Raw genomic sequence first — 59,219 nt, 5'->3', positions numbered from 1 at the left:
GAACCCAACTTAACGGCTCCCCGAGTTTAAATATAGCCCCCCCTCCTCGGCCCTCCCCCAGAAGCCCACCACCCCAAACTGACACCCTACTTCCCTACTGATATCCTTTGTCTCTGCGGCGCGACCCCACCCACCGAAGGCGGGGGACGGGGAGCTGGTGTGAAAAGGTCTCCTTGACACCCGACCCTTGTTCCTGAGGAATGAGTCTCAGCGGTCTCCGCCCGGCTCTAAACCCAACAACCTCCCTACCCCGCCTCCTTCCTCCCCCTAGCGGGCAGCGCCTGCGCACACGCTTTTGGGCTTGCGCGGGTCGAGGTAGCACGTGCTGGGCCGACGCCCCACCCCCGGCCTAGGGGCGGGGCCTGTACGTCGCTCCCTCAGCGTCGGCGCACGCAGCGTGCGTCAGCGCGACTCGGGCTCGGGGGCGGGCCTCATGAATTATTCACGAGTGCGCGCGCGCGCTCCTGGGCCCCGCTTTGCCCACCTGGTTAAGAGCTGAGCGCGCTGAGGGGGTGAATTGAGGAGTCGCGGAAGGGGAGAATGGGGGGCGCCCTGACCGTCCTCAGTACAATTCGATAGGTCATGTGAACTCACCCCCCTCGAAAATAACGCTCTGCTGAACTGGAAAAAAACAAAAAAAGGCACTAAGGAGAGCCGGTGTTGTTCAACTTCCTCTTCCCCTGAAATGGCTGAGTCGTTCTTTGGCTCCTCGGCGTTTGCCCCAATCGCGATCACCTGGGCACACCACGCCTTCCTGTCCGCCTCCACACCCACGGCCCTGACACCAAGTCCTCCGCCCGCCACACGGCGGCTGCGCGCGAGACCGCGGGCCCGCGGGGCCCCTCGCAGCCGCCGTGGCCGCCGCCAGCTCGCAAGCAGACCTTCCCGGACGCACTCCGCGGCTTCGCGCCGCCTTATATAAAAGCGGGTGTGGGCGGGGAAGACGATTCGGCCCCTCTTTGGACTTCCAGCTTCGGCCAATGAGGAATGGAGCCGTTTCCCCAGGGTGATGGGTAACTCGGTCTCCTTGCCAACAGGGAGAAAAGAAAGGGCTTCGGAGGCGGGAGTGGGTTTCAGGAGGATGTCAAATCCTAAAAAAATAACGGCTGGGAAGAAGAATAATGGGAGCACGAGAGAAGGCAGGGGAACGCAGAGGTAAAACAGTCAGCAAGAGATGTGTTTCAGGAACAATCAGGCGCTGCCGCCGCCTCCTAAACAAAGTGACGCCTGCGGGGATTGTGGGATTTGTAGTTCTCCCGGCTCGTTCGGGCGAAGAGGGCGGGGACGGCCTCAGTAGCGCCGGCGCACAAGCGGCTTTATCTGCGCATGCGCCTTGGAGGTGGGCGCACGCCGCTGAGGGGCGGAGCTCGCGCGAGTCCTCGCGCCTCTTCTTGGTGGCGGGAAAACGAGGTCGAGGTTGGGGAGGCTTTGCAGAATTGTCGCGGGTAGCTCGCTCTGGTCTTCGTCCCAGAAGGTAGCTGGCTCTTCCCCGGTTGCAGAGGAAGGGGTTGGGTGCGGCCTACCCTGGGACCTGTTGTCTGAGGAGAAGTTTTCTCTTCAGGACGACAAGGCGTTTTCACCCCCTCTCCTCAGAACCTCAAACCCCCAACTCCCCCTCAAACAACAACAAAAAAAAAAAACAAAAAAAAACCCGGTCTCAGAGCGGGGGAGGCTCCGGCTGCCTCACTGGGGTGGGGGTGGGGTGGGGGGGCTGAGGGAGAGTTCGCTCCCGGGGCGGGGGGCGGGAAGCGGCACCTTTCCCCCTCGAGGCCATTCGAGTCCGGCTGTGCCTCAGAACTGGTGAGGGCAGAGCCCGCCACGAATTCTCCGAGATCAGAGCGTTCCGAGCCCTGGTTCCCCGTGCGGGGGCCAACGGGGCGGGGGCCTGGCGTTCGCGGGGGTGGGGGTGGGTGTGCTCCTGTAAGGGCAGCCGACGCCGTCCGAAGTCGGTGACCATCGGCACGTGTGGGAGCCCTTCCGGCCGGCGAGGGCACGGCTCTGAACGCGCGGTCAGCAGCCCCGACGGCCTCGGCTCGCGGCGGTGGGTGGGGGCCGCCGCGTCGTGCTCCTCGGCGGCCCGGGGGGACCGCGAAGCTTTGGTGCAGCATCGAGTTTCGTCGAGGTCGTCCCTTCCGTCGGCGATGTCTCGTTCTGGGCGGTCGGGGTGAACTGGGCTCCATTTTTGTGAAAGAGTTTTCACCGGCGCGAGGCTGCAAGAAAGGAGAGACACTACCAGTTAGTTAATAGGGCAAGGAGATAAGCAGGAGGCCACCTGCCCTTTCACATTAGTAGCGAAAAAGGGGCTTTAAGGTAGGCTTTAAACACAAATTTTGGAGCCTCAGAGGCTGTGAAGAGAACAGTTCTGATGGGTTTAGTCCTGTTCGACCAAGGATTTGAGAAATAATGTAAAGATGGGATAGTTAGGAGGGGGAGGTTTGCGAGCATACTCTAAATGTGTGTTTTTGCGGATTAACTTGTTTCGCCAAATCATTTTTCAGACTTTTTGGTCTGAGAATCCATTTGTGCTCTTAGAATGTATGGAGGACGCCAAAGAGCTTTTATGTGGCTTATATCCGTTAATTTTGTAAAAAAGTTTATTTGAGAGGCGGAGTCACAGAGAGGCAGAGAGAGGAGGGAGGTCTTCATTTCCCAGATGGCCGCAGCAGACGGGGCTGTGCTGATCTGAAGCCAGGAGCTTCTTCTGGGAGCAGGGGCCCAAGGACTTGGGCCATCCTCCACTGCTTTCCCAGGCCATAACAGAGAGCTGGATTGGAAGTGCAGCGGCCAGGACTCGAACCAGCACCCATATGGGAGGCTGGCAGTGCAAGCAGTGGCTTTACCCGCCTTGGCACAGCGCCAGCCTCTCTGTAAAGATAGTAAAAATTAAAAGGATAGAAAATATAAACTATTTAGAAGTAATAATGGTCAACCTAATTGTTTTTTAGAGGTTTATTTACCTGAAGGAGTTGCAGAAAGAGTGAGAGACAGATCTTCCATCCACTGGTTCACTCCCCAAATGGCCTCATTGTCCAGGGCTGAGCCCAGCCCAAGTCCAGGATCCAGAAGCTGCCTCTGGGTCTCCTTTGTGGGTGCAGGGACCCAAGCACCCGGGCTATCCTCCGCTGCTTTTCCCAGGCCATTAGCAGAGAGCTAGATGGGAAGTGGAGCAGCTGGGACTCGAACTAGCATCCATATGGGATGCCAGCCTTGTGGGTGGCTGCTTAACTCCCTACACTACAATGCAGGCCTCTCCGTGTTAACTTTTTTTTTGTTTTATAAAAAACTACATTTTGCTAAACAAAATTTAGTGTGAAGAATGGTGGTGCTTTATGTTTTTGCAATTCTTTTTTCATGTCTTAATAGAAAACAGCTGGATTCTCATCGGTTTATTTAACCTGTTGTAATATATTGTTTTGATAGAAGTACAAGGATATGAGAAAATCCAACTGAAGGTAGTTGGAAAAGTGAGGGGACTTCTAAGGCATTGGGGACCATACTTTGAGAACTGCTGGGCTATGTGATTTCATCTCAAAGTTAATGTGATTATTTTTAGTGTTCTAAGTGAAGAAAAACTTTATTTTTCTGAGATCTTCATTCACCTACTCTTGGTACTCTATAATTTTTTTCCCTAAGTTTTTCCCTGCTTACTCACCTTTCTCACATTGACTTAAGTGGGATCTGGTTTGTGGAACCCTCCTAGTTCTTTCACTTTCTTACCTAAAGCCCGTGTGTGTGTGTGTGTGTGTGTGTGTAATCAAAGTTAAGAAAAAGAGAAATTCAAATCTCCAATATCATTCCTGAGTGTAGAGCCATAGTCAATCAGTGTCGCTGTTCAAAAGAAAATTGGTGGTCTATATTTACTGTCAGCTTTCAGTATTTATTATTATGGAAGAAGGAAATTCATCTGAAATGGTTTCAGCATTGACTTATCCAAAGGTGACTTCCAGGTATTCTGTTTTCAGAGCTTTTGTTTAAAAGCAGTATTCTTTGTCACACTCCTACCTTGGATTAAGGGGAACTGTTATACATCCCTGCTTATAGATTTTATGTATTTTATTAATTTATTAATGATCCATAATTATATCAAGTAGGTTGGGATTCCAGAAACACTCTTTGGTTTAGGAAGGTCTGAATAGGTAATGAAGTGGACCTAAATATTATAAGAGTTTTTGTTTTTAGGTTGGTCAAAGCACCCTTAATTTAATGAATGCGAAAATGAAAAAGGATGTTTTGAAGTGGTTATATATGTATCTTATAAAATACTAGGGTTGATGTTGTACAGTGGGTTAAACAACTGCTTGGGATGCCTGTGCCCACATTCCTAGTTTGGAGAACCTGGGATTGAGTTCTAGCTTGTCTGTTTCTGATCCAATTTGCAGCTAACGTGCCTGGGAGGCAGTAGAGTATGGTCCAAGTACTTGGGTTCTTGTCTCCCAAGTAGGAGACTTGGATAGAGCTCCTGACTCCTGGCTTTGGTTTGGCCCAGCCCCACCTGTTCAAGCATTTGGGGAGTTAACCAATGGACAGTGAGAGAGACAGAGACAAAGGTCTTCCTTCCGTTGGTTCACTCCCCAAATGGCCACTATGGCCGGCGCTGCGCCAATCAGGAGCCAGGAGCCAGGTGCTTCTTCCTGGTCTCCCTTACGGGTGCAGGAGCCCAAGCACTTGGGCCATCCTCCACTGCCTTCCCAGGCCACAGCAGAGAGCTGGACTGGAAGAGGAGCAACCGGGACTAGAACCCGGCGCCCATATGGGATGCCAGTGCTGCAGGCAGAGGATTAACCAGGTGAGCCACGGCGCCGGCCCCCATAATTTTTAAAATAAATAAATAGGTACCAGTATTGTGGTGCAGTAGATTAAGCCACTGCTTATGATACCAGCATCCCGTATCAGAGTGCCTATTTGAGTCCTAGCTGCTCTGCTTCTGATCCAGTTCTCTGCTCATGTTCCTGGAAAGCAGTGGATGATGGGCCAAGTATTTGGCCCCTGCCACCACCGTGGCTGACCTGAATGGAGTTCCAGGCTCCTGGCTTTGGCCTGGCTCAGTCATAGCCTTTGTAGCCATTGGGTAGTGAAACAACAGATGGAAGATCTCTCTCTCTCTCCCTCTCTGTCACTGTGTCTTTCAGATAAATTTTTCAAATAAAATGTCAAAGATACATGAAGGAGTACAGTGGAAAACTTCCTTCTTCCCCCTTCTCCCCAGTTATCCCCTCCAGAGGCATTCTTCCAGATGTAATTTATGGATATGCAAGTATATGATATAGACATACATTTTTGAAAGCCAAGTGTCATCTCAAACACACTAATTTTCATTCTGCTTTTCTCACTTGGCATAACCCTTCTTGTGATTTAGATTACTTTTATAGGGACTTTTTATGATCTTTTTTTGGAATTCTGGAGTCTGGGAGAAGATGTATTTGTCATTTGTGGTCAAGTTATTATTCCTTTTGCAGTCTAATTTTATACCAGCTTCTTTTTTCAATTATAATAGACATTTGCTTCAGTGTGTCTCCTCTAAATTCCCACTTGCCTTTATTTTCTTGAGCAAATTTGTTTAGGGGGATAATGGTGATAAGACAAAAACAGATAATGTGCTCCTTAATGTAAATGAACAGTAGTTACTTGCTTTAGCATGTCTGAATTCACAGAAGTAAGAATAGGAACAGAAAGATATCAAGGGGTAATTAAAAAAAAATCCATTAAATGAATAGTTACAGAGAGAGATGGAGAGACAGTTATCTTCCATCTGCTGGTTCACTCCCCAGATGGCCACAATGTCCAGGGCTGGGCCATGCTGAAGCCAGGAGCTCCATCTGGGTCTCCCAGATGAGTGGCAGGGGCCCAGGAACTTGGGCAGTCCTCCACTGCTTTCCCAGATACATTAGCAGTTAACTGGATTGGAAGTGGAGCAGCTAGGATGTGAACTGGCACTCATATGGGATGCCAGCTGTATGCCATGACTTAATCTGCTACACCATAGCACCAGCCCCAAAAATCTAATTGTAAACCGCCATTCTGGGCCACATTCACTCAAACCCCCAATACCTTTTGAGTTCGTTTTGAAATTTAGAGAACCCTATACTTTGATAAGCGTGACCATTTGAGGCTCTTAAAATTTTCAGATCTTGGGATTGGCATTGTGGGGTTGCAGGCAAAGCTGCTGCCTGCAACACCATTATCCCTTATGGGTGCCAGTTGTGTCATGGCTGCTGCACTTTGAATCCAGCTCCCTGCTAATGGGCTTAGGAATGCAGCAAAAGATGGCCAGAGTACTTGGCCTCTGGCACCCACATGGGAGACCTGGGTGGAGATCCAGGCTCCTGGTTTCGGCCTGGCCTTGCTCCAGCTATTACAGCCATCTGAGGAGTGAACCAGCAGATGGAAGATGGGGTCTCTCTGTCTATCTCTCTCCCTGTATTCTGCTTTTCAAATAAATAAATACCCCCCCCCCCGCTTCTCCTTCTCTCTCTGTGTAACTTTTTTTTTTTTTTTTAATATTTGGAAGAGTCAGAGAGAAGGAGAGGCGGGGGGGGGGGGGTCTTCCACCCACTGGTTCACTCCCCAGATGGCCACAATGGCCAGAGCTGCACTGATCCAAAGCCAGGAGCCAGGAGCTTCTTCCAGGTCTCCCATGCGGGTGCAGGGGCCCAAGGACTTGGGCTATCTTCTGCTGCTTTCCCAGGCCATAGCAGAGAGCTGGATCAGAAGTGGAGTAGCCTAGTCTTGAACCGGCGCCCATATGGGATGCTGGCGCTTCAGGCCAGGGTTTTAACCCGCTGCACCACAGTGCCAGCCCCCTCTGTGTAACTCTGACTTTCAAATAAATAAATCTTTTTAAAAAATAGGCATATATTCTCTTAGCTTAAAGAAAACTGGGTAGAAGAGGCTGTAAGAAGTTTAGGTTGATAAGGTAATTTTCTTTTCACAGTGGGGTAGAAATAATATGTACATTAATGTATGTTTTAAAAAAACTTTTTTCCAATTATTTATTTGAAAGGCAGAGAGAGCTACAGATAAAGAACATTACCATCCATTGGTTCACTCTCCAAATGGCTATAATGGTTGAGGATGGGCCAGACTGAAGCCCAGAGCTAGAATTTCCATCTGCGTGTCTTCAAGTGGCTGACAGGGAGCCAACTACCTGCATCATTACTTGGTACCTCCCAGGGTGTACATCCAGAAGCCAGACTTGAACCCAGGCACTTTAATATGGGGTGATTGTGTCTCAACCCAGTTTCTGAATGCTTACCCATTCAATTTGTGCTTTTAATGTATGCTATCTGTGTGCTATGACATTAAAATGGTGGTGAAGCATGGATTAGAATGTAGCAAAGCACAAACTTTGAAATCAGTTTCTAATCCTGATTTTACTATTTATATATCAATTAGCTCTAAATACCATTAAGCCTCAATTTCCCCAAATATAAAATGCTATCTCATAGATCTGTTATGAGAGTTAAATGGGTTGATACATGTAAAGGGTAAAGAATACAGTCAGTGCTCAATATGTTAGCCATTATCATTAGTCAAAATAACGGTAATGATAAGTGTATTGATGGTATAGAAAGTCTGAGTAGATTGCTAAGATGAACTGACAACCAAAGAGGGTGCTAAGTTCTCATTACTGGATTCTAAGGTAAAAGGTTCTCAGTTCTCTGAGGACCTCTGCTGGTTACCAAATATTTCTGGGTTGTGCATGGAGATTGGTAGAATCTAGTATATTGGCAAACTTATTGGACTGCAGATCTAAGTAAAGAGAAAATAAGCATGATTATGATGTTAAAAAGGGGTTTCTCTATGCATAGGGAACTGTGAATTAGGTCAGATAGCTATCACTTACTTGTATTTAAGTTTCTAGGAGAACCTTATGAAAGGAACTTATCCCTATAAAGAAAAACTCTCACTTCTTAATACCCAGGATTGTCTGTACTAGCCTACCACTACCTACACTTCTGTTACTACCACTGGCAGATCCACCTAATTATGAGTATCAGTCTTACGTTGGACATGGTTCTAGGCACTTATAACACTAACTATCATTGCCTATCGTTAAAAGAGTAACTTTCATTGTTTCCTAGCCTGTGATTGACACTGTTGAGGAGGTAGAAGTGTTGTCAAGAAAGCAGAAATACAGTTCAGGGCCTCAGGCATAAAGTTATTGAATCCAAGAGGACAGAGAAGAGAGTTTAAAATCATATTTGATCAGTCATAGCAGTTGATTTCTTTTTCCTAACAGAGGCAAAGACAGTTTAGTTTCTGAGCTGAATGATGGCAGCAGTGCAGAATAAAGAAGGTGAGTTAAGAGTAAGGGAGGTTTGCTCCGTACATTGCTTCTATCTTACCCTTCTGGAGTCCTTTACAACAGAGGGCAGTTCAGTTCACATATATTTGGTGTCCTCTCCATTCAAATTACAGCTCTGTTAGATGCTTTGAGCAAAATAAATCTGACATAGAAACAGTCATGCGCAAAGAATGTATGAACTCATAGGGAGAGAAAAGACATTTGAATACCTGTGACAAAAGTTGGATATGGCAAATGCCCCAGAGGAGTGTTCAGTATTATGGAAGCTAAGCAGAAACTAGCAAAATCTACAAGTTATTGAAGGTTCATCTCTTATGCTATTATTACTTTTGGCAAGAATAGTGTACTTTCCATGGAAGAGGTAGCATGAGAGCTGAACCTTGACTAGCTTAGCGATTTTGGTAGTTTTCTTTTGTTAAGAAAATTGTTCTAATTTTTCATAAAACTGTATCCAAAATTTAAATAAACACATTTGAAAAATACTACATTCGAATAATTCGGCTTCCTCTATGCTTTTATTTTTTTGCCTTTGAATTACTCAGTACTTACCAAAACTGGCAGTATATCAGAATCAACTGGTCATATAAAATGACAGATTTCTGGACCTCACTCCAAACTACTTCATCAGAATACCAGGGCTGGGGGTTGGATAGATGGGGAAAGAGCTAGGAATCTGAGTTTGTTAAAAGTTCTCTCCATAGAATTCTGATGTGGTCAGCCAACGGGCAATGTTTATTAGTTGCTGTTAGACTTTATGTTTGATAAATCCCATTTGATGGTCAAATTTCTTTCAGAATGTGGAAAGGGACCAAAGAAAACCTTTGCCCCACCTATACAAAAATTACATTTCCTGAAACCTTGTGGTCCTAAGGCACCAAAAGAAGAGGCCCTGGGGCCTAGTTCCCCAGAAGCAGAGGCCAGGCCAAGCCTGCCAAAGGCCAGGTTAGAGATGAATGAAGAGAAAACCACCACAGAGAATGGCCCAAGCAGTGGCCAGGAAAAAAAAGGAAAGCCTCAAGACAACAAGCAAAACAAGCAAGCAGAGAAGAAAGAAAAGGTATCAGTCACACTGATGGGCTCTGTAGCACAGCTCCCTCTTGCTTGCCCTGACCAAGGCTAGACAAACGGAATCGTTTCATGTTGGGGAAATCCATTCTGTGGCTTCAGATTTTTTGTTCCTTTTCTGGAGCATCTGTTTTCTTCTCAATGAGGTAAAACATGTTTTTGATGAAATCATTTAGCAGAAAACAATGGGATGAGGTGGGATGGAGTTGGCCTAGACGTGGACAAAGACTTTATAAACTTGGTTCCTTGACTCCTTGTGGCACTTGTGGTCTTTTTCACATGTGTTGACTTCTTGCATTTAGTCTTGTGGATTTATTGTCTTATCTAAAGGGAAGAGTGGGAAGATAAGCAGTTTTCTTCTTCTTACTCTTGTCTCTGCAGGGAAGATCAAGTCTTACCAATGCAGAATTTGAGGAGATTGTCCAGACTGTGCTCCGGAAGGCCCTGCAAGAGTGTGAGGGTATGGCTTGTATGAAAGCAAAGGGGTTTCAGTTAGGCCATGTGACTGTTACTGAGGGATAGAACAGGTTGAACAGCTTCTCCTCTTCCATCTTCCTAAGTGAGAAAATATTAGATGAGACTGAAGTATTTTGAAATACTTCATTTTCTATTCATAGGACTGTAGCTAAATCACCTTAGATAAAGGCTACAGAATTTTCAAAAAGTAGATTATATTTACTTCAGAATTTAAATATAGACTCATCTAAATTTTTCTAATGCATTTGAACATTCATTTCTACATGTTTGCCATCTTCTTAGGAAAAGTAAATTGTTTTCCTAAGATTTGAAGAACTTAGTCTCCCTTTAAAAAAAAATTTATTTGGAAGGCAGAGTTGCAGAAAGAGAGCTATAGAGATCTTCCATCCACTATCCAGATGGCCGCAACGGCTGGAGCTGCGCCGATCTGAAGCCAGGAGCCAGGAGCTTTTTCTGGGTCTCCCACACGGGTGTAGGGGCCCAAGCACTTGGACCATCTTCTACTGCGTTCCCAGGCCATAGCAGAGAGCTGGATTGGAAGTGGAGCAGCCAGGACTCAAATCAGTGCCCATATGGAATGCCGGCATGGCAGGCAGCAGCTTTACCTGCTATGCCACAGTGCTGGCCCTGCTTTATTCTTGTATATTTCTGTTTTTAACATTGTTCTTTAGTGTGCCCAGGGATTTGATTTTAGAATTAAGAATTTTGTAGTGTAGGCCTTGAGACCTCCATAGGGCATGAGATGAATGGATGGTCTTAGGTGTGCTGCTACTTTGAGTTCTGAGTTTGATGAACAAATAAAAAAAAAACACAGTACATACGATTTTTTTAGGTATACATTATCATATTATTCTGGAATGATGCAGATCAATCTGGAAAGGGTTGCATGAAAAAAAGAAATCTACAATTTTTCCCTGAAAATGTAAAAATTTAAAGTTAGGGGTCAGCACTGTTGTGCAGCAGGTGGGGTGCTGGCATCCCTTATGGGCGCTGGCCCAAGTCCCGGCTGCTTCTCTTCTGATCCAGCTCTGCTATAGCCCTGGAGAACAGTGGAAGATGACCCAGGTGCTTGGGCCACTGCAGCAGCATGAGAGACCTGGAAGAAGTTTCTGGCTCCTGGCTTCGGATTGGCTCAGCTCTGGCTGTTGCTGTTATTTGGAGAGTGAGCCAGCAGATAGAAGACTTCTCTCTCACTACTTCTGCCGCTGCCTCTCTATAACTCTTCCTTTCAAATCAATCAATCTTTTAAAAAAATTAAAGTTGTATATGTGGTAGGCATTTGATGGCAGTGGTGCCACTTGGGATGTCCACATCCATATCAGAGTGCCTGGTTTGAGTTTCAACTCCTTTTCCAATTCCAGCTGCCTGTTCATGTGCACCCTGGGAGGCAGCAGGTAAGGGCTCAGGTGCTTGAGACCCTCCCCAACGTGTCCCAGCTTGAGTTCTGGTCTTCTGGCTTTTGCCTGGCTTAGCCCTTGCTGCTGCAAGCATTTAAAGAGTAAACCAGTGGAGAGAAGATCTCTGTTTCTGTCTCTCTGCCTCTCAAATAAATAATAGTCTTCTAAATATTAAAAATAAAGTTCTATGGCATGACAAAAGGTCAAAGAAAAGCTCTTCCAGGCAAAAGGGAGCAGATATTGTAATGAAAACTCTAATTAGGGTATAGTGGAGTTACTGTTTTCTTGTATTGCTTCTCTGCTTATAGATTTTTTTGGGGGGGAAAGGGATAGGATCTGACTTTCATTTTTCAGAGTCTTCCTGTGCCCAGCTAGTAGTATGTACCCAATCAGACAAAGTGCCAGGAATCGTTGCTTCTACTGGTAATGATACTGCTGATGGGTAAGTTTATCCCAGTGAGGCAAGTGGAACACAGGGTGGACTTAACACTGGTTAATGATGATCCTTTCTGTGTGTATACTCATATGTCCTATTTCTATGCATTTTTCTCAGTTCAGGAAAGATACTGATTTAAGTTGGGGAAAAATAAAGAGATGGACAGAGTGATCTCAAGTGGTCTTAGAGAATCTTGGATTCTACTATATTTCTTTTAGCATTGGGTTCTTTCAAAAGAAGAGTATTAGAAATTACTCCTTTTTACCTTTTCATTAAAAATAAATCTCATTGCTCCTCTCTTCCTCTCGTCTGCTCTCCTCTCTTCCTCTTGTCTCTGCTCTCTCTTGCTTACTCTCTCTAGCCTCCTCTTCTCCCCTCTCATTCCCCTCTCTCTCCTCTCTCTTCTTTCTCTCTTACTCTCCCTTTCTCTCTTCGACCCTTCCCTCCAGTCTGCTTGGTTTTCCCCAATAAACCCTTTCCCTTAAAAAAAAAATCTCATTTTCCAAGAGAGGGTTATAATAATTCATACTCCAGAGATTTTAGCCCCTAGAGAAGATTAAGTTGGTCCCTGAGATGAGGGCGTCTAAGCCAAGTTGTATTCCTTTTACTGTTGGACTCTTTCAAAAGAATGGTACTGAAAATTGCTCATGTTTATCATTTCATTTTAAAAAATCTCATGTTTAGAGAGAGGATGATGGTAATTCATACTCCGGAGATTTCAGCCCCTCAGGAAGATGAAGTTGCTCCTGAGTCAAGGGCATCTAAGCGAGGCCAGCCAAATCCTGCACCATCTGAGAAGAAACTGAGTAGGCCGTGTTTAAGCAAAAGAAAGAAGGAAGCCCGTGAGTATAGATAGATATATGTTGATGCCTGACGTAAGTACTTAGTCCAGAAAATTAGGGGGATGGGATGGTAGGTATACTGAGAGTTTTAAATTCAAGACTTGAAACTACTAGGCTATGATTCTTATTTCTTCTTTATCCTCTGTTGTCTACAAACATTCTCTTGTTTATATCCCCATCCCACAACGTTCTCTTTTATATTCACAGAAGATGAGCAAGTGGAGAGAGTCCAAGGTGGACATGAGCACAGACAGAAAGACCAACCAAAGAAAATGATTCAAGACCTTTCTCAGATCAGGGGCAAGCAAAAAGAAGATAAAAGTGGTTTTGGTGAGTTCAGCTGTAGTTTGGAAAACTACTTGAGCTGAAAATTGTGATGGAAGAGAGAGGCAAGGGTTAAAATATTAGCAGAAACTACACAAAGACTATACTTGATGTCTCATAACTGCTTGTTAGAGGATATGCTATGGTCTGAGGAAGAGACAAATATTTTGATGTTCAGTTATCTATTCATATAATGCATAGTTGTCTGGTGCCTACTAAGTATCAGGCATTTTAGATGGTACCCAGGAACAAAACTAAAATACGAGAAAGAAGAAAAATTAGCATGTGTTATCACAGATGCCAGGGGAGGAGAGAATAAGAAAGGACTGCTTAGCTGTGCCAAATGCTATGGTAGTGGGTTAAACTTTGAACATGCTCAAGGATACCACAATTAGGAAGCCCTTAGGGTCTTGGTTGCAGCTACTGTTTTGATCAGCAAAGGTGAATGGTAGGTCATAGTTGATTGTTTGGAAAGTAAACACTTTTTCAGTTAGTTTGTATGTGAAAAGCAAGATGCATAAAAGGGAATATAGAATTGAGGGAAGGCATTTTGCTTTTTTTTTTTTTATTAAAGATTTAATTTTTGTTTGAAAGGCAGAGAGAGAGGGAGAGACAGAGACAGATCTTCTTTCCTCTTGTTCACACCCAAATGCCTGCAGCAGCCAGGACTGGACCAAGCCGAAGCCCGGAGACAAATTCCATCTGGGTCTCCCATGTAGGCTATCATCCACTGCTTCCCAGGTATAGTAGCAGGAAGCTAGACTGGAAGTGTGGAGTAACTGGGACTTGAACCAGCACTCTGAATTGAGGAGCAAGTGTCCCAAGTTGTGGCTTAACCCACTGCACCACAACACCCATCTGGGATTTTTCTTTTAGAACTTTGTTTTTAAAAGAGAGAGCCTTGGGGCAGGCATAATGACAAATTTTTAAGCCACTGCTTGGGATGCTGTGTCCCACGTTGGATTGCTGGTTGAATCCCAGGGAATGCTGGTTTGAATTCCAGCTGGTCTGCTTTTTTTTTTTTTTTTTTTTTTTTTAATTTTTTTAAATGCAGTTCCAAAATGCCTTGTGGCTTTCAGTTCTTTTTTTTTTTTTTTTTTTTTTTTTTTAAGATTTGTTCATTTATTTGGAAGTTAGAGTTACATTGAGAGAGACGGAGAGGCAGAAAGAGAGAGAGATGCCTTCTATCTGCTCTTTCACTCCCCAGTTCGCTGCAATGGCCAGAGCTGTGCTGATCTGAAGCCAGGAGCTTCCTCCAGGTGTCCCATGAAGGTGCAGGGGCCCAAGAACCTTCCACTGCTTTCCCAGGCCATAGCAGAGAGTTTGATTGGAAGTAGAGCAGCCGAGACTCCAGCTAGCACCCATATGGGATGCCAGCGCTGCAGGTGGCGGCTTTACCTGCTATGCTGCAGCACTGCCCCTTCCCTTTTAAGATTTATTTATTTATTTGAAAGACTTACACACAGAGAGAACTAGAGGCAGAGAGAGAGGGGGGGTCTTCCATCTGCTATTTCACTCCCCAGTTGGCCACAATGGACAGAGCTGCACCAATCTGAAGCCAGGAGCTTCTTCCAAGTCTCCTGTGCAGGTGCAGGGGCCCAAGAACTTGGGCCATCCTCCACTGCTTTCCCAAGCTATAGCAGAGAACTGGATCAAAGTGGAGCAGCTGGTACTCTAACTGGCACCCATATGGGATGCTGGCACTGCAGGTAGTGGCCCTTGCTCTGCTTCATATTAATGCATCCAGCTTCATATTAATGCATCCTGGGAAACAGCAGATGATGGCCCAAGTGTTTGGAACCCTGTCACCTACATGTGAGACCCAGGTGGAGTTTTGAGTTTTGCATTTGCCCTGACTTAGGCCTGGCTCTTGAAAGTATTTGGGGAGTGTACCAACAGATGGAACACCCATAGCTCTCCCTCGCTCCCTCGCTCCCTCGCTCCCTCGCTCCCTCGCTCCCTCGCTCCCTCCCTCGCTCCCTCGCTCCCTCGCTCCCTCTCCCTCGCTCCCTCTCCCTCGCTCCCTCTCCCTCGCTCCCTCTCCCTCGCTCCCTCTCCCTCGCTCCCTCTCCCTCGCTCCCTCTCCCTCGCTCTCTCTCCCTCGCTCTCTCTCCCTCTCCCTCTCTCCCTCTCCTTCCTTCTCTCTCCCCTTCCCTTTTTCCCTGCCCTTCTGCTTCCCCTCCTTCCTTCCCCTTTGTTGTTCTGTCTTTCAAGTAGATGAAAATAATAGATGTTTTAAAAAAAATTGGAAATAGAGCTCTGTATATATTTATTTACTCAGGGAAAATTATTTCTGAAAGGGAGAAATTGTAAAAGATGAGAATGGGAGATTTAGAAGAAGATTTATTCACCAAAAAGAAGGACATTGATATTGGATGGAGGAAGGTTAAGGATATGTATGGATTTATTTATTTGAGAAATTTCTTATCTATTGGTTCACTCCCCAAATGCCCACAAAGGCCAGGGCTGGGCTAGAGCTAGAGCTAGAGCCAGAGGCTGGAAATGCAGTTCAGGTCTCCCATGTGGATGGCAGGAACCCAATTACTTGAGCCTTCACTGCTGTCTCCTAGCACCTGCATTGGCAGGAAGCTGGAGTTAGGAGCCAGAGCCTGGCAATGAACCCAAGAACTCTGATATGGAACATAGGTGTCTTAATCATTAGGTGAAACACTTGCTCCTTTATTTTTTCAGCAACAGTTATTAGTTCCTTTATTATGTGCCAAGCATTGTACTAGGTGCTAGAAATATAGTAAAGAAAATATGTAACCTTCCTTCATAGAATTTATAGTTTCAGTGTGTTAGATAAGGAATATATGAAATAACCAAGATGACTTTGGGATATTTTATGGTATGAAATAAAGTAGATCATACAAGTACATTAGTGTGTTCAATACTAATAGGAAATAATCTTGGAGAAAACAGGCTTGCACAAAAACAAAAATAATATGAAAAATCAGACTAGAAGTATGAGAAACAGTGAAAAGACCAGGTTTTGTGTGTGTGTGTGTGTGTGTATGTGTATGTGTTTGTAGTTATTTAAGAGGCAGAGAGAGAGGCCTCACATCCTCTAATCCACTCCTTGAATCCCTGGGGACCAAGAACTCAATCTATTACATGGGTGACAGGGACCTAACTACTTGAGTTATCACCTGCTACCTCCCAAGGCACTCTGATACGAGATGTGGGCATTCCAAGTAACATCTTAACTGCTGTACCAAATGTCAGTTTTGATTGTAGAATGAATAGTATGGTTTGCACATACTTGGAAGAAAATTATAGAAAAAAAATTCTTATGCAAATAAGATAGTGCATGTCTTTGAAGCATTCCTCTTGTTGTAATGACATGGTAACAAAAGCTGGAAGTATAAGTCTTAATTAGTACAGTCAGATGGTCTGAAGCTCAGATCACCCTAAGGGAGATTCTGAGTAGAATCAAGAACTAAATGGTTTTTTCTTTGGCTTTATGTGGCTATATGATCTCAGATGTGTCTGTTGAAAACTTTTGGAATACTGCAAACTCCATTGATTTAATTTCCAGTTTTATCGAATTGGTGTCATTCAATTGGTGTTGCTATATCTCCCATACTTCTCAGCATTCTTTTTCTAAGACTGGATTTTAGATAGGCAGATAAGGGTTTGCTCCCTAGGTGGTGCTTGTGAGTTGAATTGTGATTGTAGTGAATTTTTCTGTTTCCTGCTACAAATGAATCATTCTTCCTGTTTCTTAAAATTGCTAAGAGATCTTCCTGGAGTAGAAGTATAAAGAGGAATATCCAATGGATACAATTTGCATTAAATACCTTTAAGGAAAAGAACAGTCTAATGAGAGGAAATAGATTTCCTAAGTAAGATTGTGTAGGTCAGAGAATGCATCTCTAAGGAAATGATATTATCCAAATGAAAGTAGAGGAAGGAAGTTTAGGTGGGTAAAGTTCAGTATATTCCCAGTACTAAAAGAAAGCTGGTGTGAATGAAATTCAAAGAGCAAGGGGAGGCAAGATTGGGAAGTGGCTCTGGATAAATGGAAGTGCAGTGGGAAGCCACTCTGAAATCCATGAAAGCCAGGTGGGTTTTAGCTAGGGAGTGACATTCTCTAATGTTTAAAGGGACCCTTTGATGATTAATTGGAGATTGGAGGATGGGGAGAAGAGCAGACCAGTTAAGATGTTAATACTAGGATTAGGTATCTTGGTGCCTTGGATTAGGATTATGAAAGGGGAGAGAGACAAGTAGAATTTTTTTTCTTTTAGATTTATTTATTTATTTGAAAGGTGGAGCTACAGAGAGGCAGAGAGAGAGAGAAAGTCTTCAATCTGCTGGTTCACTCCCCAAATGGCTACAATGGCTGGAGCTAGGCTGATCTGAAGTCAGGAGCTTCTTCTGGGTCTCCCTTGCAGATGCAGGGGCCCAAGGACTTGGGCCATCTTCTACTGCTTTCCCAGAGTATAGCAGAGAGCTGTATTGGAAATGGAGCTGCTAGGACTCAAACTGGAGCCTGTATAGGTTGTCATCCCTCTGGGTGGCAGCTTTACCCATTATACCACAGTACCAGCCCCATAGAAGGTTATAAGATATATTTTGGAGATAAAAATGTCAGAACTTGGTAATGAATTAGATATTGGGTGGGGGGAGGTGAGTACAGGGAGGAGAGAATGTCAAAGATGGTTGACATCAGGCTTGAGCAGTTCCATGAAAGGAGGTGGGAAAAAGTAGAAGAACTAATCTGTGGGGTGAGATCAAGCTTTAGGTTTCAGACTTGTGTGTGACATCCAATTAGAGATGTCAAAAAGCTGTATGCCATCCGGGCTGGACTGAACATGGATTTCAGAGCTGTGGGAGTGGCTGAGCTTGCCTCAGGAGAAAGTGTGGTGTGAGGCTTTGGAGCCTCAATATTTAGAGATTAGGTGGAATACCCAGCAAAGGAATCTGAGGCAGGTGCTACCAGGAAGATGAGGCTGGGGCGGGGGCAGAAAAATGAGGCATTACAGAACCTAGGAAACTGGTATTTCCAGATTAAGTAGTTGATTCAAATGTCCTTAATGTGTCTGTGATATCGTCTTCATTATAGGCCACATGTGTGGACATCCAGCAGTTTTCCAGAGCACAGTGTCTTGTCCTGTGAGTTACTTGAAAGGAAACTAAAAAAGCCGCATGATTCTATCATTGGAAATTTCATTCTAAGCCATAAATATCCAGTTCCGTATCATTAGGGTGATTTTTCCCAACTCATTTTCTTAAAATTACTCATTACTTTCACAACCAGCCGTTGATTTTACTGATCTGTATGAACTTTATTTTTCCCCTTTAAGATTTAGTTATGTATTTGGAAGGCAGCACATGAGAGAAGAGAGGAGAGAGAGAATTTTTCATCGCTGGTTCACTCCCCAAATGGCCATAGCAACCAGGGCTGGGCAAGGTGAAAACCAGGAGCCTAAAACTCCATCCTTGTCTCCCATGTGGGTGGCAGGGGCCTGAGTACTTAGGCCATCATCCCTTGCTTTCCCAGGCACACTACGTGGGAGCTGGGTCAGAAGTGGAGTAGCTGGGACTTGAACTAGCAAGTATGGGATGCCAGCATCACAAGCAGCAGCTTAACCTGCTGTGCCCACAATATTGGCCTCTTCTAATTTTTCTTTTCTTCCTCCTTAAGATTGATTTGTATTGATTGTATTTATATTGTAATTGATCTGTATGAGCTTATAGTCTCTAGTCCTTTTTCCACTCTTTTTTTCTAAAAGTCTTACTAGGCCACCTCTATAATCAGCCAACACTGTCACTGGCAAATGTTCTTTCAGACTGATAGAGCATTGCCAACCAGTAGTTTGTTCTTTAAGATAAAGTAATTTAGAACCTGGCCCATAATATGTGATATTTTGAAAGGACCTGAATGTAAGTCACTTTTTTCTTCTGAGGGAAGATTTCAGTGGGTTGAGGACATTCTTTATTGGAGGGAAATTTAATGTAAAATTTGACAGTGGGAGGGTGAAATACTAGAGAAACATTGGTTGATGATGTTAGTTATGGTAACTGTGTGATATTGTGATAGTTATGTGCCTGGCTCTCTAAGAAGTGTCAACTGCATGAGTGTAAGCACTGGCAGGGAAGAGTGAATTGATTCCAGGTTTGTTTGCCACCTGGGTGGGCAAAGGACAGAGGGAAAGGGTGTTGAAGGTGTCTACAGATGAGCCTAAGAAAATGTTACAGAAGTGAAGCTGAGTAGTGTGCAAGGTGAAGAAGGCGAGGGTAGGAGGTGGACTGGAGAACCAGATAAAGTGGACGTTGGCAGTAAGTGAGGTGGGAGAATGGGGCATTTTTTATCAGAGTGGAGGTTTGGATGAGAGGCTCACAGGGTGCACATTTCCTGCAAATGACTGGGTAGGGCATGCACAAGTGGGTGTTGCTGGGTAGCCTGCAGGAAAAGGTTAAGGTTCTGTAGAAAGGAGGTGCTTTGTGAGGTATTCCTATGGAGGCAGTGGTCATCTGGAATAAAGGCAGGGTATGCAAAGGAGAAGACTGAACCAGATGCCAGCATCTTTACAAGGGAGTTGTGAAGGTGGTCAAGGCTCATGACACGGACCTTAAGGGGGGAAGAATTTTTGTAGGAGGAGGGGAGTAGTGGAATCAGGAAGTAAGAATGATGCTGGCCCCGCTTTCTGTCCTGAGACTCATTGAGGAGGGGGTCAAGAAAAGAGCTCAGAAAGCTGTGGTGTTTGTAGGTTTGTGGAATCTGTTAGGGGTAGTGTTCTTGGTGGGTCTCTAGGCTGCAAAAGGAAGGGAGAGGTTCAGTGAGGAGTCTGAGGATACATGGACATTTGTTGTTCAAGTCTGGAATTTCAGACGAGTTTGAGAGGGTGTGTAGGAAATGGGGTCAGCTTAGGAGATGTGAGGGTACAGAGTAGGGTTGGGAGTTTAGTAGGAAGTGAATTTGAGGAAGGCTTATTCTTCGAGCAGGTCTCAAAGTGAATTATTGATGGACAAACAGTAGACCTAGATCTGTGTCTTTTGGAGGAGGGTAATCCCACTGGTTGCAGCTTGGTGAATTTGCTCATCAGGATATGGATTAAGAACTCTAAATGCACACAAGAGATGCTTTAAAGAACTTCTCAGTAGTGTGTGCCAGCAGAGGACGAGACCCTATCTGAAAACCTGCCAGGCAACCTTTTTGTTTGAGAGCTGCAAATAGCAGAAACACTCCCTTTTGCCCGGTATAGGATAAAGATGGAGATGTGATACTTGAGTTTTTTTTTTTTTTTAAGATTTATTTATTTATTTGAAAGTCAGTTTTACAGAGAGAGGAAGAGGCAGAGAGAGAGAGAGAGATAAGTCTTCCGTCCAATGGTTCACTCCCCAGATGGCCGCAATGGCTGGAGCTATACCAATCAGGAGCCAGGAGCTTCCTCCAGGTCTCCCATGGGGGTGCAGGGGCCCAAGGACTTGGGATATCTACTGCTTTCCCAGGCCATAGCAGAGAGCTGGACTGGAAGAGGAGCAGCCGGGACCAGAACTGGAGCCCATATGGGATGCCGGCACTTCAGGCCAGGGCATTAACCCACTGTGCCACAGCACCGGCCCCAAGACTTGAGTTTTAAGCTCAGCACTGTCACCAAGTTAAACTGATTTTCAGCAAGTCAGTTAATTTCTCTGAGCCTTTGTTTTCCTTGTAAATTAGGGGTTAGATTAGTTTCTATGGAGATGTGATTCTGGGTCGTGGGAAGTTTTTATTGATTATGATTGGATTGAAGAAGGAAAAGTATATTTATACGTCTCTTATTTCAGTCTTAAAATTTTATTGGCCGGCGCCGCGGCTCAATAGGCTAATCCTCCACCTTGCGGTGCCGGCACTCCAGGTTCTGGTCCCGGTCGGGGCACCGGATTCTGTCCCGGTTGCCCCTCTTCCAGGTCAGCTCTCTGCTGTGGCCTGCAAGTCCTTGGGCCCTGCACCCCATGGGAGACCAGGAGAAGCACCTGGCTCCTGCCATTGGATCAGCGCGGTGTGCCAGCCGCAGTGTGCCAGCCGCAGTGTGCCAGCTGTGGCGGCCATTGGAGGGTGAGCCAACGGCAAAGGAAGACCTTTCTCTCTTTCTCTCTCTCTCACTGTCCACTCTGCCTGTCAAAAAAATTTTTTTATTTATTTGAGAGTGAAAAAGGGAGGCTAAGGGGAAGATGGGGGGAGAGGAGAGAGCCCATCTACTGCCATGGTTGGGACTGGGCCGAAGCCAGGAACTGGGAACTCAGTCCAGGTCTCTGATGTGGGTGTCAGGAACCCAGTTACTTGAGCCATCACTGCTGTCTCCTAGGGTTTGCATTAGCAAGAAGCTGGAATCAGGAACCAGGGATAATTCAGGCATTCTGACCTAGGATGCAAGCATCTTAACCTGTGTCTGCACCGCTGAGCTGAATGCCTGCCCCTTATCTCAGTTTTTTTTCCCCCTGATACAGGTCAATATCTAGTTTGGGTCCAGTGTTCCTCTCCAAACTGTGAGAAATGGAGGAGGCTGCATGGGAATATCGACCCCTCAGTTCTTCCAGATAATTGGTCCTGTGATCAGAATACAGGTAGAAAAGGGTGGAAATGTTTTTGTCATGTTTTCTTGTTCCTCCCTGTTCTTTCCCTGCACATACCCTTTAGATTAACCGTGATGTAGGTGCAGTCAGCACTCTAGGGGTTCTTGTAAGTCACTGGGAGAAAGGAAGGCTCTTGCGGTCATGTGGTAATGACTTGGGGCAGAGAGGGCTGGAGGAAGACAGCTGCAGTTCTGTTGTGAAGAGGGGCCTGGAGTCTAAAGGGCTGTGCTGAGCATGTCCATTTTCTGCAGCTTGGCTCTGATCCGGTCAATCTTGATTAGAATATTGGGGTGGGGTTGGTGGATAGGGAGGGATATAGACTATGTTGGGGAAAGGCAGGTGCAAGAGATCCTGTAAATCTAGGACTCCAGTATGTTTAAAACTACTTGTAAGAGATGATGATGATCTACTGCATCCTGATTATTTAACAGGAGAGAGAACAGTTCAGAGACACTATTCTCATGCTGTTCCTGGATGGAAGCAGAGTCAGGTGTGATGGGATGTTGGCAGGAGTTTGGGATCTCTTTCTGTGGACCATTTTCAGGCTGCTCTCTTCCTCCTGGCTGCAGTTGCATTCCCCCATTGGTCTTGATTCTTCCATTCTCCTTCCCCAGGCACCCCTTTGGCCCTAGACCAGTTCCTTCTTCCCTACATCCTCATCCGGATTTTTACCTTAGGAATCTCTTCCCACCCTTTCATTCCTTCTCTCTTTGGCAGACTTGAAGTATAATAGCTGTGATATTCCTGAGGAGACTTGGACGGGGTGTGAGAGTGAAGTGGCCTATGCCACCTACATTCCAGGATCCATCATCTGGGCTAAGCAGTATGGTTACCCCTGGTAGGGCACCATGATGACATAGAGTATCCTTGGTAGAGAGAGGGAGGGAAGGAAATGGAAAGCATGTGTGATGTAAATAGTACTTGCCTTACAAATAGAAAGGGTTGCTGGGGGCTGAGGGTGGGGGTAGGTGGAGATAAAGTACCAAGCTTAGAGGCTTTGCAAAAGTATCTTTGCCAGAGGATTCCTGGTGGAGATGGTATCTTCTTGGAAAAACAGATCTGACATGCTACCCTGAGTGAGTAGGAAGAGGAGGGTAGATTTAAAGCGTCAAAAAAAAAATTTTGTGTATTTATTTGAAAGGCAGAACAACAGAGAGAGGTAGAGACAGATGGAAACACACACACACACGCACATACACAGATCTTCCATCAGCTGGTTCATTCCCCAAATGGCTGCAACAGTGAGGTCTGGGCTAGGCTAAAGCAAAGAGTGGGTGTCAGGAGCCCAAGTACTTGAGCCATCATCTGTCTTCCCAGGCACATTAACAGGGGGCTGGATCAGAAGCGGGGCAGCTGGGACTGTGAACCGATGCTCTGGATATAGGATGTAGGCATCACAAGTGATGGCTTATGCTGTTGTGCTGTGATGCCAGCATCCCCCCTCCCTTTTTCTTCTCTAAACCCAGGAAGCCATATTTAGGTCCAAAATGGCTTTAGTTTGAGGAATTCCCACAGGTCAGGACTTTAAGAAATATTTATTTGAAATGTAGTCATGCACACAAACTCTCACCTATGTATGCACACATACACAGAGATCTTTCATCTGTTGGTTCACTCCCCAGATTTCTTTATTTTTTTTTTAAAGATTATTTTATTTGAAAGTCAAAGTTACACAGAGAGAGGAGAGGCAGAGAGAGAGAGAGAGAGAGAGAGAGAGAGAGAGAGAGAGGTCTTCCATCCGTTGGTTCAATCCCCAGTTGGCCACAACAGCCGGAGCTGCGCTGATTCAAAGCCAGGAGCCAGGAGCTTTCTCCAAGTCCCCCATGCGGGTTCAGGGGTCCAAGGACTTGGGCCATCTTCTACTGCTTTCCCGGGCCACATCAGAGAGCTAGACAGGAAGTGGAGCAGCTGGGTCTCAAACTAGCGCCCACATGGATGCCAGTGCTTCAGGCCAGGGCGTTAACCCGCTGTGCCACAGTGTCAGCCCCCCCAGATTTCTTTAACAGCCAGGTCTGGACCAGACTGAAACCAGGAGCCCAGACCTCAATCCAAGTTTCTCATGTGGGTGCATTATTTGAAATATCACTTGCTGCCTACCAAGGTTCACATAGTAGTAAGCTGGAATCTGAGGTGGAGCCAGGACTCAAATCAAGGCAATCATATGGGGTGCGGGTGTCCCAAAGGGTATCTTAACAGCTGTGCCAAACACCCACTTCTAAGACATTTTTTCCATTGAGATGAGACAGACATGCAAAGTAAAGAAAATGAGGAGGGGTCAATAGTTTCTTCCTTTGGAGATATTCCTCATTAGAAGATTTTGTTTGCAGGGTTGTGGGAGAGCCCAGAAGGATAACAACTTTATTAAAAGGTTTTTGGTTTGTTCTTTAGTAGTGACCACTGGAGGGTACTGACAGGCAGGGGATGGGAATCTGTCTTTGGGATCCTTTGCTTGCCAAATGTATTGCCATTTTCTCTCCATGATGAAACTGTACTCTATCTAGCTCCCTTTCTTCAACTCACTATACCTGTCTGTCTTCTCCAGGTGGCCAGGCATGATAGAATCTGATCCTGACCTGGGGGAATATTTTCTTTTTGCCTCTCAACTTGATTCCCTGCCGGTAAGTGTCCTGGTGTAGGCTAAAGTAATGAGCAGACCCATCCTAATAGAATTAGAAACAGGCGCAGCCAGTGGACACATGTGGAAGCAGATACTTACATAGGAGAACAAACACAGAGATAAGTGCTCACACATAGAAAGAAACTGGCTTACATATCATTAAATATCCATTGCAAGGACATTTACAGTTTTTTCCCTTCCAATATTTATTTATTTGAAAGGCAGGATTACAGAGAGGCAGAGGCAGAGAGAGAGAAGTCTTCCATTTGTTGGTTCACTCCCCAGATGGCTACAAGGCCAGGTCTGGGTCAGACCGAATCCAGAGCCTCATCTGGGTCTACCATGTGGGTGCAGGGCCCCAGAACTGGGCCGTCCTCTTTTTCCCAGGTGCATCAGCAGAGAGCTGGATCAGCAGTGGAGTAGCCAGAACTTGAACCAGTGACCATATGGGAAGCCGGTGCTGCAGGCAGTGGCTTAACCTGCTACTCTATAGCTCTGGCCCCATTTTGTTTTTGTTTTTAAATATTTATTTATTTGAAATAGTTGCAAGGGAGAAAAAGCGACATCTTTGATCAGCTGGTTTATCTCAAATGGCTGTGATGACTCTGACTGGGCTAGGCTGAAGCCAGGAGCCTGAAACTGCATCTGGGACTCCCACAGGGGTGGCAGGGACACAAATACTTGGGCCATCTTCTGCTTTCCCAGGTGTATTAAGGAGCTGGATCAGAAGTGGGGCAGCCAGAACTAGAACCGGTACTCATATGGGATAGCAGTGTAAGTCAGGCTTCAGGGAGCGTGTGAGGCCCAGTACTGTGGGGAGCAACCCGGACTAGACTAAGTTACTGGAATTAAGACTTATTCTATGCATCTGCTCTCCCACAATATGGTGCTGAGAAGGGAGTAACAACTTCTACGCAGCTGCCTCTCGCCAATTTGATTGACTGAGCTGCAGGAGCTGATCTTGCTCCTGATTGGAGGAGAGCAGCGTACTCGGTGTGTGGGTAGCAGAGTTGGGATTGGTGGAAGAGGACTATAAAGGAGGAGAGAGACAACATGCACCAGGAACATCTAGGGGGAACATCTATCTGAAGGAACACCTGTGCAGCCCCCGAGAGAGCCGGCCGGTGGTGTGCCGCTCCCCCGCGGAAGTGGGGAAGGTGGCGGGGGCACCGCCCTTCCACGGAGGTGGAAGGGACGGTAGCCAACCCGGGAAGAACCAGCAGCAAACCCGGGGAGGGCCGAGCAGACAGAAGAACAGCGCAGGGTCCTGTGTCGTTCCTCCACGAAGACGGGGAGCGACACAGTACTTTCTCTGTGAATCCTGTTTGCCCCCAACCTCCTCTGGTGAGAGGAGAAAAGCATGGAGGACAGGAGCCTTGACAGGACCATCTTTTATTTCAGTCTAAATACCACGTGACATTTTTTGGAGAAACAGTTTCTCGTGCTTGGATCCCTGTCAACATGCTAAAGAATTTCCAGGAGCTGTCCCTGGAGCTAGCAGGAGTGGTGAGCAAACCCGGAGGGTCTGTTGTGACTCAGAACTGGGAAGTGAAAGCTGCCCTTTATTTAACCTGATTTTCTCCCAGAGGAAAGCGTGTGGTTAAAAAGTCCCATGTCTAACCAGGTGTGCCAAGGACAAGGTTATGTGTAAGGGACTGTTCTTTCTACCAGGCTTATGGTGGTATAATGATTCTTTTCCATGTCCTTCTGTGCATGTGAGTAGAGGGCCTCCCTGAAGACTGAGGCTTTTAGAGTTGAGCCAGAGCAAGAGTGGCAGACATGAGGACCCAGGTTAATTGTAGGTTTCTGTTTTAGCGCTGTGGACATTTTGGGCCAGGTGGTCCTTTGTTGTTGGGAGCTGCCCTGCATAATGGTTAGCAGCATTCCTGAGCTCTGCTCACATCTAGCCAGTAACACCTCATACCCCCACCCCGTCCCCTGCCCCAGTTGTGACCAAAAAAAAAGTTGTCTTCAGATATTTCCAGGTGTTTGCTGGGGGATAATCTCTCCTAGATGAAGACCACTGGATTGGTTAACTCGTATTTCTTTCATGTAGTCACTTTGGGTTATACCAGCTTTAAAATGAGCAGAGGCCCAACAGCTCAGGGTCCTTAGGAAATCAAGCAGTGAGTATTAAGTCAAGAATCTGGATCCTAAGAAACGTGAGAGGGGCATTTGGTCTTGCAGTTAAAGTGCCCATGTCCCACACTGGAATGCCTGGTGGCTTCTGCTCCTGATTCCAGCTTCCTGCCAATGCAGGCCCTGGGAGGCAGTGGTGGTGGCTCTTGTAGGGTTCTTGCCACCCATGTGGGAGGAGACTTAGATTGAGCTCCTGGCTTAAGACCCATGTAAAGGCAATTGTGGGCATTTGGGGACTGAATCAAGAATGGGATTTCTGTTTCTGTCTCTTAAAAAAAATAAAACTTGTGAAAGTTTAAAAATGGAGTCACCTGAACCTCAGTCTTCTCAGATTTCTATGGGACTCGCTTTGAAGGCACCAGAAGGTTGGTTGAAATATTTCTAGGTTGGTGTGATGCTTACTGGGGATGGGATGGGGGGAATGGAGGACTGCGACTGGGCTCAAAATATTAAGAAAAGCAGTATTAGATTAATACAGGAACCGGAACTAATTAAAGATAATATTTGTGGGTAGCAATATGTTGGGGTTACTTCGCTAATATTTACTACTAACTCTTTATTATTATTTAATGTTTATGTTTATTTGAAAAAAGAGTAATGGGAGGGAGAAAGGGATATCTGCCATCTACTGGTTTACTCCCCAAATAGCTGCAACTCTGAAGCTGGGAGTTCCCACGTGGGTGGCAGGGAGCAGCTGGGACTCTAAAACACATGCTTTGACATGAGATGCTGTTGTTGCAGGAGGCAGCTTAGTTCATGGCACTGTAACATAGTTACTACTATTTAAAAAAAAAGATTTTTTAAAGATTTATTTATGTCAAGAGCAGAGTTACAGAGAAGAAAGATCTTCTCTGTTCATTCCCCAAATGGCCACAGTGGCTGGAGCTGAGCTGATCTGAAACCAGGAACCAAGAGCTTCTCTGGGTCTCCCACATGGGTGCAGGGGCCCAAGAACTTGGGCCATCCTCTGCTGGTTTCCCAAGTGCATTGGCAGGAAGCTGGATTGGAAGTGGAGCAGCCAGGACTCTAACTGGCGCCCTTATAGGACTGGGACTTTAACCTACTGTGCCACAACACTGGCCCCTTGGCTATTGCATTTCTGATCCAACTCCCTGTTAATGGCCTGGGAAAGCAGTGGGAGATGACCCAAGTGCCTGGGCCACTGGACCCATGTGGGAGACCTGAAAGAGGTTCCTGGTTTTGGACTGGCCCAACTGGAGCTGTCGTGGCCAACTGGGGAGTGAACCAGCAAATGGAAGACCTCTCTGTCTCTCCTTCGCTCTGTAACTCTGCCCTTCAAATAAATAAATCTTTTTTTTAAAGGCAGAGCATAGAGTAAGAGCAAGAGACAGAGATCTTCCATTTGCTGGGTTACTCTGGGTGAAGCTGAAGCCAGGAACCAGGAACTCCATCCTGATATCACACATGGGTCGCAAGCCCAAACATTTGGGCCATCTCCTGCTGTCTTTTTCAGGTGCATTAGCAGAAGCTGGATCAGAAGTGGAGTAGCTGGGACTCAAACTGGTACTCTGATATGGATACCATTGTTGGAAGCGTCAGTTAATCATCTGTGCCACAACACTGGCCCCTTATTACTAATTCTTAACCTTTAAGTCAGTATTTATAGTTGACACTAATCTTCCATTTCAGAAAAAGTGCAGGAACAAGGACTGCAGCCAGAAACTGGAGGCAGCTCTAATGATGGCTCAGCAGGCAGAACAGATCAGCATTCAGGTGGGAAAGTGTTGAGACCACATTCTTGCTCCTCTTAGGTCTCAAGCACAAAACGATCCATCCTCTCAGCACTGCAGGAAACCAGCGTCCTTCACATTATGTGGTTATCTTAGAATTACTCTTCTTCTCAGACCAGATTACCTTGATTCCTTTCTCCACCTGCAGTCTAGTGAGATCCTGTCTTGTCTAGACAGACACAGTTTGTGGTAGGGAGCATCCCATCTCCCTGTTTAACCTCAAGTATCAGGTATATTTGCCCTAACCTTTCTTTCATGCAGAGTCTTTTTTTTTTAAAAAAGATTTTATTTATTTACTTGAGAGGTAGAGTTACAGAGTGAGAGAGACAGACCTCCTCCCAACCACTGGTTCACTTCCCAAATGGTTGCAATGGCCAGAGCTGAGCAGATCTGAAACTGGGAGCCAGGAGCCTCTTCAGGGTCACCCAAGCAGGTGCAGGGGCCCAAACACTTGGACCATTTTCCCCTGCTTTCCCATGCCAAAAGCAGAGAGCTGGATTGGAGGAAGAGCATCAGGGACACTCATATGAGATGTTGGCACCCATATGGGATGCTGGCATCACAGGCAAAGGCCTAGCTTACTACCCCATAGTGCTGGCCCTACAAAGTCAGTTTTTTTTTAACTTGTTTGACAGAGTTATAAACAGTGAGAGAGAGACAGAAAGGTCTTCATTCCATTGGTTCACTCCCCAAAAAGGCCGCCATGGCTGGCGCTGTGCTGATCCGAAGCTAGGAGCCAGGTGCTTCCTCCCAGTCTCCCAAGCGGGTGCAGGGGCCCAAGCACTTGAGCCATCCTCCACCGCCCTCCTGGGCCACAGCAGAGAGCTGGAGTGGAAGAGGAGCAGCCGGGACTAGAACCCGGTGCTCATATGGGATGCTGGCACCGCAGGTGGAGGATTAACCAAGTGAGCCATGGTGCCGGCCTATAAAGTCAGTTTTTTACCCTCAAATTCTGGTGGTGGCATGGAGAATAACAAACAGTGAATTTCTTCTTCCCAATTATTTGTTGAATTATAAATAAACTGGAAAAAGAGCAGAGTTAGTACATATCCATAAAAGTGCAGATAAACCTAATGTGATATTTAAAGAGAAACTAGTATGGGAAATGAATACAAATTTCTTTGTAACTAAAATTTAGAAGACAGAGCCCTTTGGGTAGCAGATGATGCTCTTTATTTCTTGTTTCCCTCAGGAGCGGGTTAACTTGTTTGGTTTCCAGAGCCGATACAATGGATCTGACAGCAGTGGGGAAGGGAAAGGTAGGAGATGCAAAGGATGTAGACTAGAGTGGGCAGCAGGGCTCTTGCAGGCGGGCAGCATCCCCGCTTTCCTTGATTCTGTATTCCATGTTGTCAGCCTCATTCTGGATTCCAAAATAGTAGGCTCTTATGAACGTCATTGACCCAGGATTCAGAATGGATGACAGATGGCTAGAGGGAGGAATGGAGAAAGGAAGAGGGGAGGGGAGGGAGGGTTGTGTGTGAATAGTCATGGACTTTGGAAAGAAACATGGTAATCTGTGGTCACATTTTGTGGAGATACCACTTGGACATTGAAGGCAGATTTAGAAGACACATTCTCGGAAATCAGCTCCATTAACTTATCAACAATTTTATTGGATAAATATTTTAGCCTTTCTTCCCGTTTTCTGTTGCAGACTTAAGGCCCTCTGAGTCTAATAGCCCAGAGTCCTGCTTGGAGAAAGAGGGGGAGGAGGAGTCAGAGATAGAGGAGGAGTCAGAGTCAGAGAAAAAGGTAAGATTAGCCTTAAATATTGGCTTAGGTAGCGTCTGGGAGTTTTCTTCTGGCCAATACTGCGAGGATCTGGTTAGCATGGACTTCTATTTGCTAAGGAAACATCTTGTCTCTGCTTCAGGATAGCCCCCGCTATCTGGTGTCACCTCCTAGGAGTCTCAAGGGAAACAGGCTCCCTTCTGTGCTTATTCTTATTTCTCACATCTGTAGAAGCTTCTTTTTTGATAATCTCAGTGTCTATGATGTTTATTTGGTTCTTCCTAGAACAATTTCAGAAAATAGTTGCTTCTCTACTCCTTTTTCCCTATGTGGACACTTAGGATAAACATTCACTTGTTTTGTTAGTATCTCTTTCCAGGTATATTAAAATATATAAATACACACACAAACACATAAATATATATATAAACTTTTTTCCTGTTTTTTTTTTTTTTTTTTTTTTGACAGGCAGAGTTAGTGAGAGAGAAAGACAGAGAGAAAGGTCTTCCTTTACTGTTGGTTCACCCTACAAGTGGCCATTGCGGCCGGTGTGCTGTGCCGACCCGAAGCCAGGAGCCAGGTGCTTCCTCTTGGTCTCTCATGCGGGTACAGGGCCCAAGGACCTGGGCCATCCTCCACTGCACTCCTGGGCCACATCAGAGAGCTGGACTGGAAGAGAAGCAACCGGGACTAGAACCCAGAGTGCCGGCGCCACAGGCAGAGGATTAGCCTAGTGAGCCACGGCGCCGGCCCCTATATAAACTTTTTTAATTCAACAATTTTTATCTTGCTTGTGTTCTTTTTTTGCCTTTGTTTATGCATAAAGCCTTGCATTGACTAAGACCAAAAGGATGGGGAAGTGGCTGCACACTTTGCACACTTTTATCTGTGTAGTCATAGATTTAAATTGTATCAGGTTCACAGAATCTAATTTGACTCCTCAAAGGCCACTCATGATTCTGAAGCATCCCCCTCTTAAAAATGATTATGTGACTTAATTTATCTTTTTCTAATTTTCTCTCCCATCCTCAGGACCCAACTTTGCCCAGTCCCAAGCAAGCCAAAATACGAACAAAAAATCCCAAATCAAAGGGTAAGCAAGCCAGATGGAAATGGAACATGTCTCACAGTTAAGATGGGGCTGAGGTAGACAGCTTCAGGGGTCTGCAGGTAGCTATACCTTACTGACTGTCTCAGCTCCAAGACCTGAGGAAACAGGAAAGACTGACTGATAGTGTCAGAGGAGGAATTGTGGCCACCTCACTTGAGTGCACTGAATTCTAAAATCTTAGAAAAGATGGAAGGGTTAAAATTAGCCCAGAAGGATGACTTCCTGGAGAACAAGGCTTTGGGGAGAACCAGAAAGAAAAGGAGAAGGTGCAGGGGACAGGATAGAGGGAGAGGTGGAGAGGGAGAGGACAGAGAAGAGAAAGAGAATGGGAAACTAGATGCCACCGAGAGAACTCACTAGATTGAGAATGACTAGAAGATGTGGGGCAGGCAAAGATGAAGTGGAGGGTCCATCTGCCCTTGAGTTAGAAGTTAATGAATTTCTTTCATGGTTGGTTAGTGGAGTTTGTTGCAGGCATGACCAATGGACGAGGTGGGACCCTGCCAAAGAAGACAGTGAAGAGATCTCTAGACAGTGAATGTACAGCTCCTTCTACACCCATAATGCGAGGGGAAGAAGACCAAAGGAATTCAGATCCTGATCAGCCAGGTCAGACTTCAGGCCCATGAAACTGAGAATGAGGTCCTTGTCTACCTCTCCCCTCCCTTGATAGTTTCTTAACAATTCTACAGTTTTTAATTATTTTAAAGAGTAGAAATTAGAATGAAAGGGCAATTCTCAGATTGTACCCAGCACACTCTATGGAAACCCAGTGGTTATTGATTTGATTTGATGTAGGGACAGAGGATGGAAGGGACCAGAGAACTAATGTTCTTTTTTCCTGTTTTTTACTTTTAAAAAACATGTTTATTTTTTATCTACTTGAAAGGCCAAGTGTGTGTGTGTGTGTGTGTGTGTGAGAGAGAGAGAGAGAGAGAGAGAGCGTGAGTGTGCAAGTAGGAAAGATTTTTAACTGCTTATGTTTTTCCCCCAAATACCTGCAATAGCTGAGACTGAGCCAGGCTGAAGCCAGGCTGGGTCTCCCACATGGGTGTTAGGAACTGAGACACCTGAGCCATCATTTGCTGCTTCCCAGGACACATTAACAGGAAGCTGGGCTGGAAGTGGAGTAGCTGGAACCAGAACAGGCACCCAAGTATGGGATGTGGGCATCCTAAGTGGCAGTTTAACGCGCTGTATCATAATGCCTACCTCAAGAGAACTAATGTCTATTGAGCTGGCTAGAGACATACTTCTGTGCTTTTTCCTTTTTAATTATTTCAGTAGCTCTGTGACTGGATATTGCCACTTTAAAGATAAGGAAACAGGCCGGCGCCGCGGCTCACTAGGCTAATCCTCCGCCTAGCGGCGCCGGCACACCGGGTTCTAGTCCCGGTCGGGGTGCCGGATTCTGTCCCAGTTGCCCCTCTTCCAGGTCAGCTCTCTGCTGTGGCCAGGGAGTGCAGTGGAGGATGGCCCAAGTGCTTGGGCCCTGCACCCCATGAGAGACCAGGATAAGTACCTGGCTCCTGCCTTCGGATCAGCACGGTGCGCCAGCCGCAGTGCGCTGGCCGCGGCGGCCATTGGAGGGTGAACCAATGGCAAAGGAAGACCTTTCTCTCTCTCTCTCTCTCTCTCACTGTCCACTCTGTCTGTCAAAAAATAAAAAAAAAAGATAAGGAAACAGACTCAAAAGTTTTTTTTTTTTTCATTATTTGAAATGCAGAGTTAAAGAGAGGCAGAGAGACAGAGAGAAAGTCTTCCATCCACTGGTTGACTCACCAAATGGCCACAGTGGCCAGAGCCAGAAGTCCTCTGGGTCTCCCATGCTGGCGGCAAGGGCCTAAGGACTTGGGCTGTCTTCTGTTGCTTTCCCGGGCCATAACAGAGAGCTGGATTAGAAGTAGAGCAGCTGAGACTTGAACTGGCACCCATATGGGATGCTGGCACTGCAGATGGTGGCATTACCTGCTATGCTATAGTGCCAGCCCCTCAAAGGGTTTAAAATGTGTTCAAGACCTGTGTCAAGCATGTGGCTGATCAATGGCTTGAATCCAGATTTTTCTGACAACCCACATTCTTTGTATTTTGAAAGTCAATCTTTTCAGATATTTCTTAGAAATAGGAATTTAGGAGTTTGACTTATAAAAGGTCAGTATAGACTGACCTAAAAGGACTTTCAACTTTGTCACCTTCTCATTTAGGCCCTAAGAAAAAATTTAAAGCTCCCCAAAGCAAGGCCTCAGCAACCAGTTTGGCTGAGGAAGAAGTTAGAACAGTGCCCAAGGGCCTGACCCCACAAGTGCAACGGAGGGCCTGTCCCTCGCTGGGGAAAAGACCCAGACTCCAGGAGCCAGCAGCTCAGGAGGCTGAAATTCTCCCTCCTGAAGATGAAGTCTCCAGTGACTTGGACCTGGAGCAACTCATGGAAGATACTGGAAAAGAACCAGAAGAGAGAGAGGAGCCTCAGCACAGAGACAGTGAAGAGGAGTTCATGGCCCTCTTTGAGGAGTAGCTGTGCTCTCTTGCCTCCCTGGAGCAGGAGGAAGGTTGTTCAGTGGGGTCCTGAGACATGGACAAATGTTGAGCTGTTAACTGGCTAGAAGGTTCAAGTCATGATCATGCAGTTTGTGTGTTAATAAAGCAGGTTACTGATGCCTTGGGTTTGGTTTGTGTCTAACCACAGGTGGGTTTGGCTCTTTCCCTCTTCTCCCGTGTTCCCCATAGCACATTGTGGTTTCTGGTGTGGACTCTGCACAGTACAGGAGTCTGGGGAGGGCAGCGAGTCCTGGGAGACCCTCACAAAGGGCAGGTCCAGGTTCAGATGCTGGCTCAGCTCCAAGGCCTGTGTGGTCTTGGGAAAAGCCCTTTAGCCACCTAGTTCTTCTTTCCATGCCCCCAGTGAGCACGGCATCCACCTGCGCTTTCTGGTAGTGCCTCAGTGTGGTGACACATGGAGCACATGTCACAATGCTGACAGGGGGAGAGACGATTAGGGTTAGAGCCAGGGCAGGCCTTGGGTTCTGGGAAGACTAGCAGTGTCTAGGGATTTGTGTGCTGTGGCCTGAGGCAGTCGCTGAAGGAAAGTTCTGGAGGAGGGGTTTTGGGTGTGGTCTGTATATTGGAGTTCGTTTTTGGTGGGAGAGACTGAAGTTGAAGGTGGTTCATTTTCTCCTTAGATGTCTTCAGGCAAGTTCTCTGCATATTTATTTTTGTGGGAAATGGCCAAGAAGTTGAAAGAAGGGGCAGTGTCTGTTTGCCTCGGTTCCTTTGTGGCCTTTGACACCTGCTCATGTCTGAGTCATCTATTTGTGGCCTCTGTTGTTGGTGGCAGCAGTGATGCTTCCTCGTGGGTATGTGGTTTCCTCTAAGGATGACATCATTCGGTCCCACTCATTTGGTGTTTAAGACAGAGTACAAGGTCTCTTCTTGGGGGCTGTTATAGGAAGGATGGTGGAGAGGTGCTCCCAGCGAGGTTGGACTGGAGAAGGCAAGGGAGGCATAGGTGATGCTGTCATCCTGGGCAAGAGCAGAACGAGAAAGGATTAGTCTGCAGAGGTGGAGCACCTTACATTCCCTCCACTTAACCTTTTTCAAGATTCCCTTAATCTCCTTCAAACTCCTGAGCAGCTTACCTTGAGGTCGGGTGTGGGTTCTGTAAGTCGTCCTAGAAAAGAAATAAGGTGTGTGGAGATGGTGTGGTGTGACAGCCAGGGTGGAGAGATGGGCAGGGCCCTAGCACTCAAAGGGCTCAGGAAGCACCGAGCACCTTCCTGCTAGGTCAGGATCACACGGGAGGGTTGGGGTGAGGAAGGGTAATGGGGACAGTGTTGCGAGGGGCACCCATGTAGGGAGGTGTTTGGGAGGAAGGAAGGGCTGAGGGCAGACACTAAGGCAGGCCGGGGTGAGGACTTACCTTTATTCCCAGTATTCTCGTATGTCTCCTCAGTGTGTTGTAAGTGTTCCCTGTATGGGAGTGAGAGTGGGAATAGGTAGTCTGGGCAGAGCAGAGGTGAGACACATACAGGGCCTGGCTGTCCTTGCAGGCATCCTGCAACGTGGCCTGGCCTCAGGGTGAGTGCTATGGTTTGGGGCTTTCAGAAGGAGGCTGCCTGGAGGAGGAATCGAGGCAGTGTGTGGAGTGGCCTGGCGGAGGTCCCCCAGTGCTGACTGGAGGTGGATATTCTGGGGAAGCTGCTGGTAGTGGGGAGACAAAAGGGAGGCAGAGGAAGGAAGGGTCAACCCCTGTTCTCTGCCTCTGTGGGCACTGCGTTGGCTAAGCTGGGGGAATGACACCAGGTTCTCTGGGCAGGGACTCAGCCTGGTTCCTGTGCGGAAGAGGGCTGGAGGAGACAGCTGTAAAGACACAGCAGGGAGAGGGGCTTCCAGCAGGGAAAATATGGTGATGGCATGAAGGGGCAGGAGAAAAAGGAGAGGTGGAGGTGAGGAGGACAGGAGAGGTGGGGCTGGCAGAGGACAGGGAGGCAGAGACTGCCAGTGCTTTAGAGAAAAGACAGGCTCAGGAACCGCAGGCAGAGCATGCATGGGTCCCCTGTGAGGTGCACCGTGGGCCAAGGACAGCTTGGGCAGAGAGCAAGAGAGAAGAGGGACAAGTGGAAGAGCGCTGCATCTGGGAAGAGGTTCTGAGAGAGACAGCAGGACGGAGGCTGAGGAAGTCAACAGCCCGGGTTGTCCGAGGGAGAGGACACGGACCTGGTGAGTTGGGGCCTCGAGATGGGCTGTGAATCACGCTGGGGGCTTTGTATAAGGCTGCTAGCTCCCTGTTTCTCAAACCGGGACCCACCCCACCTGTGGGGAGCAACTCGGACTAGACTAAGTTACTGGAATTAAGACTTATTCTATGCATCTGCTCTCCCACAATATGGCGCTGGGAGAGGAGTAAAAACAACTTTTACACAGCTGCCTCCAGTTCAACCAGTAACCTGCAGGAGCTGATCCTGCTCCTGATTGGAGGAGAGCAGCGTACTCGGTGTGTGGGTAGCAGAGTTGGGATTGGTGGAAGAGGACTATAAAGGAGGAGAGAGACAACATGCACCAGGAACATCTAGGGGGAACATCTATCTGAAGGAACACCTGAGCAGCCCCCAAGAGAGCCAGCCGGCGGTGTGCCACTCCCCCGCAGAAGTGGGGAAAGTGGCAGGGGGCACCGCCCTTCCACGGAGGTGGAAGGGACGGCAGCCAACCCGGGAAGAACCAGTAGCAAACCCGGGAAGGGCCGAGCAGACAAAAGAACAGCGCAGGGTCCTGTGTCGTTCCTCCGTGAAGAGGGGGAGCGACACCCACCCACCCCTAGGAGTCCAAGCACTCACCTGGCTGGGGTTTTGGCTGTGGCCGGCCGACCTGTGGGAGGACCAAGGGCGCATCAGTGTCACACGTATGGCCACTCTACCCGCCTTCTCTGCCGTGTCCTGCCCTGAGACTGCTCAGAGGTGCCAGGGCAGCAGTGTAGCTGGGATCAGCTGGTACCCAGTGGGCACTCTGAGGCCAGACCACACATGTCCTCCCTGCCCCCTCCCCGTGCCCTGCAGAAGCAGCCCCTGTGCTCTCCCTCTGCATGGGGTTTGCACACATGCAGTTGGCTTTTCTGTCACTCAGGCTTCTGTGCCCTCCTAGGGTGTTCCGATGCCACCCCCCACCTGGTCCTGTCTCCTGAAACCCATGCTGTCTCTCCCGTACCCAGTCCCCTGCACGTCCTGCTGAGGGCCTCTGCCACGTGGATGTCCTTTCTACCTCCCTCCTCATCTCGGGGCTCTCCTCAGGCACAAAGACAGCCTCTGACCACAGCACTTGCCACTCCCCCAAGTCAAGCCCGTCCACTCCCACTCCTCATCCCGGCCCTGCAACTCATTTCTTTCTTTGAATATAGGACCTGAGAATGTGAAAAATGAAACTCTGCCATTTTCATATTACAGCTTTTCTTTTTTAGCATTCTCCTCTTCCCTCCCTACTTCCTTCTCCCTAAAACTTAAACAGATTTTTTTCGTTTTGTGATAAAAGACCCATAAGTAGAGGGCATTTGTATAGTGCTTAAGCAGCTGCTTGGGATGTCCACCAGTAGTACCAGAGTGCATGGGTTTGAGTCCCAGCTCTTTCCATTCTAGCTTCCTGCTAGAATGCATTTCCTAGGAGGCAGCAGCAAATAGCTCAAGCACAGAATGCCTATTACCCAAGTGGGAGACCTGGATGGAATTCTGGGCTCCTGACTTACACCTGGCCCAGCCTTGGCTGTTGCAGGCACTGAGGGAGTGCACCAGCAGGTAGGCAGTCTCTCTGTACTTCTGTCTCTCCTTTTCAAATAAACATTGTAGAGACACATAGAGGGAAAGATGCTGTGGTGCAGTGGGATGGACGACTGTTGGGGACACCTGCTTCCCATATTGGAGTGCTGGTTTGAATCCTGGCTGCTCTGCTTCCAATCTAGCTTCTTGCTAATGCATCCTGGGAGGCAGCAGCTTGGGTGCTTGGGTCTCTGCTACTCATCTGGGAGACCTGGAAGGAGCTGTGGGCTCCTGGCTTCATCTTGGTCTGGTCCTGGCTGTTGCAGGCACTTGGGGAATAAACCAGTGAATGGAAGATCTTGTTTCTCTCTCTCTTCCTGATAGCAGGAAATCAGTACTTTGCCTTTCAAGCAGATGAAAAAATAAACCTTTTAAAAAAGACACATAGACTACCATCTTAACCATCTCCAAGTGTACAGTTCAGTAATGTTAAGTATATTTATATTGTAATGAAACAGATCTCCAGGACTTTTTCATTTGCAAAACTGACACTCCACCCAATAATTTCCCATTTCTGCCTCCTCCCAACCCATGGCAACCACAATTCTACTTTCCGTTTCTATTAATTTTGCTCAAGCTCCTTACTCAGTGGAATCATACAGTGTTCGCCTTTTTGAGATTTGTTTATTTTATCATACTTAGTATAATGTCTTCAGTGTTCATCCATGTTGGATCAGATGTCAGAATCCTTCCGGGGGCCATGGTGTAGTGGGTAGTGGGTAGAGATGCTGCCTGCAGTGCCAGCCTCCCATATGGGCACTTGGTTTGAGTCCTGGCTGCTCCGCTTCCAATTCAGCTCTCTGCCATGGCCTGGGAAAGCAGACGAATATGGCACAGGTGCTTGGGCCACTGCACCCAGAGACCCAGAGGAAGCTCCTGACTCCTGCCTTCAGATTTGTACAGCTCTGGCCATTGTGGCCATCTGGGGAGTGAGCCAATGGATGGAAGACCTCTCTCTTTCTGCCTTTCCCTCTCTGTGACTCTGCCTTTCAAATAAATAAAAGAATTTCCTTCTTTTTTTTGCCCCCAAAGATATGTTTATTTGAAATGCAGAGCTACAGAGAGGCAGAGAGAGAGAGGCAGAGAGAGAGAGAGAGACAGAGGGAGGTGTCTTCCATCTACTGGCTCACTCCCCAAATGGCCTCAATGGCTGGATCTGGGCTGATCCAAAGCCAGGAGCTTCCTCCAGGTCTCCCATGTGGGTGCAGGGGCCCAAGGACTTGGCCCATCCTCTACTGCTTCCCCAGGCCACAGCAGAGAGCTAGATTGGAGGTGGAGCAGCTGGGACTCAAACTGGCATCGCTTATGGGATACTGGTGCCACAGACGGAGGCCCAGACCACCATGCCACAGTGCTGGCTCCATTTTCTTCTTTTTTACGATGATACTATTTCATTGTATGTGTAAACTCATTCTGTTTATATATTCATCTGTCAGTGGACATTTCAGTTGCTGCCACTCTGGATTGTAACTAATACGGTTTTGAACATGGGTGTACAAACATGGGTGTATGGTTGTACTGTTTTAAAATTTTGAGGAACCTCCATACTGTTTTCTATAACAGCTGTAACTTTTTAATTAAAATTTAATTTTTTGCATTTTTCTTTTTAATTTGAAAATTAGAGGGAGAGACCAGCAGAATCCTCCATCTGTTGATTCACTCCCCAAATGGCCTCAACAGCTAGGGCTGGGCCAGACCCAAGCCAGGAGCTTCTTCCAGATCTCCCATATGGGTGCATGGGCCCAAGCACTTGGGGCATCTTCCACTACTTTCCCAGTTGCGTTGGCAGGGTGCTGGATTGGAAGTGGAGCATCTGAGAGTTGAATTGGCCCCTATATGCGATGCCAGCATTGCAGGCAGTAGCTTAACCCGCTATTCCACAGCACTGGCAATTGCAACTTTTTACATTCACACACTAAGAGTGCATAAAGCTTCTAATTATTTCACAGTCTTGTCAAATCTGTTCTTTTCTTTTCTTTTTTTTTTTTAAAGTAGTAGTTATCTTAATGGGTAGTGGTGAATGATTAGTGATGTGGAATATTTTTCATATATTTTCTGACTATACCATCTTTTGAGAAATGTCTATATCTTTCGTCTATTAAAAAGTTTGACGGGCCAGCGCTGTGGTACAGTAGGTTAATCCTCTGCCTGTGACGCCAGCATCCCATGTGGGTGCCGATTCTAGTCCCGGCTGTTATTCTTCCAGTCCAGCTCTCTGTTATGGCCTGGAAAAGCAGTAGAAGATGGCCCAAGTCCTTGGGCCCTTGCACCCGCATGCGAGACCAGGAAGAAGCGCCTGGCTTCGGATCGGCGCAACTCCAGCCATTGCGGCCATTTGGGGAGTGAACCAATGGAAGGAAGACCTTTCTCTCTGTCTCTTCCTCTCCCTGTCTGTAACTCTAACTCTCAGATAAAATAATAATAATCTTTAAAAAAAAAGTTTATTTGAGAGGCATACAGACAGGGAGAGGGGAGAGTCTCCATCTGCAAGTTCACTCACCAAATGCCTGTGATGGCCATCTGGGCAGAAGCCAAAGCTATTAGCCAGGAATTCATTCCAGGTCTGCCAGGTGGTGGCAGGAACCAGTCATTGCTACCTCCCAAGATCTGTATTAGGAGGAGGTGTTGTCAAGAGCCAGAGGTGAGTATTGAACCTAAGTACTTTGATATGGGGCCTAGGCATCTCAACTGTGGTCCTAACCCCTCAGCCAAATGTCTGCTCTGTGCACTTTATTTATGAGAGGGAGACAGAATGAGAATGAACAAACATGCCGGCCAGCCCGCATCCGCTGCCTCACTCCCCAGATGCCTGTGCAAGCTGGAGCTGGGCCAGAGATGAAGCTGGAAACTGAGAATTCAGTCCTGGTCTCCTATGGGATGACCGGGACCCAGTTACTTGAGCCATCACCAGCTGTCTCCAAGTGTCTGCGCCTGCAGGAAGTTTTGTTCAGGAGCCAGAGGTGGGCCTTGAACTCAGGCATTCCAGTATGGAATGCAGGCATCCCAGCTGCTAGATCAAACATGCCTCGCTCCCCTTTTTAATCAGGCTATTTGATTTTTGGTTGAATTGTGGAACTCACTATATTCTAGATATTAACCCCTTGGAAAACATTTACAAATATTTTCTCCAACTCTGTAGGTTACCTTTCATTCTGTTGATTGTGTCTTTTGGTGAACTAGAGTGTTTATGTGTGTGGTGTAGCTCTATTGGCCTATCTTTTCCTATGGGGATTGTGCTTTTGGTGTCATCCACAAAAGTAACTGCCAAGTCCAATGTCTTGAGGTTTTTCCTCTCTGTTTTTTCCCCTGGAGGTTTATGATTTGGAGGTCTTATATTTTGTTATGTAATCCATTTGAATTTTATTTCTGGTATAAGATAAGGGGTAATTTTCATTTTTTTAAATTTATTTATTTGAAAGTCAGAGTTACACAGAGAGAAGTCTTCCATCTGCTGGTTTACTCCCCAGTTGACCTCAATGGCCAGAGCTGTGCTGACCCAAAGCCAGAAGCCAGGAGCTTCCTTCAGGTCTCCAACACGGGTGTAGGGGCCCGAGGACTTGGGCCATCTTCTTCTGCTTTCCCAGGATATAGCAGAGAGCTTGATCAGAAGTGGAGCAACTGGGTCTCAAACGGGCTCATATGGGATGCTGGCACTTCAAGCCAGGGCTTTATCCCTCTGTGCCACAGCGCCGGCCCCTCATTCTTTTGTTTATGGATATGTACTTTCCCCAGCACTCTTTGTTGAAGACACTATCCTTTTCCTATAGAGTGGTGTTGGCATTCTTGTTGAAGATTATTGGCCATATAGTCAAGATTTTATGGGCACTTCTGGTATCTCTATTCTATTCCATTGGTCTGTTTGTCTGCAGTATCATGATTTTTTGATTACTGAAACTTTGAAATATGTTTTTGGGAAATAAGGAAGTATGTGTCCAGTACACTTGGCTATTTGGAGTACCTTGAGATTGCATATGACTCATTTCTGCAGGAAAGGCCATTAGGATTTTGATAAGGATTGCATTGATTCTGTGGATTGTTTTGGGTGCAGTGGAACTTTTGACATTAATTCTTCCAATCCCTGAATAAGGGATGTTTTTTCATTCATTTGTATTATTTCTGATATCTTTCAATAGTAGTTTGGCTTTCAGTATACAAGTTCTTCCCCTCCTTGGTTAGTTTTTGTCCTAATTTTTTTAAGATTATTTATTAGAGAGGCAGAGTTACAGAGAGGCAGAGAGAAAGAGAAGTCTTCCATCTGTAGGTTCTCTCCCCAGATGACTGGAGCTGCGCCAATCTGAAGCCAGGAGCCAGGAGCTTCTTCCAGATCTTCCACATGGGCGTGGGAGCCCAAGGGGGTTATCTTCTACTGCTTTCCCTGGCTATAGCAGAGAGCTGGATTGGAAGTAGAGCAGCTGGGACTTGAACCGGTGCCCATATGGGATGCTGGCACTGCAGGCAGCGACTTTATCTGCTACGCCACAGCGCTGGCCCCTATTCTAAGTTTTTTGCATTATTTTATTGTTTGTTTTAATTGTAGACAGACTTGTGATCTTACTTTTCTTTTAAGATTTTTTTTTTTTTTTTTTGGCAAGCAGAGTGAGACAGAGATAGGGACAGAGAGAAAGGTCTTCCTTTCATTGGCTCACCCCCCAAATGGCCGCCACGGCTGGCATGCTGTGTTGATCTGAAGCTAGGAGACAGATGCTTCCTTCTGGTCTCCCATGCGGGTGGAGGGCCCAAGCACTTGGGCCATCCTCTACTGCCTTCTCTTTATTATGTGAATATTATATTATTTTAGTGATTGTAGCTTAGTAATTGTGAGTGCCAGTGATCACACAGTGCTAACTCTTGGCCATCCAGACGACTCCATGTAGGGGTTGAAGCCCACAGCATCTATCCTGTTGTATCTCAGCTTTGCTGGCTAGGATGTGAAACCAGGGTTCTCCTGCAGGCTGATCAGACTCTTATCTCTTCCCCTTTGTGCTTTAAGTTCTGATGTGACGAATCTCCTTTCTTTGCATGTTTTCTTGAGAGTAATTTCAACTACAGTTGGAGGATATTGGGGCATAAACAATTAATGCTGCTAGTTTGACCTTTGCTTTGAGTGGAAAATGTACACATCCAGTTTTCTGATGGACAAGTCTACTCAGAGACAGGCCAGTGTCTCAAGTGTAATGGATCCCAAACTAGAGGCATCATATTTCCTTTTGACACATGGTCCTCCTCCTCCATTCCCTAATTACTCTCCATTTATGATGGTTTCATCACACCCTCATTCAACCCTGTCGAAACGTGAAACTGCTCCCTCATGGCCACATCAACCTAGTCATCACCTCTGCCTGGTTTTACTGCTTAAGCTTTGCTGGGATCTGCCCCGGCCCCTCCTTACACAGCACCACTGCCTTAGACTGATGTGCCTGCCCACCCCCAGGATCTCCCCCACAGCCTGGTCCCATGTCTGCAGCAGGAACTGGGGCTGCCACGTTGCTGCTTCACCTCATCTCCAGGAACAGAGGCTCGTGGATGTGAATGACAGGGGCTCTTCTCCTCTCTCCTGCTCTGCCTCCAGCGTTGGGATCCCTACAGTCCTAGGAACAGTTTATTCCATCTCTAAGGCCAGTGAGTAGCCTCTTCACTACCCTCACTGCTTCATGTATCATTATTTTCTTTAATTGAATTTTTTTTCATTTATTTATTCAGAAGGCAGAGAGACTGAGACAGAAAGGACAGAGACAGAGTGCTCCCAGCTGTTGGTTCATTCCCCCATATTCCCACAACAGCTGGGTCTGGGCCAGAGCAAAGCCAGTATCTAGGAACTCAACAAGTCTCTTGCATGAGGGTGACAGGAACCCAAGTACTTGGGACCTTACCTGATGTTTTCTAGGGTATGTATTAACAGGAAGCTGGATAGGAAGTGGAGTCATGACATGAACTTAGCCACATCTGTATGGGAGGCAGGTACCCCAAGAGGCATTTCAACCACTGTGGCAAATGTCTATTCCCTTTTTTTTTTTATTTTTTCAGACGTTTGGTCCATGTCATTTCCTCTAGGAAGTCCTCCCTGGCTACTTTTCTTGCAACCCTAGCCCTTATCAAATGAGGCCATTCACCCTTAAGATATGTCCCTGGCCGGCGCCGCGGCTCACTAGGCTAATCCTCCGCCTAGCGGCGCCGGCACACCGGGTTCTAGTCCCGGTTGGGGCGCCGGATTCTGTCCCGGTTGCCCCTCTTCCAGGCCGGCCCTCTGCTGTGGCCAGGGAGTGCAGTGGAGGATGGCCCAGGTGCTTGGGCCCTGCACCCCATGGGAGACCAGGAGGAGCACCTGGCTCCTGGCTCCTGCCATCGGATCAGTGCGGTGCGCCGGCCGCAGCGCGCCAGCCGCGGCGGCCATTGGAGGGTGAACCAGCGGCAAGGGAGGACCTTTCTCTCTGTCTCTCTCTCTCACTGTCCACTCTGCCTGTCAAAAAAAAAAAAAAAAAAAAAAAAAAAAAGATATGTCCCTCCACCAGCTGAGTTCTTGAAGGCAATGTATGCTTCATTTACTTTTGTATCCTTGATTTCAAACCAGATCTAGCAGGTGGCAATCATCCAGTGCTTGCAGAGCTGAGCTAACTTATTATTATTATTATTATTTTGACAGGCAGAGTGGACATTGAGAGAGACAGACAGAAAGGCCTTCCTTTTGCCGTTGGTTCATCCTCCAATGGCCGCCATGACCAGCGCACCGCGCTGATCCGAAGCCAGGAGGCAGGTACTTATCCTGGTCTCCCATGGGGTGCAGGGCCTAAGCACTTGGGCTATCCTCCACTGCACTCCCTGGCCACAGCAGAGAGCTGGCCTGGAAGAGGGGCAACCAGGACAGAATCCGGAGCCCCGACCGGGACTGGAAGCCGGTGTGCCGGTGCTGCAGGCAGAGGATTATCCTATTGAGCCGCGGCGCCGGCCTGAGCCAACTTCTTGTCCCTTCTGCTGTCTCCTCACTTTCCCAGGGCAGGACCCTCCCTCCTTCCAACCATGAGACAAGGGGGAGGATGGAGGAGAAATGACTGAGGCAGGAGGAATGTGGAAAGTGATCAGATTGTGTGGAGAGGGATGGATGGTTCTCTACTTACATCTTCCCAAACCTCACTTGAGGAGCCTGTGACAGATGCAGGTCACCAAGCACAGACCTCAGGGCCTGATTTGGTGAGTTTTAAGGGAGCCCCGCCAGGCCCTGCAATTTTCAGGACTCTGATGCAGGTGGGTGTTGAGAAACTTGCCATTGGGCAGCTTGGGGGAGAGTGGGTGCTTGTCTACTCACCTTTCGTTTTCTTCCACCTGAGAAAGACCAGCAGTCCCAAAATCGCAATTATGAGCACAGTAGTGGCCACTGCCAGCCCGACTGCAGCTTCCAGACTCAGAGGCTGTGACTCCGGGCTCCCTCTGCCTTCTGTGACCCTGAGGCCTGCTGTGGTGGCTGCAGTGGAGGCTATGTTGGTGGGTCTCCGAGTGGTGGTCTTGGTGGCTGGGGAGATGAGACATTAGCATTAAATGCTTTGGTGGGATGGGCACCTGGGTGGAAGTGTTGCATTGTGTTCCCAGTTGTGGAGGAACAGTGAAGCCAGGGAGCTGCTTTAAGAAGCTGCACAATGGGCCAGCGCCGCGGCTCACTAGGCTAATCCTCTGCCTAGCGGCGCTGGCACACCGGGTTCTAGTCCCGGTTGGGGCGCCGGATTCTGTCCCGGTTGCTCCTCTTCCAGGCCAGCTCTCTGCTGTGGCCAGGGAGTGCAGTGGAGGATGGCCCAAGTACTTGGGCCCTGCACCCCATGGGAGACCAGGAGAAGTACCTGGCTCCTGCCTTCGGATCAGCGCGGTGCGCCGGCCACAGTGGCCATTGGAGGGTGAACCAACGGCAAAAGGAAGACCTTTCTCTCTGTCTCTCTCTCTCACTGTCCACTCTGCCTGTCAAAAAAAAAAAAAAAAAAAAAAAAAAGCTGCACAAGGAAGGGAGGAACATGGTGTAGTGTCAAGGGTTAGAATCCACATTGCTCAGCTTCCATCCAGATGCTATACCACACCTCAACCTCATCTTTCCCTTACAAACAGGAGAACGGAATCACATGCTAAAAGCACTTTGTTATTGCTGACAATATATATTACACAAAGTGTGTTTTCAGACATATTAAGCCAAGAGGCATTAAGTACATTCATGTTGTTGTGCAATCATGATCTCCTTCCATCCAAAGAACTTTTTCTTTTTCTTTTTTATTTTTGACAGGCAGAGTTAGAGAGAGAGAGAAAGGTCTTTCTTCCATTGCTTCACCCACTAAATTGCTGCTACAGCTGGTGCGCTGCGCCGATCCGAAGCCAGGAGTCAGGTGCTTCCTCCTGGTCTTCCATGGGGTGCAGGGCCCAAGCACTTGGGCCATCTTCCACTGCCTTCCAGGGCCACAGTAGAGAGCTGGACTGGAAGAGGAGCAACTGGGAAAGAATGCAGTGCCCCAACCAGGACTAGAACCCAGAGTGCTGGTGCTGCAGGTGGAGGATTAGCCTAGTGAGCCGCGGTGCCGGCCTTCAACAGAACTTTTTCAATGTCTGGGATGAAAGGTGAAGCCAGTCAACCACAGCTCTCCATTCTCTGCTCCCCAAAACCCTGACACCCACCAGGCTGCTTTCATCTCTGAACCTGACCACTCAGGGACCTGTGTAGGTAGACTTGGTGCACAGGCAGTTGTTTTACAGGACTTTTTTTTTTTTTTTTTAAGATTTATTTGAAAGGCAGAGAAACAGGCAGAGAGAGAGAGATCAATCGATCGATCGATTGATCTTCCATCTGCTGGTTCACTCCCCAGGTGGCTGCAACGGCCAGAGTTGCTACGATCTGGAGCCAGGAGCCAGGAGCCAGGGGCTTCTTCTGGGTCTCCCACATGGGTGCAGGGGCCCAAGGACTCGAGCCATCCTCCACTGCTTTCCCAGGCCATAGCAGAGAGCTGGATTGGAAGTGGAGCATCTGGGACTTGAACCGGCGCCCATGTGGGATGCTGGCACTGGAGGCAGTGGTTTTACCTGCTAAGCCACAACGCCAGCTCTTCCAGGGCTGTTTTAATAAGTGGGAAAAGGCCCATGAACACACATAGTTTATATCAGAAACGTGATTTAAAAGCTACTACAAAGAGTTAATACCTCCTTTGTAGAGATGTTTAATGTACCAGTAAAAAACTAACATAACAGCTACAGGAAAAAATTTACCTTTAGATTATTGTGAACCAAATTTTATGTCTACTCTTACTAGAAATAGTAAACATCATCTCTCAATAGAGCATTTAAAATTTTGAAGTTAGTAAAAAATTTATAGTTACTTGCTATTTAGAAAATAAAAACAAGGAGTCTGCATGCATTGTGTCATAGCAGGTAAAGCTGCCACCTGTGACTCTAGTGTTGTTGTTTGTTTTGTTAGGTTTATTTATTGATTTGAAAGGCAGTTATAAGCCGGCACTGCGGCTCACTAGGCTAATCCTCCGCCTTGTGGCACCGGCACACCGGCTTCTAATCCCGGGTGGGCACTGGATTCTGTCCTGGTTGCCCCTCTTCAAGGCCAGCTCTCTGCTGTGGCCAGGGAGTGCAGTGGAGGATGGCTCAAGTGCTTGGGTCCTGCACCCCATGGGAGACCAGGATAAGTACCTGGCTCCTGCCATCGGATCAGCGCGGTGCGCTGCCCGCAGTGTGCCGGCCACGGCGGCCATTGGAGGGTGAACCAATGGCAAAGGAAGACCTTTCTCTCTGTCTTTTTCTCTGTCCACTAGCCTGTCAAAAAAATAATAATAATTTTAAAAAAGGCAGTTATAGAGAGGCAGAGGGAGGGAAAAACAATTCTTTCATCTGCTGGTTCACTCCTCAAATGAATACAACGGCTAGTTTTGGGTCAATCCAAAGCCAGAGCTTCTTCCGGATCTCCAACAAAGGCACAGGGGCCCAAGCACTTGGGTCATCCTCCACTGCTTTCCCAGGCTATAGAAGAGAGCTGGATCAGAAGTGGAGCTGACAGAACTTGAATCGGCATCCATATGGGATGCTGGGACTGCAGGCGGTGATTTTATCCATTACACCACAGTGCCAGCCCTTCTCTGCTTCTGATCCAACTTCCTGCTGATGCATACCTTGGAGGAAGAGGTCATAGATCAATTACTTGCGTCCCTGTCACTCAAGTGGGAGACCCCAATTGAGTTTCAGGCTCTTGAATTTAGGCTGGCCCAGCCCTAGCTGTTGCAGGTTTTTAGGGGGATTGAACCAGCACATAAGGTCTCTCTGTCCCTCTCTCCATGTTTCAAATAAATAAAAATTTAAAGGAAAGATAATACCCAGAGAGAAGTTACCATACTGTAGAAAAATATGGAAAATTCTGCAATTCTAATCCATTTCATAAAATGATACCATAATCCTGATAACACTCAAAATTTTTTGAAATGCAGATTAAGACATGAATCTTTAAAAAAATGGCCTGAGTGAAGGAAAATATCCAGTATTGGCAAGGACTTAGGGTAAGAAACTCTCATACAATAGAAGTAATACGGCACAGCCTTTGAGAGTACAGTTTGAGAACATGTATCGAAAAGTAAGAGACCCATTACTTTGTCCCAGTAATTCTAGCGCTAGGAATTTCTCCTGCTTGCCAAGTATTGAAGTGTTCTTTGCAGCTTTGTGTTGCAGCAACAACCTAAATGTCTGTATTTATTTCAGGGGTGGTGGGTTTTTTGTTTTAGTGTTTCTTTATTACAGTTACTTGAAAGAGTGGCAGAGAGACAGAGACAGACTTCCATCAGCTGGTTCACTCCCCAAATGCTTACAATGTCCTGTGCTTAGCAAAAGCCAGGAGCCTGTAACTCCATCTGGGTCTCCCCCAAGAATGGCAGGGATTATTTGAGACAGCATCTGCTGCCTGTCAGGATGCGTTAACAGGAAGCTGGATTGGCAGTAGGGGAGACCAAATTTGATGAACTGGCATTCTGATATATGTGGGTATCCCAAGCAGTGGCTTAAGCCATTGTGCCACAGTGCCTGCCCCAATGTCTTTAGATAGAAGACTGATTAAATAAGTTATGATGCATCTTCCCATGGGATACCATGCATTCATTTAAGAAAAGGAGTAGCTTTCATGAAAAGATATTTGAGATATATTAAAAATAACAATTTGGAAATTACAGAACAGTATATAGTTTGATCGTATGTATGCCATATCTGTAAGATCATTTCCACAGAAAGCAGGAGTAATGACCGGAGAGAGTGAGTGGGCTGGGGTAGAGGGGCTGTTACTTGTCATTTAACTTCCTTCCGTATTGTTTGAATGTTTGTTTTTACCATGTGTAGAGGTTAGCAGTACCATTGTTAGTTTCAGAATATAGCAGTTACTTGTTTTGCGGTTGTATAGCATGTCATTTAGAGCGAACAAATTACACATAGCTTATGGAAAACCGAGGGCCCCTGCATGTGACTCCTCACTCCCTTCCCACTCCTGGAGGGCAGCTATTTTCAGCTCCTTTAGTTATTTCTTCGGTATTACTTCCTTTTTTTAAATAGCAGGCGTATATTGCTGTTGCTCGATTTGGTTGTCTTACAGAATTGTCTGTTCACTTCCTACTGTTGAAATTGAGGATGTAGATATCTCAACATCCTCATTTTCTTCATTTGACTCAACTTTACAACATCAGCTATTTCCCTTTGGTGAAGTGAGTTCTTCACTTGGTTTCTAGTGTATCACCCTCTCTTGATTCCTCTACCTCTCCCGCAGCTTCTTCTAGTCTTTGCTTATTCTTCACTTCTACAACCACTGTCGTCAGGACTCAGTCCTAGGACCTCCTTTCTGCCTATATTTATTCCTATGTGATCTCTACAGTCCCCTGACGTCAGAGGTAAGTGATATCATGATGACTTCCCAACCTGTGTATCTCGCCAACGTTACCCCTACACTGCACACTCGTAGATCTTACTGCTTACTCAGGCTCCACGTGTATCTCAAGTAACATCTCACCAAGACAGAACTAACTCTCGAGTTCTCCCAAGCCTGTTCCTCCCCCTTTGCTTCCCCTCCATAAATGGCAAGTCCATCTTTTCAGGTGCTCAGGCCAAAGTCATTAGAGTCCTCCTCGGTTCTTCTCTCTCTCACCCTACATCCAGTCCATCTGCAAATCCTGGCTGCTTTGCTTTTATTTATTTATTTATTTTTTTGACAGGCAGAGTGGACAGTGAGAGAGAGAGAGAGAGAAAGGTCTTCCTTTTGCTGTTGGTCCACCCTCCAATGGCCGCCGTGGTCGGCACACTGCAGCCGGTGCACTGCGCTGATCCGATGGCAGGAGCCAGGTATTTCTCCTGGTCTCCCATGGGGTGCAGGGCCCAAGCACTTGGGCCATCCTCCACTGCACTCCCTGGCCACAGCAGAGAGCTGGCCTGGAAGAGGGACAACCGGGACAGAATCCGGCGCCCCGACCGGGACTAGAACCCGGTGTGCTGGCACCGCAAGGTGGAGGATTAGCCTAGTGAGCCGTGACGCCGCCCTGCTGTGCTTTCAAACCCAGGTGCATTCCGTCTCACTGGTCTCCCTGCTTCTGACCCTCTTAAGAGTCCTATTCCCCACACAACAGCCAAAGGGAGCCTTTTAAAGTGTCACTCAGGGGCTGGTGCAGTAGTGCAGTGGGTAAGCTGCCATCTGCAGTGCTGGCATCCCATAGGGACACTGGGTCGAGTCTGGCTGCTCCACTTCCAATCCAGCTCCCTGCCAATGCACCTAGGAAAGCAGCAGAAGATGGCCCAACTCCTTGGGCCCCTGCACCCATGTGGGAGACCTGGGAGAAGCTCCTGGCTTCAGCCTGGCCCAGCCCTGGCTGTTGTGGCCATTTGGGGAGTGATCTAGTGGATGGAATACTTCTCTGTCTCCTCTCTGTAACTCTGCCTTTCAAGTAAAAAATAATCTTTTTTTTTTTTTTATTTTTTATTTTTTTTAGTGTAAGATCTCAAACCTCAGCAGGAAACCCTCACTAGCTTGCATTGTTCTCAGAGTAAAAGTCAGAGAGGTCTCCCCATGGCTTTCAAGCTGCCCCCACTGCGGGCTCTGACCTCATCTCTTTCCACCCTCTGTTCCTTCACTCTGCTTCTGCCACACTTGTCCTGTTTTACCAGAATGTTCTCCCGGCCATGCCCCTCCTGCCCCAGTTCCTACAGATCTGTAGCTAGGTTGGGTCTTTGTGCTGACTTCTCCAGATAACATTTCCACAACTACTCTCCACCCTGCTTTGTGCCTTTGGAGGTCAGCCTGGTAGACTCCATCCATGGGCTCTCTTGCCCTCTGATTTCCCACGCAACGGCCATTGGGAGCCACCCACAGGAGATGGACGTGAGTAGAGTGGGTCAGGGTATTCCATCCCAGGCCCTCATGGTGGCTGTGTTGACTGTGTCTCTCCAGGGGCTATGGCTCCTCTGCGACCCTCCTGTACATTCCTACCCTCTCTGAATTCCCTCCCCTTGCTTCTGAAGTCGGCTCATAGTCTCAGGGTTAGCCACCATCCCCAGCTGGTTTCCCAAACTGTGCCTTACTCCAGGTTCTCCCTAGTTGCCCTGTCTGCATGTCCATTTCTTGTGGGGCTCTGCCTGTGAGCCCCAAGGTGTTCCCTAATCAGTCTTAAAGTGACATCCTCAGCAGCTTCCTATCTGCCTCATTGTTCTCTTCTTTGGCATAAAAGTTGTTCACTTATTTGCTTATTTATCTTTTTCCTACACCACAAAGTAAGTTACATCACTGTCTACATTTAAAAAAAAAAATTCTTGGCTGGTGCCGCGGCTCACTAGGCTAATCCTCCGCCTGTGGCGCTGGCACACCGGGTTCTAGTCCCGGTCAGGGCGCCAGATTCTGTCCCGGTTGCTCCTCTTCCAGGCCAGCTCTCTGCTGTGGCCCGGGAGTGCAGTGGAGGATGGCCCAAGTGCTTGGGCCCTGCACCCCATGGGAGACCAGGAGAAGCACCAGGCTCCTGCCATCGGATCAGTGCAGTACACTGGCCACTGCGGCCATTGGAGGGTGAACCAACGGCAAAGGAAGACCTTTCTCTCTGTCTCGCTCACTGTCCACTCTGCCTGTCCAAAACAAATACAGAAACAAAAAACATACTTGAGGTACAAAGAGACAGAATTCCCATCTGCTGGGTTATTCCCTAAATGCCCAGAAGGTTGGGGATAGGCCTCTTTTGCATCTGGGAATTAGGAACTTAATCTGGGTCTCCAGATGTAAATGGTAGGGACCTAACTACCTGAGCCATCAGCTAGCTGCTGCCCTCCAGGGTCTGCATTAGTAGGACACTGGAACTGGGATCAAGCTGGGACTGAAACCCAGACACATGTAATGGAGTGTGGGCATTCCAATAGGCATCTGAACCAGCAGGCAAATATCACCCCAGTTTTTTTTTTTTTTTAAATGGCTGTTTTTCAGATTAGCACTTGGCACAGTCAAAATATTTGTTAAGCAAACGAATGAAATGTTTTTCTCTAGGAATTTTTTTAAGATTTATTTTATTTGAAAGGCAGAGTTAGGCAGAGAAAGAGAGGTCTTCCATCTGCTGGTTCACTCCCCAAATGATCACAATGGCCAGAGCTGAGCCAGTTTGAAGCCAGGAGCTTCTTCTGGGTCTCCCACGCAGGTGGAGGGGCCCAAGGACTTGGGCCATCTTCCACTGCATTCTAGGCTATAGCAGAGAGCTGGATCAGAAGTGGAGCAGCCAAGACTTGAACCAGTGCCCATATGGGATGCCAGCACTGCAGGCAGCGGCTTTACCTGCTACGCCACAGCACCGGCCCCTTTCCCTAGTAATTTCAAGGCATTCAACTATTGTTTTCCAACTTCCCTATGTGCTTCTTGAAATTTATAGAATATTCTTTTTGTCCCCAGTGTTTTTGAATTTTGTATTGCTGAACAGGTCATTGTGTTTTTGTCCGTCTGTTTGGGCTTGTTTTGGAAAACTTTTGCCATTGTTTCTCTGTTATCTTCCCCACGATCTTTCTTCTGTTTCTGGAACACCAATCCTTCAGAGGTTGGATCCTCTAATGTTCTTATCTCTCACTATAGTTTTTTTTTTTTTTTTAACAGTAAGCAATGTGAGATTTATTCCTGCCACAAAGGTCTGGATGCAGAGTCCAAGAGAGGAGCTACCAAAGAAGCTTGCCAGTGCAGGCTCTTTTATACAAAGTGGGTCTCTCTGATTGGTCCCTTTCTGAAATTTGGATCCAGATTTAACCAATCAGCAGAAGAGCAACCAATCAGAAGGCAAGGATAACAGCAATCTGAAGGCAGGAATAACAGCCAGTGTACTGAAAGCCTATGCTAATTAGGCATGCTACGTGAACCAATCAAAGAACTGAAAGTGCATGCTAACAAGGTAGGCTACGTGAACCAATCAGGGAACTAACATGGAGTAGCCTGGTTTTTTTATTTTCAATTATCTTTATATACAGAAGATCAATTTAGTATATATTAAGTAAAGATTTCAACAGTTTGCACCCACATAGAAACAAAGTGTAAAGTATTGTTTGAGTACTAGTTATAGCATTAATTCACATTGTATAACACATTGAAGACAGAGATCCTACATGAGGAGTAAGTGCACAGTGACTCCTGTTGTTGACCTAACAAATTGACAGTCTTGTTTATGGTGTCAGTAATCACCCTAGGCTCTTTTTTTTTTTTTTAAATTTTTTTTATTTTTTATTTTTGACAGAGTGGACAGTGAGAGAGAGAGAGAGAGAAAGGTCTTCCTTTTTGCCGTTGGTTCACCCTCCAATGGCCGCCGCAGCCGGCACGCTGCGGCCGGTGCACCGCGCTGATCCGATGGCAGGAGCCAGGAGCCAGGTGCTTTTCCTGGTCTCCCATGGGGTGCAGGGCCCAAGCACCTGGGCCATCCTCCACTGCACTCCCTGGCCACAGCAGAGAGCTGGCCTGGAAGAGGGGCAACCGGGACAGAATCCGGTGCCCCAACCGGGACTAGAACCCGGTGTGCTGGCGCCACAAGGCGGAGGATTAGCCTAGTGAGCCGCAGCGCCGGCCACCCTAGGCTCTTGTAATGAGTTGCCAAGGCTATGGAAGCCTCTTGAGTTCACCAACTCCAATCTTATTTAGACAAGGTCATAGTCAAAGTGGAAGTTCTCTCCTCCCTTCAGAGAAAGGTACCTCTTCCTTTGATGGCCCATTCTTTCCACTGTGATCTCACTTGCAGAGATTTTTCATTTAGGGTATTTGTTTGTTTGTTTTTGCCAGAGTGTCTTGGCTTTCCATGCCTAAAATACTCTCATGGGTTCTTCAGCCATATCCAAATGCCTTAAGGGCTGATTCTGAGGCCAGACTGCTGTTTAGGACATCTGCCATTCTATGAGTCTGCTGTGTATCCCACTTCCGATGTTGTATTGTTCTCTCCTTTTTAATTCTATCAGTTAGCATTAGCAGACACTAGTCTGATTTATGTGATCATTTTGACACTGATTCCTATCATTATGATCAATTCAGAATTGAAACTGATCACTTTGACTCTTAATCCTTCTCATTATAGATTTTGTATTGCTTCCCTATGGCAGCTATAACAAATTACCACAATCTGGGTGATATAAAATAGCAGACTTTGGTTCTCACACAGCTCTGGAGGCCAGAAGTCTGTGCTCAAGGGGCAGCAGGGTTGTGTTCCCTCTGGAGAAGAATCTGTTCTTGGTTCTTTCTGGCAGGTGTTCACAGGCATCCCTCAACTTGTGATGTCATTGTTAAAGAGTCTGCCTCTGTGGCCACAAGCCTTCTCTTCCATCTGTGTCATCTCACTCTTCTAAGGATAACTGAGAATACATTTAAGGACGGCCCAGCTAATCATGGATAATCTCATTGCAAGATCCTTAATTCAATTCTATTACCAAATAAGGTAATAGCTACTCTTTTGCCCCATAAGGTGATGGTCACAGGTGTAGGGATTGGATGTGAACATATCTTTTTTTGAGGGGGAAGAGTTGTTATCTACTCCCCTGCACAGTTGCTAACCCTTTGGCATTTTTTCTTCTACCTTCTGTGAGGTTTCTACAAATAGTATCTTCAAATACTTTCGTGGAATTTCCCAGTTTTGCTATTCTATGTTGAATTCCTAAGAGCTCTGTGTTTACAAAGCATCTTTGTGAAGCATGTGTAGTAGTCTGCTTTCATTACTTTAAAACACCTGAGCAGAGGCACACGGGACAGCACATTCAATTAATTGAATAAAATATTGATGGAAAAACTCATGCTGATGCAGAGAAATGAGAAATGCAAGGAGGAATTAAGTAAGGAAGAAGAGATTAAGAATAACAATCTGTGTTTCCTGTTCCCTCTATATATTTCCTTATGTGGCAAGAAAGATAAGTCATGGCTGTCTTGCTCAGGAGTTTACCAGCGGGAGGCAGTGAGTATTGATTCCAGAAGGAAGGAGGGATTTATCACAGAAGTTGTTTACAATCAGCAGTACAAGTGATCACAAAAAGCAAACCCCCATAGCTGACCTCGTTTTCCAGTGTATCCTATTATCACCTCTGAGAGAGACCCACTTCCCAGACTTCACAGACAGACAAACCTCGGGTTCCAATGCCCCTACTAAGTAGGCGATGCATTTCCTTGTTAAGTCCAGAGTAGATCAAGGCAAACAATATGAACAGCTTCACAGACGAAGCCAAAGAACTGGTAATTAAGAGGGGAGCCTCTGCAGGGAAGTGGTCTGTCAAGTCCCATCTGTCCCACTAGTGAGGCTTTGGGCAGCTGTTCAGATCTGCTAGCCTCAGTTTCCCTGTCAGTAAAATGAAGATGCAAGCAGTGCCTCCTGTTACGGTAGGGTCATGGCAATTGCAGACAGAGTTACTTAACCCAGGCCCCCGGCCTTCTGCAGGCAGCAGCAGCTGTTTCTGAGCAAGATCAGAGTGGAGATGGGGATAATGGCATGAGGAGAAGAGGATAAGGGCCAGTGTGAGGCAAGGAAGGTAAAGAGGCTGGAGGCAGAGAAGGAGGAGACAAGAGAGGGGAGAGGGGAGGGATGTGTTCTGGGGAGCACAGAAAATGGGGAGACTGGACAACCAGGTGATGGGGTGTCAGCTGAGCACTGGACAGCTCCACCTCCATCCATTGGGCATCTACCGGGTGTTCTGGGTTGAGCTGATGGCTATGGGAGACAAGACATGGTGCCCATACATGGACATGGACAAGTGAAGGGAGCTGCCCCTGGAGGATGCAGGGTGGGGTCCAGAGCAGACAGAGATGGAGATTCAGTGAGGAGCAAGAAGGGACGAGAACTGGGAGTCTGTCAGGGGCTGAGGCTCGAGGACAGGGGTAGAGAGGGAGAGAGAGTTTAGGGCTGGAGATAATTAAGGGAAAGAGAAAGAGAAAGCTGGCAAAGGCCTGGACGGGGCCCAGGAGCAGGGGGAGGACATTGAGGGAAGGGTCAGGCATGGGGCCCGAGGGGTGAGGACACCAGTGGTCACCAAGGCCTCGGCAGGGGTGCGCTTAGAGACTGCCAGGGCAGCTGGACTCACCAGGAGTGATGATGAGCGAGGTTCCCCTGAGGGCCTGCCACTCCTGCCAGCCGTCTGTCTGTGTGTTCAGCCCCACTCGGCAGAAGTACATGGAGTCATCCCTGAGCTGCAGATTCGAGATCCTGAGGGAGCCGCTTTCCTGCCCCTGTGTCCAGTTCAGAAAGAGCCGATTCCTATAATCCTTGTGGCTGAAGGCCTGAGTGTGGTTGTAGATAAACTCCCCGTGGAAGTAGCCTCTTCTCCAGGTTATAGTCGGGTGGGGATTCTTGGCCAACTTCCAGGGATACCAGAAGGAGAAGGGGATTTCAACAGTGCCACCAATGGGGGCCCAGAGAAGTGCCGGTTGGGAGACTCCATAGGGAGGGTATACAGTGGATCCAGCCGAGTTCCCTAGAGGAGCAGAGCAGAGGAGAAACACTGAAGTGGCTGTAGGAGACAGGCCAGCCCCAGGCCTGCCGGCTCCTTCTCCCTGGGCAGTCATGAGACAGATGGCAGGCCTGACCCCTGCCTGCTGTGCCCCTCTCCAGGCTGGGGGAGGCAGGAGAGGAAGGGTTGGAGTGGACCTGCCCAGTCGGTTGGGCAGCCCCTCTCCAGAGGCCCGGCCATCTTCTCCCCCAGACCCCCTCCTCTGGTTAGGGCAGAGCCCTCCAGGGCAGTCCCTGGCACTTACCACCTTGAAGGAGCATTGTCAGTGGCGACAGCAGCAGCAACAGGGAGTGCGGTAGGGCCCCAGCCATGGCCGATACTCCTGCAGCAGCTAAGGACAGGCAGGGGAGGGGCCCTGCGGAAGGGCCTTTGGGAGGATGTATGGGACAGGGAGTTGTATAGAGCACGCCGGGAAGTGAGGACAGGCTCCTCTGGGAACCGAGGCGGCGGCTGGGGAGGGGGCTCCTCCCCACACCCCCACTTAGGGAAGCCAGCACTTCCTTCATGCATCTGGCTTCTTCTTTTCCAGTCTTGCACAAGGGCCTCCCTTGTGGTCAGGGCCAAGACAGCCCTGTCTAAGGACATCCAGCCCCATCTTCTGCTGAGAGGCCTGGTGCTGACCGTGGCTGGCTGGGACGCCCTCCTCCCACCTCAGTCTCTGCCCAGCTCACTTCCTCAGCATGACCTGGGCTGTCTCTTGCTGGCTCACCCTCTACCTCTCTGCCTCTGACTCTGCTGTTTGTCACTTAGTCCATCACTGCCCTCCCGCACCTCGGCTGGCTGTCCTCTGGTGCTTGAGCGTCTGTTCCCGTCTCATCCTAGGGGAGGGGGCTACCCAGGACCAGTGCAGGCTCTCAGGCAGGTGCAGTCCCTGCCCCGCTGTGCCCCAAGATATGGCTCCCAGGTGAGGAGAAGATGGTGGGGGTCGCAGTCCTCAACCCCAGCACCTGGGTGTCCGGCTTGATCTTCTTCCCCCTCTTGTAGAACCCAGCAGAACAAAGGCCCAGCTAACTCCTCTCACTGCTGGTACCTCCTTGTTCAGAGTCCACATCTTTCCCCAGATTTAAAGGCCAAGGTGAGGGCAGCCCCACAGCTGTAGAGTGAGCCCCAGAATGGGCAATGCATCTGCGGGGAGGTAGAAGCTCAGAGCAGCTTGGCTTCAGACCATGAGACTCAGAGTCCAGACCTGTGGAGTCGCTGAGAGCCTTCCTCCCCAGTGAGACGCTTCGGCCTGGCTGCCCAGCAGGCTCTGAGCCTCGCTATGAGTGGACAGCATCTGGTTTGGGGGTTAGGCCACAGAAAGCTGTATCTCTGAGCTCCCCTCCCCAGCAGTGAGCACCCTGGATAATCTGTGACTTGCCTTGGACAGAGCAGCAAAGAGTCCGTGGGATCATCACTAAATATGGCCAACTCGGAGCCTGCAACTGCTGCCAGGTGAGAGGCGGAGGCCTGGGGGCCTCGGTGACCCACAGAGCTGGCCCTGCAGGAGGCTCTGCCCACCTCCTCCCCAGGAGTATGGGTTTGCTGAGGTGTCTGTGGGGGCCCAGAACGGGATTTCACCAGAGGAAGTGGTGTCAGCCGTCTTGGGGTGAAGTGTGCAGAGCAGACTTCCCTTCTCTGTTTCTTCCCTCTTCTGATCCTCTGGCCCTGCTTGGTGCCTGCGTCCCTCCCCCTCCCCAAGATTCCTCCTGTCACAGGACTCTGACCTGAGCCCATCCCTAAGCCCCACTGCCTCTTTTTCAGCATCACCGACTTCACTGGTGGGCACACTGTCCTCTCCTTTTTGCTCCTGGGGATGCCGAGGCCTGGAGCCTTGGGGCTGAATGTGTCTGGGCTGGAGTGTTGGGCAGCAGAGAAGACAAGGGCCCCCTGGGCTGTGCTGGGAGGGCCTGGAGAGGGTGGCTGCCCAGCCCGAGGGCTGATCTGGGGCTTGTACTCTGGGGCCATTGATGTCCTAGTTTTTCATTACTTTACCCAGAATACCTGAGGGCAGTTTGTCAGGAGGTTTGAAGTGGTCCATGTAGGCTTACAGTTTGGAAGCTCACAATTCAGGATCAGGCGGTCCCATCAGTTTGGCATCTGGTGGAGGCTGGCAGTGGTGGTGGTGTGCACAGGAAGGATCCTACAGAGAGCCAGCCAGGAAGCAGAAGCTAGCCAGACTAGGCTTATGTAAGCAACCCTCTGGTGAGAACTCTGCCAAGGGCAAGCTCCAGGGACCTCGTAGTGGTCCCACCTCTGGGTCCCCTCATTAGGTCAAGTGTCTTAATCTACCCTAGCATCGAGCCGTTAACTGTCAACATGTGACTTGGTAGTTAAAACACTGTGTGGGGAGCGCAGTCCTGTGTGGTCCATTAGAGGAGATAAGGAAAGTGAGCAGCTTCAAGGAGACAGCCAAAAGACTGTTTCTGTTGAAGCCGCAGCACTGCTGACCAGCATGGCCACTCCCACCCTGTTTTTGGCTGACCCCAACTGATCCAGCAGGAGCGGTCACTGCCCCTCACGACTGGCCTTCCCATCCCAGACTTTCCCACTTCACGTTACTCAGCCCCTCTTTTTGTTTCTTAAAGAATTTATCAGTATATTAGATTCTCAGGTTGACGGTAAGTGCCTGATAATTATACAACACAGTTCTCAACTGTCATGCTCCCCAGCCCCTCTTGTCTGTAGTCCGTGTGCATGCGATGAAACAGTGCTTCCCTACCTCAAAGTATGTAAAAAATGCTCTGGTTTTAGTCTGGTTTAGTCTGGTGTTTTCTACCCTGGCTTCAATGAACCCTTGTATTTCCCATGTTCCTTTCTCCAAAGCCACAGAAGAGGGGAGAAAGGCCCCTCTCAGGGCTGGACAACTTTTATCATTTTAATGTCAGCAGCTCGGTTTCTACAAAGAAGCCTGCTGGTGTTTTGATCAAGAATGTTTTTATTCAATTATTTGAAAGGCAAGGGGGCGGGGTGTAGGGAAGTGGAGAGCGAGTGTTCCCATTGGCTCCCTCATTCCCCTAAATGCTCTCAGCAGCCAGGGAGGGCTGTGCCAGGATGAAGCCAGGCTCCTAGGACTCCATCTGGGCCTCCCACTTGCAGGACAACACTCACGTGTTTGAGTCATCACCTGCTGCTGCCCACTGTGTGCATTAGCCAGAAGCTGGGTGGAAACTGGATCCAGGACTTGAACCCAGGGTCTTCTACATGGGATG

At 47.7% G+C, this 59,219-nt stretch overlaps 2 protein-coding genes across 47 annotated transcripts; one reads left to right on the top strand and one right to left on the bottom strand.

Moving 5' to 3' along the window:
- The first annotated feature begins 844 nt into the window (after positions 1 to 844).
- Positions 845 to 33,421, top strand: ZCWPW1 (zinc finger CW-type and PWWP domain containing 1). 45 transcript variants are annotated; one of them, XM_089320987.1, is made up of 18 exons: positions 845 to 1,013; positions 8,240 to 8,296; positions 9,100 to 9,362; positions 9,752 to 9,830; positions 11,209 to 11,241; positions 11,572 to 11,686; positions 12,365 to 12,522; positions 12,730 to 12,852; positions 21,286 to 21,402; positions 22,129 to 22,249; positions 23,954 to 24,029; positions 25,430 to 25,534; positions 27,818 to 27,901; positions 29,111 to 29,177; positions 29,576 to 29,673; positions 30,685 to 30,745; positions 31,223 to 31,372; positions 32,968 to 33,421. In XM_089320987.1, the coding sequence occupies exons 2-18, from the start codon at positions 8,269 to 8,271 to the stop codon at positions 33,276 to 33,278; spliced, it is 1,989 nt and encodes a 662-aa protein (XP_089177113.1). In that variant the 5' UTR covers positions 845 to 1,013; positions 8,240 to 8,268; the 3' UTR covers positions 33,279 to 33,421. The 45 variants fall into 45 exon arrangements, with proteins under 45 accessions (XP_089177113.1, XP_089177121.1, XP_069920523.1 ...); XM_089320988.1 differs by lacking the exon at positions 845 to 1,013 and adding an exon at positions 1,097 to 1,155; XM_008258021.5 differs by lacking the exon at positions 845 to 1,013 and adding an exon at positions 1,331 to 1,474 and having other exon boundaries at positions 11,599 to 11,686.
- A 526-nt stretch (positions 33,422 to 33,947) lies between these two features.
- On the bottom strand, positions 33,948 to 56,665 carry PILRA (paired immunoglobin like type 2 receptor alpha). 2 transcript variants are annotated; one of them, XM_089321022.1, is made up of 8 exons: positions 56,273 to 56,465; positions 55,603 to 55,992; positions 44,363 to 44,566; positions 37,701 to 37,872; positions 36,094 to 36,124; positions 34,680 to 34,729; positions 34,399 to 34,430; positions 33,948 to 34,282 (listed from the first exon to the last, which is right to left on the bottom strand). In XM_089321022.1, exons 4-8 carry the CDS (start codon positions 37,762 to 37,764, stop codon positions 34,157 to 34,159), a joined length of 303 nt encoding a protein of 100 aa, XP_089177148.1. In that variant the 5' UTR covers positions 37,765 to 37,872; positions 44,363 to 44,566; positions 55,603 to 55,992; positions 56,273 to 56,465; the 3' UTR covers positions 33,948 to 34,156. The 2 variants fall into 2 exon arrangements, with proteins under 2 accessions (XP_089177148.1, XP_008256253.1); XM_008258031.5 differs by lacking the exon at positions 37,701 to 37,872 and having other exon boundaries at positions 56,273 to 56,665.
- Between the last annotated feature and the right edge of the window lie 2,554 nt (positions 56,666 to 59,219).

Source organism: Oryctolagus cuniculus, chromosome 19 (genome assembly GCF_051225735.1).
Source record: "Oryctolagus cuniculus isolate XC-2025 breed Fujian yellow rabbit chromosome 19, ASM5122573v1, whole genome shotgun sequence".
NCBI lineage: Eukaryota > Metazoa > Chordata > Mammalia > Lagomorpha > Leporidae > Oryctolagus > Oryctolagus cuniculus.
Note: the sequence above shows the minus strand (reverse complement) of the source record. Positions and strands in the feature narration are given on the sequence as shown.

Coding starts and splice junctions, on each gene's coding strand:
- ZCWPW1 (XM_089320985.1), top strand. CDS start 1,122: ATGGGAGCACGAGAGAAGGCAGGGGAACGCAGAG. Junction 12,853..21,285: donor AGAAGATAAAAGTGGTTTTG/GTGAGTTCAGCT, acceptor CCCCTGATACAG/GTCAATATCTAGTTTGGGTC. Junction 24,030..25,429: donor CTCAACTTGATTCCCTGCCG/GTAAGTGTCCTG, acceptor CTTTTATTTCAG/TCTAAATACCACGTGACATT.
- PILRA (XM_008258031.5), bottom strand. CDS start 56,534: ATGAAGGAAGTGCTGGCTTCCCTAAGTGGGGGTGTGGGGAGGAGCCCC. Junction 55,993..56,272: donor GACAATGCTCCTTCAAGGTG/GTAAGTGCCAGG, acceptor CTGCTCCTCTAG/GGAACTCGGCTGGATCCACT. Junction 34,431..34,679: donor CGAGAATACTGGGAATAAAG/GTAAGTCCTCAC, acceptor TTTCTTTTCTAG/GACGACTTACAGAACCCACA.